Consider the following 59,527-nt stretch of genomic DNA (forward strand, 5'->3'; position numbering starts at 1 on the left):
TATCATTTAAAATATGCCTGAAGGAAGCTAATAAGAACCCTAAGTGTGTTTAGAAATAGGGAGCACTCAGAGAAACACGAGCAACAGCTTTCAAACTGTTTTGGTTGTGAACTGCAGAGCTGGAGTGTGTGTATGTGTCTGTGAATGAAAGCTGCGAGAGGAACAGAGTGATCCATTTATGTGACGTTTGTAGAGATATTTACACATGAAAGATAAATGTAATAATAGGCCCAGAACTGAACGACATTCCTGAATCATATCAATGCCAATTAAACAGACACCGGTAACAATTCAAGCGATTATTTTCCGGTGTTAACGTGACGTGGTGTATTCTGGCTTTCTGCGAGGACGAATGCTGAATTCATATTTATGACATCACGTCATCTGCCTCGTATCAAGTCTTTAAAGAGAAACTGTCACTACGGGCAGTCAATGTCCCTGTTGCTATAGTAACTAGTGTCACAGTGACATGATACTCAGGCACTTCAGGATTTATGGGATTCTGGCCTCAAAGAGAAAGAGTCTGGAAAAGTGAAAGACACAAAGGCTGAGGCAGAGAAAGGAAAATGTATTATCATCAAGGAGCTGTATCTCTGTGAGGTGATCAATCAGTGATCAATCAGTGATCAATCAGTGACTTTAATCTCAGTCTGTTTTGAAGCTGCGCTGAGACACTAAAGAACTGAGAACAGAGTGTGACGACGACTTGCGATACCCAAAAACATCAAATAACACATATTTCATTTTAGCTTTATCTATGGTGGTCAACATTTGGCAGGGATTAGTTAAAGTGTGTTTCCTGTGTAATTATAATGTATATGTTTTTCTGCGTGTCCTACAACCACAGCATGTGATTCTCACTTGCTTCACACGATTTTGTCAGTCTGTTTATGAGGGGGGAAAAAAACACACAGAAATATTTCCTTCAGCCCAATGAATATTTTATTTTCATATCATAAAAACAGGTTATTTAACAGGTTTTCAGTAAGCCTGCACAAACATTTATATATTCATAAAAGCAGCTGGAAAATGGCATTTTAACGCAGGCTTGCCAGCTGTGAGTGTAAGTACTTTTGCACCCGTCCACACCGACGACTAACCCACAAACACACAGTTCTACTGTTTACAGATAAAAAAATCTACAAAACTGAAACCTCCATGAGAGACATAATCACATTCCATGTGGTAAACAAAATAAAAAGCAAGTACATAAAACATGTACACACAACTTATATAAATTCTATGGTAAATTACTTTAATTTATTTAAATGTATTTGCTTTAGTTAATTGTCTCTATTCTTAGCTTGTATTTTAGCTCTCTTAGTAGTGTTAGTTGTTTTTTTAGTATTTTAATGTTTCTTAATGTTAATGTTGTGCATTTTCAGATTCAGTCCCTATAATGGCTGCGAGACGTAGGAAGACTCTGAGACTGTTCTACAGGAAGTCCTCCAACTTCTTTAGAAATGTAAAGTCAACAACCAAATGTTAGCATGCGACCGAGCTACACTAAAATGTTGACAATGGTAAACGTATCTGCTAAACAAAAGCACACTAACCAAATTATGTTTCAGGGCACGTTTTCCAGGTCTTTCTGGACAATACCGTCACAGGCTACCGCTTGTCTTTAGTTCAAGGGAAAATTCACAAAGGATTGCGTGGCTTTTGCAGCCACTATACCTGCACAAATAAGAAGCAACTGCAAAGGGTGAAATGCAGCCCTAACTGTGCTGCCAAGCAAAGAGAGCCTTGGTGCTCCTGGGCTATTAGCACATATTGAAATGTATGTTATATGCATGAATTTGGTTAAAAATTGTCCCCTTTCTATGCAAATTAACCTCTAATAAATATGATTTCTCTAGGCCCTTGACTGCTTTGAGGAATGCCTCTACACCTTGCAGTCTGAATATGTAATTGTCTTTTTCTCTCTGCTATTGTTCTGCCTCCTGTGCTCTTAGTGCAAAGGCAACACTTATACTTTGTCACATTGTTAATTGCACTAAGATGCAAAAAAAGGACAAATTGCACTCAGCGGCAAAACATTATGGGTGCGTTTGCGCCGTAATATGTTTAGTGCAATTCCTTTTCTGAATCTTGACCTTGAGATGGGGCAGAGAGCGGTTGATCTCATGTGTAATTCATGGCGCCATCAGCAGCCGCAATCCATTCTTTGTAAAATTGGCCGGACAGTGTTTCTACAGTTCATCTCGTGGGTGCGTGTCCTGCAGCCAGTGTTTGAAGACGACAACAGGATCTATGTTCCAGTGCTTGTGGAAGGAGATGGCCTGCTGCAATGTCTCGGAGTAGTCATACGGTCGGGCCTAAAATATCAATAACAAGTGGTTTGTCTGTGTGGATGTACTGCATGTGTACGCGTATGTGTCTGCGTAACGATTCATATTCATTTCATTTGTGGATTCCTGAGGCTGCTATAAATTTGACCATTTCCCCTCTGTATTTTATTCAATATTCTGTTATTATAGCGCGCATAACCAACAAGTCACTTTTAGTGAAGACAAATATGAGTCACTGGATAAAAGGGTTTATGTCATACATAAATCTGGTTTACTTAACAATTGGAGCGCTTTCGGCTTAATATAATATAAAACTCAAAAAGAGCCTTTTTCAGACGACCCGATAAACTAGTGGTTAAAACACACACCACATGGGCGCAAATGCCCTGAGCAGCGAGTCCCTGGTTTGATTCCTGGCTGGCAGGACTGTTTTCTGCATGTCGTTCCCCTAATCTCTTTTCCTAGATTTCCTGTCTCTCTTCATTATCACTATCAAATAAAGGCATGCTTTTTGGACCGAATGTACGTTGAGAAAAGCTATTTTCCAACTTAGGATACACTACATCATCTACTTTTGTAACACTTTGTTCACAGGGTCTATAATTTCTTAACTTGCTCCAAGAGTCTTTTTTTTTTTTTTTAATAAAAGTGTAATTCGGTATTTATCTTTAACATATTTGAGATAATGTTCTGGGACCGTTAATAAACTTTAGTTGTGTTGAGCATATGATGATTTCCAGAAGAATTATCTTGTAAGAACTGCTCCATTTTAATACAAGTTAATACTCATTCATTACTAAATTATTATTGGAGACTTTATTCTTCACATATGTTGAATTGTATGCTTGCCTGTAAAAGATGTTCACATTTTTGCATGTTCACCTGATCAAAAAATATTCTCTCAGGATGCATTCTTTGAATTTACAGTAACATATCAGTTTCTTTATAGGAAAGTATAGAAAACTACAGCACCTGTAATCTAAACCTGGTGACCAACATGTCATCGAACCTTGTTCTTATCGAGTATATCTCAACATTTAAGGGTTGCACAATTTAGTAAAGGGAGGTCCAACCATATTATATTTCCTTTCCTTCCTACCTGATGGAACAGTGGACTGTGTGTGATGGGAACACCTAGGGAAGTGAAGCACCTGCCCAGCACCATGTCATCAGGAGCATCATCACTGTAGCAGCGACAACCACCGGAAACTAGCCTGGACACGGCCGCCCGACTGAGCACCATACTGCACACAGAAAACAGAAATTATATATATGATACAATATTATGTGCCAGCGTGTGATTGTCTGACCCATCTGATGTGCAGTCATCATGAAACCATGGAAATATAATATTTTTTATATTTCAAAGAAGCGGTAAGAGTTTTGGGATGAAAATATATCCTCTACTTCATGTAGTATTCAGCCTGTTCGTGCATCGGGAACACCTGCGTCGTGCGTCATTACTATCAACACTTCCACCATTGTTTTTCCTTTTTGACCGGATGTGTAGCTGATGACACATAAACCCCTCCCAATAAAACATCACACACATCCGTGGATGTTAGACATTGCTAGTCCAAGAGGAAAGTCTAGTGCAAAACAAGAATAAAGTGTCAGGTCCTCTAAAATATGATATCAGTGCTTTGCTTTTGTAAATTGCTGGAGCAGAGTTGGGGAGTCATTTAGTAATTGAATGTTTCTGCAGTAAGTGCTATTGAGGAAACAGGATGTCTCACTTTTGATGGCCTGCAAGTATTTTTTCCTGAGAGGAGTTATTAGGAGGGGGTTGGCATGATGCCTGGAGTCCTACAGTATCTTTAGACCTTTGCACTGAATGCGGGTCTCGTAGATGTCAGAGATGGGGGTGAGTTAACAGCTGATGATTTTGGAGGCGGAGCAAGTTGCCTTACCATACAGATATAGAAAAGGTGCAGCTCTGTAGAACTGCAGCATCCCCTCTCTGGACACCCCAAACTTTTCAAACTGGGGTAGGAAAAGAGTCTTTGGTTGGCTTTTTTGATGATGATAATGAAGATTGTGTTGTCATCCCATTTCAGACAGGAGGAGATTGTTGCTCTGAGAAACTCTAAGCCGTTAATGGTCAGTGGTTGGACCATGTATTTGAAAGTTGAACACCAGCTCTCTAGTTTAGCTCCAAGTTGTAGCGACAGACGACAGCACCAGTCAACCAGCGACAAGACCTCATTTCTGTTCTCATTTCCATACCACTGTTGTGTCGTCAACAAATTTAACATTTTACCAGAGCCCAGGTGTTAGTAGAGACCAAAAACAGAGCTAAAAGAGGGTGAATATTGGACTTAACATATGAATTAAAGCAGCTTTAAATTCTAGTCATTACTGGATGACAAGATTTAAAATGTGAGAAATAAATGTTCTATTTTTCCATTTTATATTATTGTTCACTAATGGACTGCTTTTTAGAAGACTAATGAAAAATGGCTCTAAAATGCGGAATATTTATTCAATATTTTAGCGGAATTAAGTTTTGCAATACAGAGTGTACAGAGTGTACTGTTCAATACAACCATGTCATACAGTGTTTACTCTTTTTATTTTTACTAATTTTGAACTTAATAGCAATGCTTGTGTTTTTACAGCTCTGCATTACTGCATACAGTTGTGTTGTTTCTATATTGAGTTTTGTTTTACTGCAACACTGTATGGTCACATGAAAAATATGAAAAGATAACAATAGTTTTGAGTTCTGAGAACACAAATGATGTCAAGCTGTCAAATAAATTAAAGGTGAAAATTCAATTACTTTTCTGTCTGAACTCCTTAACACCAGCAGCACGACCACACTCCCTTAACCCCCGCAGCCTCACCCTCCTCCTCCGGTGGTGTAGCTGTATCCGTTCTGGAGCAAGCTGTAGCCGTATCTCTCCCCCAGGCTCACTGCTTCCTTTGGGTCATAGCAACGCAGCAGTCGCCGCAACCTGGGTAAACTATAGACGGTGAAACAGACAGGAAGTGAGGAGCGTGCAAGAATACTTTCCAAACACAAGTGCATACCTTAGGCTGAATAGACTCCAGACTGTATGGAGACACACAACACACAGTCTTAGCGACATCTAATAGCATACTAAGAGACTTCACAGGATTTTGGGGGGAATTAAAGCACTTTTTTAAGTTGTCTCTGTACTGCACCAAAATGACTTTGGCTTTTGAGCTTTTCTTAAGACTGTGTGAGCATGTACAGATCAACATCTCTCTCACCCTCCTGCTAGTTTTGTTGCAGATGTCAGTAGGTTATATCTTTATCATTCTAACTGGTTCATGAACCCGAGCAGAATTATTAGCAAACAAGTGACCTGTGTGCATGACTTTAAAATAAATCACATTAATGTCCCGCTCTCCTCTAAGGTTGTAACACGATCTCTTCTCCCAGTCACCTGATGAGTGTGTCATCATCAACAATGAGTAGCCAGTCAGCCATTGGTACTTCTTTGTTCAAGAACCGCCTCAAGATGGCGAACGTCTTCCCACAATGCCCTGCAGGGAGACGACATATAGACAAAAAGGTAAAAGATGAAGCAGTGGTTGCCAATTCAGCTTTTTGCCGCATGAGAACTCATCAGACCCAAGTATTTTATAAACTGGCTTGACCCTCAGGTAAGTGGATTTATGAAGTGGATTTGTGCTCATATTGAAGAGGCCCTGAACAACGCAACGCTCTGCTGATATTAAGATTAATAGCATTTTATATGTCTGACAATATCATAGAATGGTTCTGATCCATGATCATAAGCAGAGAGCCAAATTAAAACCGGATAAATCAGGATCAAGTTAAAACAATTGCAGGCAGACCATCCTGTCTATTCAGGCGAGAATTGCTGGAAACATTTGGGATAATGTACGTAACTCAACAAAATATATAGCAAAAGTCTAGCTGTTTTTAGACATTGTGATGCAGAAAGGTTACATATCAAACTACAGGGTGAGAGAACAATGAGACAAAAAGCATGGGCTTGGAAAGTAATAATAGTCAAAATAATTCATAAAAAGGTATCGTACAGAGGACATGACAGGCAGTGAACAAGTTAAATATAAGATTGGAGGTTCAAGAGTCGTCTAGCCACCTCTTTACTGGGAAGAGGAATGACTTTGTGGTAATTGCTAGGATTTAGTTGGACTCCCTCGTCTCCTGATTTGTCTGTTCTTACAATCATTCTTCCATCCGTGGTGCACTTAAAGTGTGTGAGGACAGGAAGTCAGGAGCGTTACTGAAGAGCCCGAAGGTCTTCCTGTCCCCCTTTAACAATGATCTCACATCAGGCACAAAACAAAGGGGATGGAGAGTAGTAGTAGTGAACTACCTCTTGAACTTCAGTTTGAACTTGAAGATTACCGAGTCGATGCAGTTAACGATGCAGTGATTACACAAAGAAGGGACACGGAGTCACATCAGGAAATAATCTCAAGAGTCTACAGCTAATCTTACAGCTCTGCGAGGCTGTACTGTGCAAACATGCTAACAATGACAACGCTACAATGCTAATACTGAGTTCATGTTATATCGAAGTTAACAGAATTACGAGTTTCTGACTTATAAACAGCGTTCCTGTCAACTTCTACATTGTAATTACGGCTGGGATTTATCACCTCTACCATCTCATACGTTAAGCATAAGCAAGGTGTAATGTTTAACCATCTTAGTTTAGCATGGTGGGAGACTAACACTATCAGGTATACAGGTATTTGGTCATATATCAAAGTATTTGACAAATTACATTTTTGACCTGATGATGGCGCTGGATGAAAAGTCTGATGATCAAAAACAGCCCATGTGCTATTCTTGCGTTCTATAATTACATTGTAAAAAGAAGAAAATATTTATCATTCTGTAAAAAGTATTTAACTAAAGATGCCGTTAAGTGATCCCAAATAAAAAGGGAAAAAAAGTCCCACACCGAAAATGAAACGTCAGAGGATCACCAAAGTTATTAAGATACATCATCTGGGAACCATTAATATCTATGCAAAGTTTTGTGCCAATCCATCAAGTACATATTGAGATATTTCACTTTGAAAGTGAAAACTTTGAGCTGCTGGTGGCAGTAGAGGATAAGTCAGGGGATCATTCAAATGCATCCTTCAAAAGTGGTGGACTGACATCATAATAGGTCATCATAATAGGTCATTTTTCCATCACCCCCCGACAACTTGCCCATCACCATCCATCCATCCGTCCATTTTTAAGCTACCTATTCTGGTCAGGGTTACGGTAGCTACAGGCGTCACAAACATCCTTTAACTCTGCAGCTTCTTCCTCCAGCTCCTTCTGGGGGATCCCGAAATGCTTCCAGTACAACTCTGTGATTTATTCCCTCTAACATATCCTAGATCAGCTCACCTCTCTCAGTGTTGGGCACTCCCAGACTGATCGTGGGTATGGAGGCGTCGGTGACATCGCTGTAATACTCTAAAAACCCAGCGTCTTTCTCCCAGGTTGCCTTCACCACTGGTACTGTGAGGAGAAAGGGGGAAGGGATAAAAAGGAGCCATGTGGTGGAGAGAAAATAGAACCTCAAACAACACGTATCTCTGAATCGTACAGACACACACAGAGCTCATTATAAAAACTATCAAATAATGAAGGATGTCTACTACCTCTGACTGAGGGGATAATTAGGCTGTCTTTTAACAATTATTGTCACTCCCTGCATGTGAGTCTGGATAAGAGCGCTGTCTACATAAAAACGCTAACAGCAAATCATAATCACAGAATTAATTTTTAATCCCTGTCAAGTGTGACCAATCCTATGTTAATTCTCAAACAAATCCACTATCTAATAGTTAGTTTGAGTACATTACTGGGACAGCTCTGCAATTATAGTAACTTCAATTCAAAGTAACAGCTAAGTTAATCACTCGCTGTTCTTTTTTACTTTTGAGTTTGTTCATCACTTTTAAATAATCAGTACTGGCTCATTTTGACCCTAAAAAGTAGCATTGCATTCATTTGCATTTATTATGTGATAAACATAAACTGAAATTATTTTGGCAACGGCGTGACCTCAAGGGGAGTTTAGTTTACAAATGTGCAAAAAATAAAAGAAAGTCCTCTTCCCTGCACCTTTACAATGAACAAAACGTTGTAATAAAAGAGTAAACAGCTCACTACTGACTTAATTTAAAGATCATATGTTTGTTTTTTAAAGCTTTTAATGGTGTAAGGCCTCCTTACATATCTGATCTCCTCAGTCGCCACTCCATCCCTAAAGCTTTCTGTTCCTTCTGTCATCACGATAAAACTACAAACACAGAGGTGATCAAGCATTTGAGGTCATGGCCTCTAAACTTTGGAGCAATCTCCCACTTTCTCTTAGATCAGCACTTTCCCTAAGCTCATTTAAAACTCAACTCAAAACCTACTTTTATTCTTTACCATTTGTGTCCACCTGAATGTTGCCCTCCTGTTTGTTTTATTGATTTGACTTTCATTGTTCTGTATCTATGTTCTTGCCTATTATGTTTTATTATTTCTTATAAATTGTGTTGTCCTTTTGCCACTGTACAGCAATTTAGGCAACTGTTGTTTATTTTAAATGTGGTCTATAAATAAACTAAACTTGAAATTTGAAACTTACATTTATTTGACAGATATAGTTTCTGGTTACTTTTCAGATTAAAATCAGTAACATGTATTAGTTTTTCTGCAGAATGAGTAATTTTACTTTTGATACTTTAATAAAATTGTGCTGATAATTCAGATGTACTTTTAATGAAGCAGGATTGAAATGCAGGACTTTTACTCGTAACTAAACAGTAGTTAAGGATCTTAATATATCTTGCACCATTGCAGAATATATATATATATATATAAAATGACAATATTTTCCTTCAAAAAGGTTTGGGAGTAACGCACACACACCTCGCTCAGAGTGGAATTTTTGGCATGTTTTCACAGCAACAAATAAGTCTTTCTTCGACACGGGATCTCCCTAGACAAGAGGGAAATAAATAAATGTTACTTCCAAAAGAAACGATGCATTGTAGTTCTTAAACAATAAAAAGAGCACAGGTGAACACAAACACAGAGTTAGGTGCAACATATATGGAATATAATGGACTTTAAATTGAGTTGGGATGTAAAAGAGCTATCAGGTATTATCATCTGGCCAGACATGTCAATACTTGTATCTCTTTTGCTCTGAATGTCCATTTCAAGCGTTGCTTCTTATCCCAGAGAATTGCCAACAGAGATTTATGACTTATTTATGGCTGTCATTTTTTGATCTGCTACCCTAGCAGAATATTCATTATAAACACCAGACACTTCCTCGTGATGTTTAACACTACTTCCAGTAAGATCATCATAATCACTATATTATTCATGTATTCTTTGTGACAGATGGTCCTAAAATTTCTGCTCCTTTCACGCACATTCAGAGAGTCAGAGTTATTTTATGCAAAAGTTGTGCTTACTTCAATGCGTATTATTATATTCATGTGTATATTTATACTTTCTGTGTTTCTATTTTATCATCACATGCAGGGAATTAAACGATCGCAGCAGCAAAAGAACGGAAAAAAACATGCAAAGTATAAAACTAGAATATACATTATGAGAATGAGAAACATCTTCAGTCACATCTACAAGTACTAATCCTACCTGAATTGAGGTAACAGTTTATTTCTTTTCCTTTTGTGTTTTTCAGCCTGAGGGCTTCTGTATGGTCAGGCTGAGCACCTGCAGTGGACCTCATGTGACAAGCACAGAGGGTGTTTGATTCCTGCCGGATGAAGAATGATTGCGATAGCATCCTTATGTGGCACTAGAGCAGATGACAGAGTTGGGACTTTTGTTCTATAGTTGGTTAGTTAGGAATGAGGGTAAAAGCTCAAAGTGTGCGTAGAAAGGGTGGAAAGAATCACTTACATTCATATCGCCACTTGGTTACATCTAGGGCTTAAAGGAATACTTCAAGTTGACCATTTGTAAGTCATTTACTCACCCTGTCACCTTGAATTCTTGAAGAAAACTCTTTTTAAAATTAAGTCTCAAATAAACAAAACAAAAACTGGATAAAAGAGACTTGGATTGTACTGCACAAGTTGTGTGAGTTTGTAAACGGATGTTTTGACATTTACTTCGATTCATCAAGACTTCTGCTTGTACAATAGGCCTCGGCAGTGGCAACATACACGTGCTCACATAAAAGAAAGCTGGACAGCCGAGTTATAACCGTGATTAAAGGTGATGGATCATAAACATTGAGATCTCCTTGATGCCCCCACACGCAGACACACTTTACTGCAAATGTTAATGAACACCCAAATGTAAGTGTCAATAAATAAGACTTGTACATACACAGTTGGGCAGGTAGGTTGTAAATGTCGTAGCACAGTTGTCTCTCGTTTCTGTACAAAACTCTGGAACTGCTGTCAGCTTTGGACCATTACCTGCCTCCCAAATATACAACGCAAGCTAGAAAAACAGAGACGCACATAAAGACACATTTAGGCGAGATTAGCATTAACAGCTCACTCTTAGAACAGTAAATAAATACCTCTAGTTTTCTGGAAGCTCTGAGCTGCTAAATTATTTATCCCGCATTAACATTACCTATAAAACATTTGACAATTCCAAATCGGGCACACGGCTTGAGGTTTATGACTCACGCTATGCATCTTAATGACATCATTATCATGCATTTCAAGGAGGCGTAGCATTATGAATTAATGTCTTCACCGGGTCTCGACACGTGGAAGTAAAGCAAAACACAGCTTGACTTTGACCTTGAATTTACACTCGTATTAGGCCTAATTTAAAAACATTACAAGGAATGGTTTTTTTTATTCATAATGTTTTTTCAACCTTTGCTAAACAGCCAGATAAAGGTTTTCCCAAATCAGTACAGTTGTTACATGCACGATGTGCATATTCAATCTCCCCAACACACACAAAAATACACATTCTTAGACACATTCAGAATTAAAGCTTTTGCATTAATAATGTAATAATAAATACACCAAGAGCAGCAGGCACGGGAAGCTGCAGGGGCCTTTTCAACAAAAGGCTATCCAGTCGATGGGAGAATACTGCCGATCATTCATATATGCTTAAGCATTTTAGCTCAGCAGGCAGTCTGAAAAATTAAACTGCTTTTTCACAGCAGTTGAGGCTTTACAATAGTTACCCAAGTATATGATAGGCAGGAGATGACACACAGATTGACAACATTGCTGGAAATTGTTTAGAAGGTACCTCATGTTTCAAGTCGATGGTAAAATCTGACTTTAGACTCTCGTGTTGGAGCCGCACGGCGAGTCTGAAACACATGGACGTGAAAGATGTTGAAAGAAAATTAACAGCAGAGCAGAAGTGAGAACTTTTCCTAGTGCCGTCAGGTTGTCAGAATTTCACTACACAATGATTGTGGCCGAAATAATTCACGAGTACCGGGATATCTATAGGACATTTAAAGAAATAATAATAACGCTATCAATCAAATTCATCTTGAACTTTGTTTAATGTGCGTTTTGTCTAATGAATTACACTCAAAATACAAGTGTAGGGAGGTGGAGAGAGAGTCTATAGCCAGAAATGCACAAAAGCCTGATTTAAGCGGCGCTGGATCATTTCCATATTCTCATTTATTCAACTAGTGTTTATTTCCTATGCCATGTGTGATAATAGTGTCTACTGCTATAACCCCGACATACTGATATGAAGGCTTTTTGCTACCGTGGACCAACCCTTTCTCACATAAAAGACAGAAACATATCAGTGACACGTTCATGCACACACACACCTCTGGAGCAGCGGCATGCTGAGAGCCCAGCCTGCGGCAGGGTCAGGATAACTAAAGGAAGTGGGGTCTTCAGAGAACGCATAGTGGTGGATAATGGAGGCCTCGTTGTCATGGAGAAGCTTACCCAAAAACCATTCCTGGTGAGTTGCAAAAAGGTGCACGGGGAAGGGAAAAGCAAGTTATTTTCTTTAATATGTGCAGGAAACAAAATCACATTCATATAGCAAAAAGGGCTGTTTAATACATGAAGTCAGTATTGTTAGGAAGATGATTGCATGTCATGTGATCATCTCACCTCTCGGACTTGATATCTGTGGAGGACGTGCAGCAGGGCGGACAGTGTGACGCTGGTTTCCTCCTCAATGAAGAAAAACCAGGATGTTGATTGGCCATAAGTGGCAGAGAGACTGGAAAGATCCATACGGACCCATTAACTTCATTCTTTTATTTCATAGATCAGGAGTCATTAAAGCTAAACTCAATTAAATCTTATTGAATCGGATTTAATTAACTTTTTTATCATTTCCATGTGTGAATTCAACACTCACTGACGAAGCGCAGGGAGGATACTCCAATCCCCTTCATACTCCGACAGCTCGTGGAGAAGAACAACAACTGGAACTCCCTGCATGAAATAAAACAATTTAATTAGAAAACAACAGATCTCTTCATCAACACCTTCCTTTATATTCTAGCATATTGCATTTTATTCTTGTTATGTACCAACATGCTTGCTCTGGAAATTCCCTTAATTCCAAACACACACAATATATATTTACACAATATTGATATGGTTGTTTTTTTTAGGGATCCAACCAGGTTCTTGTGGAATATGCATGTATTAAATTAATATTAGGTAAATAAATGTAGCCAAAAACTTCCTGAAAATCATGGCTAACAATTTAGGTCTATCAAAAAAACAAAAAACAAAAACAACATTGCATGAGCATGATTCACTTTAAACCACACTGAAAACATCCGTTTGAAACTCAATGTATTTCAAGAAAATCTCACATAAAATATCAAACTGAGGCCTTTTGAGTAAAGAAATTTACCAATCAAAGACAACAAATGTCCTGCTGGAGGATGGTGTGAATAGTTTACTACTAGAGAGCACTGTACAAGGGTGATCATATCCCTGAGAGATACACACAAATATATATGTGTATATATAAATATATAAATATATATATATATATATATAAAATATATATATATATATATATATATATAATATATATATATACATATATAAATAGATATATAAATATATACATATATAAATATATAAATATATATATATATATATTAAAAAAAATATATATATAAATAAATAAATATATATATATAAAATTTAACTGTACAAGTAAAAAGAAAATAACAGAAATGAGAGGAGCACACATTGGATCAGATCACTCCATAGGAAAGAGAAATGACACGAGTACAAGCGACTCCTTAAAGGAAATGATACGTGCTCCTCTGACACTGATGAATACACCTGGACATGCTGGTGGGAGTTGAGTGACAACGTCTGCACATCCTGGTGCGTGCAATGTTTGGAGTTTTATAAAGTTTTGCTTGTATTATTTTGACAATGACAGGCTCAAAATGAGGGCAGGGGAAAGAGTTTATTAAAAAGCTTCTATTTACGTCTTCCTCCACTCTACGTGACTCATACAGAAGAACGCACCAATCTCTTCCACACAGCTATTCATAGCACTGAGACAGACACAGTTGTATAGACTGGGTAAGAACACAGGTAAATTGCATTATATTAAACATAATACATAAATGATGAGTCAGAGATTTGACTCTGCTGAGATATACAATTCAGTCCAAGGCCGATTACAGTGCACTAATTATCTTCCTATAGGTGCGCTACTTTAGAAAAAGTGTTCACATTATAAATGGGTTTGAAATGAAAGTCAGTCTCTTCTTCTTTCTCGTCTAAAAGCAGAGATCAAGACCCTAATTTGGTAACATCCATGTTTAATTCAAGTGCCAAGGAGTGAACGGAATCAAAGTGAAGGTTTTTTTTTGATTTATGACAATGCTGATTATTTTCCAGAGCTCTAAATGAGGCAACTGAAAAAGCAGCATTGTGTCAATACAAAATGTAATGCAGAACTCTGTCAGCGTCTCCCTGCTACACATTGCATTATTCAGAGGTGTTTCTGTTATTTGCCTGCCCTCATTGATATCAATGGGGAGGACAAATGAATAGAAACACCTGTCAGTATAACGCAATACAGTTCAACAGCACCACAAACTGCAGACTTCAAAATGATCATACAGTCGAAAAAGGTTTCAACAACGCATTATAAACTTCCATGAAGGATTTTTTTTCAGGACCTTTGTATAAGAGTATGTTTGTTTTAGCTAAAAGTGACATTTTGGATTTAAGAAAAGATAATATTAAAATATTAAATAAAAATCTAATATATTTTTTACTTTTGAGATTCGTCTCGGAAAAGACTCGACTGTCACATACCATGATACTTGATCACATGTTGTGTCTGATAAAACATTTTATTGTTTTATTTTGAGTCGTGACCAACACTGTAGCTCACTTACAATTAGAGCAAATGGACACATAATGTTCACAAAAAAGTATAGTTAGTTAGTTTAGTACTTTACACAGACATCCACACATTGAGAGTTCACATGCAACCTTCTTCTTCTTGAGTCCACTTCAGATTCTGAGGGTGTAAAATATGGTTATTACCATCTGCTGTAAGTGTGGTGAGATGTGGGAGAAATGAGCCGAGAGAGCAACTGCCAAATGAGGAAACTCTGTGATGAGGCTGAAAAGACACAGTGTTGGCACCGAGGTCTTGAATTAAAAGCCTGCCTTTACGTCCAATAGCAAATAAAGAGCCACGTGACTTTATCAAAGTGTTCATCTCTTCCGATAAATGTTATGACAAGAAATATGTGGATATAAATACGCGTTAACATAGCACTAAGATTAAAACGGACATGCCGCTGCTCATATTTTGGAAATATAATATGGTTTACTATATGACAAAACCCTTTGACTGTAAACGAGAAAACAGCCATACGTCAGACAATAAGTTGTCAACATGTCCGAGTTTATGAGCGTTTGCCACCTTTAATCATCTGGTGATACGTTAGCCAAAAAACCATGACGCACAACTTACCCTCTAACAGCGGTCTAGCTGTGATTAACATCCAATCTAGAGAAAGCTCTCACTCATCCACACACACACACACACACACACACACACACACACACACACACACACACACACACACACACACAATTTCCAACAATATGCATGGAAATGCAAAGTTAATGCCCAATTGATCATAGTGTTTCTGACGGCATGTTTTCTCCATTATTGCTGTTCATTTATTGAAAAGTGGTATACACAAAGTTTTCTTTCATTATTTGCTTGTAATTATTGGGCCTTATTTTTTCTCTGTTAAAAACCTTCCTTCATTCAGTTGAGAAAGCTGTTTCTGTGGAATATGTTTTATGAATAAGTGCTGCAGCAGAAATATTGTTTCAGCTTCGTCAATATACCTGCCACTACTTATTTACTTAGAGTATTTTGAATGTCTCTTTTCAACTTTCCTTTTCATACCTCTTATTTTCATCCAAAATTATGTTCTAAGACACAGTGAAGTCATTTATGATTTATTTCAGCATCTTCATATGACAATACTGAAAGTAAATCATAAATAAATATTACATGTTGCCAAGAAACCTGTCTGCAGACAAATCCAAAGCATTTAGGTTATTCTATGTAATCTTCTTTCGATAACTAATGTAATATTTACTTCCAATTAATGAGCTTTCCCTGAAACTGTTCCGCCTCCCACTTTGAATACCGCTGGTGTAAATAATCCAGCTCCTCTTAAATCATCAAGGATGAACTTTTTATGAATAAAATCAATGTGGTTCATTTAAATAAAGAATCACATGAACATTTGATTGTATTTACTGTTTGCTAAACCATAATGAGTTCCAAAATATAGAAAGTGTGTCGCCGTTGCCTTTTGTGACATTCATAAATATCCCTATATTCCTAAGAATGTCAAAATAAACTCTAATTCTGTGTGGCTTTATACAAACTAGACCGGTACAGTAAAATAACACTGTTTAGAGAAATGTGTGTGAGTATGTTAAAGTGTATATAGTATGGTGTATAATTGCTCTTCCCAGCTGCCATGCAAGAACAGTCATTTAACAAGCTATGAATAACAAAGTGGAGTTTATTGACGGGCAGCTATTTTATAACCATGGAGCCAAAGTGATGTTTTTTCAACATTCTCACTTCTCACTGTGTTTTCTTTCTGTCTCTCAGGAGAGAAATTGATGCTGAAACGCCTCAAACCACAATGTTTTGGCTTCAAAAACATTTTTTTTATAGAGATTTCAAATTCAATCACTGCTCCCACTCTGTCGCTGCTGAATCACTCACTGATGCATATGCGATTAAAGTTTTTAAAGCTACTACACCACATTTGTTGTTTACAGGCTGCAGTGGGATTGCAGAGATCTCCTCACTTAAATAAAGAAGGGCTAAGAGAGAGGTTTAGAGACTACAAAATATCATTATCCTTATCAAATAAGTGGGAATGTAAAAAAGTCTTGACCACAGCCAAAAAAGATCCTATCTGAAAAAACATGTGAGACGGTTAAAATTGTCACAAGTCAAATTTAATAAAGATTTCTCAAGTCTGATACTGTAGAACTCAGTCCACAGAGACCCTGCTGACTGCCTTCTGCCGTTGTTTCTATCAGGGAGGATTTGGATTGAAAATGAGTTTGGAGGAAGAATAAAAGACTGCATTATTTCACAGTACCCATTCCTAGCAAAGGAAGATTACCAATTCTGTGTCTCTACTGCATGCTGTCACGTCCATATGCCTTTCATCTCATTTCCCTCAGGTCTATAAAAAATTGGTTTTCACAGATGCCCTGCAGTCACATAATTAGTCAATAATTACAGTGAGAACGGAGAGAGCGCTTCCTCTCAACTCTAAGGCAATGAGGACACCTATTGGTACCAGTGCAACAACACAGCTATGCATAACTCCAAAAGCCGCTGACACACATTAAAAATGAAACTGCTTGCAGCATCATTATCCTGTCGTTGCTGTTAAGCATATTCAGCACTTTTTGAGCACTTAATGGTAATTACAATATTTGTTTCTCCATAAGTGCTGCAAATGAATCTGCCTAAAGCAGTACGATTACTGAATCATGTACTTTATATTTAGGAACCATATTAAGGAATACAGGTGGTTTTATGTTGTAGCCCACTTACCACAAATGATGTATACTTTACTTAACTGCTGCTAACCATTTTCCATATGGAACAGCGTGGCGCGGATCTTTTTTGTCCTCTCCTCTCCTTTCTTCCGCTCTGTCTCTGACTGTAGATGTGTGTGCACGTGTGTGTGTGTGTGTGTGTGTGTACGTGCGTGTGTGTGTGTGTGTGTGTGTGTGTTTGTGTTTGTGTGTGTTGGGGGGGGCAGCGGAGCTGAATGTGTGCATTGCTGACTGAAAGATAACGGCTTCTGCCTCCATTTATCCGTTTGCTACAATATGTTGGATTCATTGTTAATGTGCATTTAAAGACATTTACATTTGTGGAAAAGAAATTAGTTAGAAAATATTTTTTTTTAATATTTGTTGAAAACCTCTGCCCTAGAGCATGGCTAAGAAATACCGCCTCGTGGTTGTACAGTTTACATCCATGTCTGTCCAACATGTCATCACTTCATTATTTTATCCTATTGTGTGAAACTTCCTGAGTTGTGGTCAAAACACACATTTTGTGAGTTCACGGTGACCTTTGACCACCGAATTCTAATCAGTTCATCCTTTAGTTCAAGTAGACGTTTGTGCCAGGTGTTGTTGAGATATCACGCTTCAGACGGACAACCTGAGAACATTATTCCTCTGGCCACAGCGGTCGCTGGTGTGGAGGCATAGTCAAATAAATGAGCCAGTGTATTGTGAAAAATGTATTAGCTCATTAAAACTAAACTCATTTTTAAAGGTCGTCTTATCGTCCTTATTTTCATACTAAGAGCTTTTATTTTTTCAATCTTTATGATTGACAGGACACCTACAAAACACACATGTGGACACACAAACATCACACAAGAAAGAACAGAGCTAAGATCTAAACCCAGAAATGATCCACATGCTACCTGTCCCAGCTCAGCCGCCTGATGCAGAATCTTCTCCTTCCTCTGAGCAGCTCGACGGGCGTGGAAGGAGTTCCTCTGACTCTGGATCACTAACACCACCTCCTCCAATCCTGAAAAAAGACATTCACAGAAAAGGTAGAGCTGGGACCAATTAGGAAAAGAAAAGAGACATGATGATGCAAAGAAACAGAGGATTTGTGAAATACACTCATTTGTTTTCTTGCCAGGAACACGGGAGTGTAATGACAAGACTCCACAGAGTCACTTCGCCCGGCCAAGAAACAATCCCACACTCGGAAAACTACCATCTATCATTTTTACACTTCACAGGATATAACATTACTTCATTAATGAGCTTTGGAGATTCTAGCTGGTGGATCTTGTTGCCTTTGGACAGAGCCAGGCGACCTGCTTCCCTCAGTCTTTATGCTAAATTGAGCTAACTGTGTGTGGTATCAATCTTCTCACATAACCCTTGGCAAGAAACAGATTAAGTGTATTTCCCAAAATGTTGAACTTTTCCTTTAACTCTTAGTCATGCTCCTACCATCAGATTTATTTATTGTAATGAACAATCTTAAAGATTTTGGTGACTGGCTCTGGATCAAATCCAACCTCATAATATGCATCATATAACTGAATCGCTTCCCTAAACAACAAAACATCAGACCATCTGCAGTGAAATCCCTCACTCACCAACAGAGCTGTGTTCTGTGCGCTCCAGGTGCTCTGCTGCCTGCGGGGAGTCAGAGGGATTCTCGTTAAGTGCTGAGCCACATGATGAAGCGCAATCACAGCAAGAATCTGGGGGCAGCACTTACGTGAGCATGGCCTGCGTGTTTGTCTCCAGCAGAGGCACCTTGAAGCGGCGAAAAAAGAAAAAACACTAAATCCTCAATCACATGCTCTAATGAATTGTGCTGACATCAGTAGCCACTTAATCGTTTAGTCAGTTAGAGGAGGAGTGGATCAATGGCAAATCAATTTACAGCAGAAGTCATATAAAAAGCAAAAATGTTTGCCAGTTTTATATCAATTTAAATAGTTAAAAAATAGAATATCTTTGAGGTTTGAACTGAATATGTTACATTGAGCTCTGGGACCTTTCTGGCACTCATTAACGCAGGACACACTTTCACAACATTTCATCTTGGACTCATCTGTCATAGTACAACAGCCCCAGGAGCTGAACACCCCTTTTAACATATTAACTATATTGATAAGATTTTAAAAAAGAGACATTGAGTGCAAGAAAACTCAAAACAGACTTTGGAACCAGGACAGATATAGTTGCTACTGCTCAGTGTGAGGGGGTTATGGTGGTATCATACTTATGAGAGTCAACAAGTATAACGCTGTATCAGCATGTCAATCTATGCAGTAGCTATGGCTATAAAGTCAATGTGCAATTGTGCCATTCTTCGTGATGTGGAAAGTCTATTGAGACAGGCTCTTTGTATCTGCAGATGATAGACAGTTATTTCCCTGACTCAGACATAAACACAAATACTTTTCATACCGTGATTTGGTAGAAAGAAAAGCCACACTCCCTTAGATTTCAGACCGGAAAAACATGAAAACTGATCTGAAGATGTTTAATTTCTCCTTATCTGACGACCAAACCTGCTTCTCAACGATGGAACATTGGGGAGAGAAATAGGTCAGAACCATCATGTGTTTTGTATCTACGGTGCCTTGTTTAAAACCCTGCCACTCACACGGGTGACTCATGCAGGTGTATTCAATGCATCTGGCTGATTTGATGTCTTCTCAATCTATATAGAAGGAACGGTATGTGTACCACTAAGGGCCAAATCACACCAACAGGTATCTGCTATGAATGCATAAAGCTGCCATACTAGAAAGAAAACAAATACATATACTGAAACAGTACATTTCATTATGGCTATCACTATGGGCATTTCAAGTAAATAAATAACCAATATATTTCCACCAATATCAGCCATAAGGCCTCTTTCAGGTCAGACATTTTGATTTGTTTTGATAGGAAAAGCAAAGGTGTAATTAATAACATAAGCTTTAATAGAAGATGAAATGTATCCATTATTAATGTCATTAATTACACCTGTGCGTTTTCTGCTATGACATAAAAAGTGATAAGTGTCTATAGCAATACCATGAAAAACCACTTAAAAAAGGTATATGGCAATACTAATGATACGATATGCATTTTGTAAAACGTTTCATTATTATTCCAGGTCTAAAACAGGTTAAGCTTTTACAGTGTCTCTCTTAAAGGCCCTGCACGCCATGTTACACGCCCACAGGTGTTTTCACTTAATTTGCCTGATTAGACCTCATCTCTGTTGGCCTGTATTAAACTGTGTTTGATTGACATTTCCCTCACCCTCCTATTAGTTTTGTTGATCCTGTTAGGTTAGGACAACTTACACCATAATGGACCTTTTTCACATTTTGAATGGCCGGGAAAAGCACAGGTGAAAATTATAACATTAAAGATAGTTCAGTTCCATGAAGTGTCCCGGAAAGCCAGCATCCACAATACCTGAGCTTGTTAAAAACCAGTGCTTTTCCTACTATGACTAGTCAAAATGTCTGCTGTGAAAACCTGAGCAGAGGCCTAATTGGCCAGAGTAACTGGGTGTGCAGGGCTTTTCATTTTTTAAACATTGCTGGCTGATAGTCCAATAATTGACAGTTTCATTCATAATTAATTCATAAGAAAAGGTGGCAATTGGACGATGGGGTTACAGACAAATGTGAATTGCAATTTCACTACAAACTAAATCAGCATGGGCTGTAACTTAGTTTTTAATCATCTTCATTATTCCCACGAAAGCTTCTGTGTAGAGCTATCTGTGCATACTTTTCCCGGAGGCATATTTGAAGATGAAATATTACCTTTGACATCATATATTTAGTTACCTTGACTTGCATCACTATACTTTAAACAGCCTCTTGTTTACAAACCCCATGGGATTGCCTGCATTTGTTTTTGTTGTGCGTCAAGCTATCCACTATAAAATCACTAGTTCCTGTTTTGAACTTCAAAATAAAACAAAAATAGTCACTCATTTGTAGCAAAGCAAGTACCGGGATTTCACTGATGAACAACTGTGTAACAAAGTGTGTAACTTATCAGCAAATACGTCTATTTGTACATTTTTTAAACCATAATGCACTCTATGTCTTGTTAAATTACATTGATAATTTTACTTTGAAGGCCAAATCGAATCAACTTCCGGTATTCTATCCAGCTTACTGCTAGCGGTTTAGCTAACACCGTAGCTGTCTCAGTAGGGCATTGACCCCACTTACCAAGCCAAAGAAGAAGCACAGCGACCAGTTTGCATCCGTTCACCACATTATGGTGTGACATGGTTCCCGTGGCTGCTGTATTTCGTTTGAAATCACTGTCTTTTCACGGCGAACTGGAGAAACTGGTTAGCTACATTCCTGTACTGGCAAAGCTCAACTATAGTGGCTGTTAGTGCAGCGCTTTAGTGACCTCTAGCGGTAATTAGTATATTAGTACTATTAAATATTCATATTGCGTAGTATTCACTGAATACTATTCAGATATTTTATTTAACCCTTGTATTATCAATCAATTTGACCCATTTCAGTTGACCATTTAGTTCACTTAGATGTGTAGTGGAAGGTCTGTGCAGAGTTTGTATACAAAGATGATGTTGCGGGTCACACAATACAAAATTAGCTCCAAAAGATTTACAACTGAAGAAGCTTTATCACAGATTCTGGACTGTGATAGTGATGTAGAGGAAGAGGTTTTAGAGACCGAGGACAATACTATTGACAATCCAGATTATGAATTTTCCTATGATGAAGATGATTCAGAGGACGATCCTGCAATAGTCTCTCCATCAGATGAAAACCAAGGAATGCAGCAATCCTCGACAGAAGTGACATGGGCATCTAAAGATGGTAACATAAAGTGGTCAACATCACCACACCAAAGCCGAGGCAGACAGTCATCTTCCAATGTCATCAAAATTAGAAATTAGAAGCAACTGCCAGTCTTTGGGATGAAGAGCATGGAAGGCCCATCTTTCGATCAACAATGTCCCCGGGGTCATTTCACCTGATAACTTCGTGTGCTGCGATTTGACAACTGTGACACCAGAGCTGGTCGACGTGAAAGGGACGAACTAGATCAGAGATGTCTGGGATAAATGGTTCTTCCTTTGTTGTACAATCCTGGTCCCCATGTTACTGTAGACGAGCGCCTTGTTCCATTCAGTAAAACAAGAACCTCTTGTGTGAAATGCAAGAATTACATCTGCAGAAAGCATTGAGAATATTTTGAGAAAAAAGTGAAATTAATTTTTAAAAAACAAGTGGAATGAGGGAAAAATGTTATGTAAAGAATTGTTGTTTGGATGTTGAATAAAAAATGTATTGTATGTCCCTTTTTTAAATAGTATATGATCTAAATTGACGTTTTTATTGGTTTTACTTTGTTCTTTGACTGTTTTGAGTGTATTTACACAGTAAGGGTCAATATAACCCTAACCTAATAAAAGTATACATTATGCAGATTTATATTTATTCAATTATAGGATTATAGTAAGTGATACATTAATGTGTTCATTTCTTTAATGTTGCGGCTGGTAAAGGTGAAGCTCATTCTAATTTATTTATACATATCTTGTATTTAACTTTACATTATGTTCCCCCTACTGACCAATAAAGCCGTATTTATAATTATTGATAATAATGTTATTACTTATTTATTGATTATATTTTGTATTGTTAATCATAATCTGCAACGTAACTAAAGCTGTCAGACAAATGTAGTAAAACGTATTTGCCTATAAATAGAAGAGAATAGAAATGCTCAAGTGAAGTACAAGTATCTCAAAAGAACAGTACTTAAGTAAATGTACCTAGTGTCTTTCCACCTCTGGTCATTCTGATATAAAATATATAATGTAGCCTAAATTATACTAACAGTGTTGTTCATGTTTCGCCACTGTAAATTGTCAAGTAGGACAATTTAATTTCTGCATACCAGTTGTGGACCATCATTTTTTTTTTATACTTCTACTTGACTATTTACTACACTACAGGTTTTTAAGAGCTTGACTAATAGTTACGTAGAACATGATGATTTTACTTACAAATATTATTGGCTGTTAAATATACTGTATATTAGACCACAGCCATACAGTATAAGCGTCTTTGAGTAGCTTTTAAAAGTGCTCTATAAATAAAATGTATTATATATTCCTCCTTAATCCTACATTTCAACAAATGTTGCACTGACTTTAATCTCTGTACTTATCTGAGAGAAGCTACTAACCTGAAGTGCCTTCACTATCACACATCTGTCTTCCACACAGAGGTCAGAGGTTAGTTACACAATAAATAGTTAAGGTTGTGTTTGTTGGAAAGAGTAGTGTATGTTGTTGTAGGCCATACAGACTGGTGGAGACATCCAGTACAAATGAGTCAACAATCTCCTGACCACTGAGGCTAAACATAGGCCTCTTGCCCACAACAATTAAACTGTCTGGTTCTGTGAAACCACAGCTGTGAGTGTTCACATTTTTTGTGTGAATAAAGTTAACTTTATGTAAAAAAATTAATCCAAATGAGAGATCTGTGTTATATGGCAGCTTGAAGGAATGAGAAATAAAGTCAGAGATATATTATGAATCTGTTTTGGACTCTATCTGGTGTGTAAAATGTAAACACACACACACACACACACACACACACACACACACACACACACACACACACACACACACACACATGTTGTCTCCTCACTTTCAAAGTTCACGTGCTTTTGTTTCCAATAGCAAGACCCAATGCTCCCCTCAAGTGGCTTCTCATAAAGTCGTGAATTCTACCTTCATTATTCTCAAACAAATGGAACAACTTAGTTTTTATAGTCGTTTGAATTGATTATTTATGTATGTGTATATTAAATGTTTATTTATCATTATAATGTACTTCACCTGACACTCACACGTCACTTAATTAGTCATATAATGTAGGCTATGATGTATGTCGGGAAAAGCCAACCAGCCTTATGGAAGTAAACACATTTGCCTTCAAATTAAAGTTACTTTCAGGGAAAAAACAATATTAATAGGAAACATTAAACAGGCTTTCTGAGACATGTTGTTGTTTTTTTATTCAGACATCAACCAATATGTAACGTCTGGATAATAGTGCATCTGGAAAGCATATTTTTAATTTAACAACATTTCGGTGACATGGCTCTTTATATTAACTTGTGTCCTTCGTTATTGTTATTGGGTTTTTTTTATTAATTCAATGATTGTCTGGTCTATTGAATGTCAGAAAATGGTGAACATGCCCATTACAATTTTCCAGAGCAAAGTTGATGTCTTCAAAATATATTGTCCAAAACAATATATTTCTCAAAACTTCAAAATAAAACTGTCAATCGATTGACGGATTAATTGGCTGCTCATTTAGGACTAGGCCTACTACTAAGAAATGCAATTTGATGATATTGTTAAAGATATTGGATTTACAATGACGTATATGAGAAAAAAGTAGCAAATCTTCACAATTAAGAAACTTAAGCCAGTGGACGAGTGGTGCTTTTGCTTGTTCACGATCAACCCGTAGCGGATTTATTTTGGCCAAAAGAGACCGGAAGTCTTCTCGTGTCAAACATGTCTAACTTCACAGTGGTTATTAAAACGTGCAGACTTGAGAAAGCCAATATATACAGCAAGCAGCAGCCGCAGTTGCAGGAGGACGTACAGAAGAAATGCGTGACACCATGGCGACAGACACACTGTCCCACAGCAGGGTGACACTGTCCCACAGCAGGGTGACAGTGACAGATGTGGAAGAGTTCCTCAAAAACCCTCCAGATAGTTTCTCTGTGGAGGTTCTCGCCTCGGGATACCGAGTCCACAGCGACCCGGAGAAGAGCCTGGTGCTCATCGATGACTTCGACTCCGACAAAGGGAAAATAGTTTTCTCCAAGTCGATGGGAAGGTGAGGAAAAAACTGCATGGGATGATGCGCCTTAACATTACCCACATATATTTATATACACAAAAAAAAACTCACACTCAATGTCTGATTTTGTTTTAAACAGAAAAGTTAAAATGCGAAATTTATGGGAGTACACCAGCATGAGAAAGAGCCTGCTGTCCAAGAGGGTTTATCTTCTGATGTCTGCCTGCGAAGAAAACAACTTTTCAGCGACCGACAAAAAGGCAGACAATGAAGCCACAGGTAACTTAAACTGTTCTAACCATTATATCATAAGACCTCTGCATGAATCAGACACACACTTGTGTGTAATTACACTGACATAATTACAAAGTAAAAAAAGATAAATGGTCTTTAAAGGCACCACTGGCATTTTGTCATTTGCACAAAATTGTTACTTTGAACCCAGTGTGGACTTTACAGCTCCAGGCTGCTAAGTGGGTCATGCAGTGTGTTGGGGTGGGTAGGTGACTCAGATGCATACTGGCTTCCAAACTTGTAATGTTTGCAATGGGTGGAGTAGATCAATTACAATGGCTGCATAGTACTCGTGCCACATTGGCAATATGTTTTTCTGAACTCTTTCCTCACTATTTTCCTCATGAATTATCTTCAATCTTGCATCAGTGCTGAAGCAGTTTGTGGTGTCCGTCTACGGCAACGATCCTTTCATCAAGTGGCAGATAGAGAGAGGCCTGGACTGGACTATCTCCTCTGTTGCTGGAGAAAGCTACAGGGTGGATGTAAGTAGAACCTTTTGGTCTTTATGTCACTTTTTAATGTTGTTCAGTAGCCTACACTCCAGGAGTTACTGTGTTTTGTATTTTTGGTATTGAATGTGACGTTTTTCTTATATCAGATTGACTTGACTGAACTAATGGAGAGCTGGGCAGGAAAAAACTTCAACATTACAACTGATAAACTAACACAAGTTAAACCTCTGTGGAGAGACGCCTCCTTCACCCTCAAATACTACTCTGATGCCCTCTTTGACTTCCCACACTGGTTTGGGTTCAGCAAAAGACAATTTAATGTAAGTGTCTCTTCTTATCACATCTTGATAGTAACCATAAAATGTTCTGTATTTGTCAGAGTGGAAGGGCACTTGTCTAACTTGTTTACTCTGCTGTTACCATTACAGTTAAGACTGACATGAGTCAGCAGTGCATTGAGAGCAAGAAAAATGGAGTTTATCCAGGAGGAGTCTGCTTCCTCAAGAACGTTTCTTCATCAACAGAGGAATGTACGCCAGGTGAAGGACCAGCATTTTCTCTTGGGACTGCAGGAAGTACCTTATAATCGCTTTTGGGTCCAGATACTTCTTCTGTTCAGTGGGTGGAAACCACTGACAAGGACTAACAAGAAATATCTGAATGCTATGAAGATTATTTAGGCAAATTATTTGTCTAAATGTATTTGTTTTTTGTGTGTGCTAGTACTTTTTTATTATTCGTCCCTTTAATTATGGGGTTTCTTTTAGGAAGTTTTTCCTTGTGCGATGCGAGGGTCTAAGGACAGAGGGGGTCGTAACCTGTACAGTCTGTAAAGCACACTGAGACAAATGTATAATTTGTCATATTGGGCTATATAAATAAATTTGATTTGAATTTGATTTAGTAAACAGACATATACCTCACTTGATTTATTGAGGGGTTGAAGAGATCAAATCTACTGCAGAATGAAATGTTTTAGACTTTTGTACGAATTATTTATTTATTACCTAACACAATAAATGTTCTTATGAAAAAAACAACTAATGAGTACAGTGTTTTAAATGTAAATGTGGGGAAGTGTTGTTGCCATTATGTGAGACACACTGCACTAAGGGATGAGGAGAAGAGCAGATGCAGCGCTGGTGATGGTTTCCACGTATTCCTTATAGTCGCTGCTGAAGAAGCGCACCAGCAGGTAGTTGAAGATGCCCACAATGCACATCAGGAACAGGAAGAAGAGGATGCGTTTTCCAAACTGGTAGCCTGGGGTGCTACAAAGAAATGTGGAAAAATATATTAAAGCCATACCTCTAAACACACACACACACACACACACACACACACACACACAACACACATCGCTAATGGTAATTTACCTTTGACAGGTTTGTCCCATGTATCCAACAAAGTACTTCTGCCTGACAACAAGATAGATGATCCCAGCAAAGGCAGCAGGAGCTTCAAAGAGATGACAGAAATAGAAAGAAACTGAATCCTGTGTATTACCTGCACAGCAGTTTCATTAGGGTTGTAACGGTATGAGATTTTAATGGTACAATATCATCTCTGAAAATATCACAGTATTACATTATAATTATTATTATTATCAGTTACAATGATACTTTAAGGAATTAAAAACAAACAATAAACCGGATTTTTAAAAAATAGCATACAACTATAATATATAACTAAATCATGTTAGCAGCACTGTAGCATGTTAAATTAAGTACTCAATGGAAAATAACATCAGCTGTGAACTTTTAAAATAATGTCCTATGATGCGCCTGTTCGCTGCACGCACACAGTACTTTATTGCATGTAAACGGTATGATAACCATCAATTTCAATAGCCCAGTATACTGTTACAACCCTAGGTTTTGTAATACACTATATGGAAAGTATTTGGAAACTCCTGTCCACTTTTGCTCTGGGTTTTGTGGTTTGGGCTATGCTGCTTTTTTCCAGTTACGGGAAGTCTTAATGATACAGTGTACAATGATAGTTCAGAGAATAGCGAGCAGAATGTAGTCACATATTTGTTTATGTATTTATCTGATCAGTGAAGTCCAGCATGAACATAAGGGCTGATTGTTGACACTGTTTGTGTAGGAAATTTCCCAGACCCGCTTTAGGCAGTCTAGAAACTGTAAAAGTCTCCCTGTTAATTATTTTGTAAGATGTTTTATATGCTTCTTTAATGTGTTGCGACATAATACACTCTCGGCAAATGGTGCTTTTGTGAGGAAAGTGACAGTCTCCTTTACAGTGAACTGATTAATGATTTACCTTGACTGAGACAAAGACCGGCACACCACATCACTGCCAGGAAAGTGGGATAAGAATCCATGCAGTTACGACTGGAAGACACGTAGACAAGAGGTGTAAGTAATACATGTCAAGGAAGTCCACTGCAATAAGTTACTATGGAGCAATCTGCAAACTTTTACTGGCAGTGTAACACCGAGCTCTTTTTCAAAGGCTTTAAGGACATGTTTTGAAACTGCAGAGCGGAAGTGGCTGCAATAAAAACAAGAAAAGAAAGTGCATGAGCTGGAAAACCCAATGTGGCTGTCTGAGTGTTGGAGGAAAAGAGTTGCAATGGGAAGCCAGGAAAAATTGAGCCCAGTCTCCGAGTCAGCATGTACTGGCTGCTGCAATACATTGCAATAATCAGTACAGTGTGTTGCACGGAGCCATATCCCTCAAACCATTTCCATGTCAGGAGAGTTATCCAAAAAATATCATACTTCAGGACAGGGGTTTTCAACCTGGCACCAAGATAAATCTGAGAGGTCATGGGCTGATTTGTCATTTCTATATTTTTCAGACTTTTCAAACATTTTCTTCTTCTTCTTCTACCTCTAAGAGCCTTTAACAAGACATATTACAAAATGTGTGTCAATTTTAAACTGTTACCAAACAGGATGTAGCTAAGATGTTTCTTTTTAAAAGCAGGAAGTGCATTGTTGCTCATGGACTAATAGAGCGACTGGACCGAAGACTGAGACGTTGTGTCAGTTACATACATTAGATTTGCTCATTTATTAGCGTCAGGCTAGTTATCAAAGGCCATGTAAGTGATGATGTGTATTTTTCCGTTATGTGTGTCCTATAAAATGTCAGAAATGTTTTTGAAATAATCAGTTTTCCAAAGCCTGAGGTGATGTGTACAGTTTCTGATTAACAGTCCAAAACCCAATCACATTCAATTTACAATGATAGAAAACAAAGAAAAGCAGCAAATCATGACTTCTTTTAAAAGATCAGTTAGTTGTAAACGTATAAATTAATTGAGTAATATTGTGTGTGATTGTTGAAATGAGGAATCTAAGTTGTCAGGTGAATTTTAGCTTGATTTGGCAAACGTTTATGTTGCAAAGTAGTTTTGCAATAAGCTTAAAAGTCACATTTTTGAGAAATAAGATTGCTTTTATGTTGCACATGATCCCTGGATTGAAATATGAAACAGAACAAGAAACCCGTTAGAAATGTCAAAACACACACGCCAAATGTAGGCTGTGTGCAGTTTTCACTCACACACATTAACCTTAACACAGGATGATGATGATGATGAGTCAACTTACTGCGAGGAAAATATATATTTGCCTTATGGCTATTGTTGCTTTCCCAGCAAGCATTCAAATGAGCGCTGCAGTTTTGTTCCCACTATCTGGGAGTGTTCAGGCAAATGTGACTGCCTCTCAATATTCAGGTAATGTAAAACTAAATGGAAATTGTTTTAGGAGGAAACTAACACTAAAATAACACATATCCCATTGTTTAACCGGCATGTGTTTAATTAGATTAGCAGAAGAACGGAGTATAAAATGGTTCTTACTTGGCACAAGAAACTCGTTCAAAAGCAGCTGGGTTTTTTTGCAAACCATTGCACTCCTTCTCTACCTTTAGAGCAAAGAAAGCTTGAAACACAAAGATCATTAACGTCATTAGAACATCATTTTACTGAAGAAGAAAAAAACTATGATTGATGCTTCATGCTTGTTCTCACCGTTCTGAAGTACGCTGATGAGGGTGATGACGACCAGCAGGTAGATGTTTTCCACCACGATGTTGTACATGATTACTGTGTGAGCCGTAGGAGCAGGTGGATGGAGATGCTGAGCTTCTCTTTCACGTCCAGAAGTGTGTCTTTACAGTCAGCCTGCAGAACACAAACCTGATCTGTCCCTCTATGACATCATGAACTCCCCCATCCCACATACAAACTTGTTTGTGGCTTCCTCTTTATGTAAATTATGCTCTGGCTTAATACAGAGGGGTGCACCAATGCCTGCTACTTCCTCTACGTTTGTGTGAGAGCGTGCACACACATGCACAAATTTGCATTACTGTATAGGCTATCTAAATGTTTTTTTAAAGTTCTGTGAGGGGCCTTTATGAAGTCTTTCTGGCAAATGAGCAAGACCAATGCACGGGGAATCTGTAAATATTATTTATATGACAGGATGCGCCCCAGACAAGTTAAACTATGAACAGGCCTTTAACACAGCACATATTGTGACGTGCTTATTGTAGAAAAATCCCAGGTGTTACCATTCGAATGCTCATTAGTGTTATTAATTACACCTGTGCACTTCCCTTTATGACAGGTCAAAAAATGTCTGCTGCAGTGGTGGTAAGTACTGAGATCATTTACTTAAGTTAAAGCAATAATATCACACTATAAACACTACCAACAGTCAAACAGCACCTGCAAGTGCTTTAAAATGGTAATGCAGCTGCTTCTTTACCCAGTGGCTGTGTAGTTTTACTTAATTTATTTTTTTAATTCTATACAGACGTTGTACACATAGAAAGCAGTACAAAAGCATATTTTCCTATTAATGGAATGAATCCAATCAAAACTAAAACGTAAATGTTTTGTTTTTTTAAGAATAAAATAATAATTGACTATTCAAAGACACATTAAAGAAATCAAATTGTTAATTGGCCGATTTAATTATCTTTTTTAAACATAAAATCTTTATTAAAAATGGATTACCGTGGAGCTATAACTGTGGAGCTTGTCTAAGCAAAAGCAGTGTTGGTACAGTGTAGCTAACAGTGCTAACAGTGCTAACAGTGCTAACAGTGCTATCAAACAGAAAACTAACTAAACGTGACAAGTACAGAATGTAATGTACAGAGGTATCCTAATGATACCAACCGAGGTCATTGTCTGCCCGTGTATCCGTGTGGTCATATCATAAAAAAAGATTGTGGAATAATTTATGGTTTGTTGAAAAAGATTAAATATCGCAGGGTTTATCATGTCCCATATGGTCTAGCGGTTAGGATTCCTGGTTTTCACCCAGGCGGCCCGGGTTCGACTCCCGGTATGGGAACTACTCTTTTCCATTTCATTCTGTTATGAGGTGTGGCAAATTCGGTTTTGTGTGTATATTCGCAATTTATAACTACGAGCTTGACATAACATACCAGTATCCACTTTCACACAAGCTTAGTGCCCGTAGGTTGCTCGTTGATCTACGAAGGCAGCATAGTTGGGTGTGGTTTCGGTTAAACAAATCATATTACTAGGTTAAGATAACTTATCACAGTATGTTACTATGTAAATTTGGACTAAATGCAGGTTGGACAATTAAAAAACACTTTTATTGTAATTCATATTCGTTAACATTTGAGAAAATTACACCTACACTGTACATATTTAGATTAGATTAATCTTTATCATTCTAAAGATAATTATTAATGGATCCTAAATTAGAGATATATTTGCATGCCAACAATGAAAAGGGAGATTTCAATTACCTAATTTCCTTTTAGGTTGTTATCCTGTACACCAGGGGTATTCAACTAAAATTCAAAGAGGTCCAGTTAGAGAAAATTTACGCAAGCAAAGGTCCGGAGCATCATAATGTGTAACTTGCATTATGAATTAGTGTGAGATATATTGAAGTAGCCTAGTAGCTGTATCAACGTCTGCATGTCACCAACAACTGACTGTCAAATCAAATAAAGAAAGTACAATTTAGAAACATTTAGACGATATTTATTGTCACTTAACATTGAACTATACAGATATATATAACACTGTAGATATGTATAATGTTCTTCTCGGGCTGCATTTGAAAATAAGAGAAAATAAATAAGAGCTTTTTGCGTTGACCCAAAATCCAAGCACCTCTGAGGGAACATTCATGAGCAGGTTGTTGGGCAGTGAATGTATGAGTCAGGATCCTGCTGGATTCATCATATTGGGCTCTGAGATTTTCTGTGACCTCAGTCCAGACTTGAGGGTATGTTTGGTCAAAAAACGTTGTTCACTTTTCTCTTCTTAGAGAGCGCCATGTGTAGTTATTTAGGGGCCGGACTCGGACCCCGTGTTAGTGACCCCTGCTGTACACCAACACTTTATGCCATCACTGTTGTGCAATTATCACTGCCATGTGCAAAATTAATTTTTATAAAAAGAATGCATCAACCACGTTGTACTTATATTATTTTTATTCTATTTAACAATTGTGTACTCGCCACTTTACTTCATATATTCTTTTGCTGTAATGAGGTAAATTTCCTCGTGGGTCTAATAAAGGATTTCTGATAACAGATTTAGTCTTAATGTCTACTGTTAACATTGTATTTTCCATTTTAGCCATAAAAATGTAGTTTTTGTCTTTGATTTCAACAGCCTGACACTCAATTGTCTGAAATAATCAACTATATTTTGTAACATATATTGTGATATCACTGATGTCAATACATTATGGAAGAGGTAAGGATTTATTATCTTAATAATCAATTACATTTTTTATGTCTTTACCCTAAATTATGTTGAAATCTGTAAATATTTCTCAACTTTCAGTTACTAGTAACAATATATGTTATAACGAGTAACAGATTTGCTCTCAGCTAAAGGCTGATCAGAACAATTAAGAATATTTTATGTACAAAAATTGTGACTCAATTTTTAAAGTAGCAAGTCAGTGACATAAAAAAATATATTTTATTCCTCTAAGAAGCTGAAACACCACACACACACACATTTCCTATATTGTTAACTTGCATAATGACATTTTGTACAAGACACATTCGAGTCATCCAAAGAATTTATTAAATGACGCCTTAAAAAAAAATTGCCATGAGATTTTTCAAGTAATTTGTCAAATTAACAAAACATAGCAAACAAACAGCTTTTTCTGTAAATGATTGCTTCATACAACCCAGTTACATCCAATATTTACACAACAAAGTGCTAAACTTGCAGAGAGAAGATTTACAAACGTCATCGACGGTTTAACAGAAGTGTTCACAACACTTCTCTATATTACATTTCACAAAGCCCCACAGGTCAAACGAAAAGTTCACTGAGGGCGTCTGTCTCCATCTCAGTCGGTGTCTGAGCCACAGCCTGCGAGAGAAACTCCTCCAGGAAGTTTTCGGCGTTGGGCGCGTTCATCTGCTGAACTGCACCTGCGGCATTGACGCCACAGGTCAACTGGTCGACTTGCCCATCGGCGAGCATCTCGAGGAAGCCGGTGCTGTCTGGTGAAAGGTTGCTGGCCGTCGTTGCTGGCGAGAGCAGGTCCGAGAGGAACTCGCCGCAGATGGAGCCGTCGTAGGTGCTGGAGGTGACGGTGTTTGGGGAGCCCAGGTCAGTGCTGTCCGGTCGGAGGCTTGCTCTGCCCTGATAACCCAACATTTCATTCAGCTTAGCGAGCTTCTTCTTCTTCGCCTTCAGTTTCTTTATCAGCTTGTACCTGAGGGCTTCTGTGTCGCTGAGACCCGGAGGAAGCTTCGAGGACTGGCTGCTATGTTTCTTTAAGGAGGACATTTCAGAGAGTCGCGTTGCTCCGGGCATAGAAAGCGATGTACCAGACACCACTGTAGTGTTCGTAAGCGATTTCTGGTGGTTAGAAGTTATGGGTTGACACAGCTTTGATTTGCCATTGAGAAGTGCGTAAGATGGGAGGGGACTTGGGGTGATTGAGCGCTTTGCACCGAATCCACCGTACATTTCTGCAGCTTTTAGTGGGAGACCCTCACTCTCCTCCGTCCTGAGCTGGGGTTTATGGAAGAGTCCTCCAGGAGTCTGCGGTTTTCTCACAGGGTTGGGCGTAGAGCGAGTGGGAGGAGTGGGCTTTGCCTGTGTGACAGAGATGGGTGTATGGCTGGGGGTGAGGTTTGCAATCGACTTGTAAAGTTGGTTTACTGGGTGTTTGCTGAGCAGGAAGGACCAGTGGGCCTGCTGAGGAGGCATTGTGGGACTTTTCAATGACTTATCAGTGGAAGACAAGGGGGCTGCTTGCTGTGCAGTTTCAACAGGCGGTGTGTCATCCGCAGCAGCACTCTCAGGTTCACTACTGATTACTTTGGAGGGCTCCAAAGATGCAGGTGGTGAAATATGCAGAGCTGCTTTTGGCACTGCTGCCTTTTTAACTATTTGTCTGCCAACTATTTGTCTGCCAACTCTTTTGCCTCTGTCAACTGCTCTCCCTCTCCCTCGTCCTCTCTTGACACCAGGCACAAATGTAGGATCACTAGACGAGCCTTCAACAGATTCCGATGAATTGGATAGTGAGGAGAGCTCAACAGCAGGGTTGTGAGACGCTTCACTATACATTACTGCGGAGGAGCTATCCGGTGTAGAGTCGAGTTTTTGATCCCGGCTGGGAACACTCAAATCCTTGGTTTGTTCGTTGTCATTTAAAGGCGGTATTTCTGAATCAACTTTTATCTCCACCATTGTGAGTGTAATGATGTCATTATGGGAAAGGCCCTCGAAGGCGTCCAGCAGCGTTGTGGAACCGATCGATGTGTCAAATTCGGCTGTGACTGTTGTGTCCATGAAGCTGCTGCTGCCGTCATCAGATGCTGAGAGCGCACGGACGCTGTCAGTGTCGTTGTGAGACGTGAGAAGAGACTGATCAGTAGCGCAAGTCAACAGTTTGACCACTGTTAAGCCTTTGTCACTTAGACTGGGGTTCATCTCATTTTTACATGGGGGAGATTCAGGAAATGTGCTGGAGGGAGAACATGCACGAGGCTCTTTATCTTCCTCCACCTCCCAAAAGACGACATGCATCTCCTGAGCAGGGACCGGGAGCTTTTGGTGGGTCTTACAGTCTGGATGTTTCAAGTCGTCATATTCCAGCCATGATCCTGTAAGGAACAGTTACGATAATGCACGGTTAGAATAAAGAAACAGCATCAACGTGCCTCCATCTATAGAAAATAAAATAGCAAAACTAAATGTAGACTAATAATAGAATAGATCAAATGTGGAAACCTGAGCTGTCAAGCTGCAGAATAAATTATGTAGCTCTAAATGAGTCTTCCGCAGTTTAACATTGCATGAAGTGTCCAGCAGAATGTGCTGTTGGCAAACTGCAATGTAGACTCAATGATGAGCTTAAGTGTTTGTGGTTTCATACCAAGTGCAAAGTAGCTTACAGATTAATACAGAAAGAAAAGTTACACTTCAGTTATCCATGTAAGAATACCTACAACGAATGACTTCCTCTCACGACTAAATATGGTCGTAAACAGATTAAATGAAGTAATTCTTTGAACATATATTGCTCTCTAATTAATTAACCAACCAATATCGTTCAAATGTTCCATCAGTAAAAACTATAACAGAATACCTACCATCAGAATTAGAAATCCAGGTGACAAAGTGCTGAAGTTGATGGTTGTACTGTATGACAGTGGAGATCGAGTAGCGTTTCCCCTTGAAGGTGAAGGTGTAGATTCTGACATCGTTGTCAGGAAGTCCTTCTACAAAGTGCAGCTCAAACACCGCAGGCACACTAAACAAAACACGAAGCAAATGTTAAACTGATGGAAAAGGGAATGCCTAGGGAGAACTTTAAATGATATGTGGTTCTCACTAATGTAAAGATGTGTCATCATTAGACTATATCTTCCATTATAAGTTGGTCACGCCTAATATTTAATTGTGAGCAATGCAAAATTACAGATTTCTAGAAAATGGAGTCTGCGTGTCTGTTCTTCCCTTTTCTCGACAACCGTACTTCCCTATCAACTTCACACTTGCCGGGTGTATTGCCGAGGACCCGAGGGGGCACAGTGTCGAGTGAGAAGTTGTTTGGATTAGCAGTTCTCGAGAAAGCTGCATGCATCAACACCGGAGGCAATCGGCCAAACGGGCATTGCATTAGTATCTTTTACATTTTCTGACAATTTGTTAGTGTTAGCAATAATTAATTGGTCATTTCATTTACCCTGGTAATCAGTTACTGACACTTTAAGACAGAGTGCTTTGGCTCAACACCTATAGGAAGACAATTAAAGGGAATCTGTTCATGTTTTGTGTAGCTGTGGAGGCACACAGTTTCTAACAGTGAAACAATTCTTATTGGTTATCCTGATAACCTGCAGGTTTCTGCTGGACTTGGCAATAAATGTTTAGACTTTTACAAATCACAGCTACATTTGTTGTTAGGGATACACTGGAAAATATGAGAAAGCTGTTTGCCCCTATATAAATCATAAATGATTAAATAGCTAATATTGTTTGTTAAAAAGGGCATCCTTCGTTGACATAGTAAACAATTTACCCCGTGCTTCATCAATTACAGAATAAGCATTTTCTTACAGGAGCTATGATTACTTTGCAAGTGGTGATCTGATTCAAAGCCAATTCTAACTATAAATCAAAACGACTAAAATACAGGAGTCTTAATTTCAAATTGTAGTTTATACACACACAACACACACACACACATTACCTCTCCAGCATCATAGTCCTCCTCTGATTCTTCTGCCAGCACACATTGCACGGGGCCAAGTGGACGGCATCAAGTGGGCGCCAATCAGGCAGAACATTTGTGAAGGTGGGGAGAGTTTTTATAACCCTGAAAAATACAGCGTGAAATACATTTAGGATTTTACAGTGTTTTAGAGAATGATTACATTTCCCCATCAATGAATATTAGTTGTAGTCTCGGGGATAACCACATATGACCACCACTTCTATCATCTATTGATTTAGTTATGGTATTTGTAATAACACAACTCTTATGACAGTGGTTTGAGCAATCCATCAAATTAGAGCAGAAATGTTGCGCATGTTAATTAATTATTATATTAAACAGAAAATTAAGCAACAATTTTGATAATAAATTTATTGTTAACTAGTTAACATTCACTTGTTTTGAATTCTCCAAATTTGTGGATTTGTGTTTCTCTGTTTTTAATATTCTAAAGTCAATACCCTTGAGGTTTGGACCGATGATCATATAAAACAAGGAAACTGTGATGGGTTTTTTTTACATTGCAATTTATAGACTCAATTAAATCCTGAAAATAAAAGTAAAAATGGCAGAATAATTAATAACTAAAATTACCGCGTTGCAGTTTACATCCACGTCTGTCCAAAATGTCATCCCTTCATCATTACCGGCAGCAGCGCTGGTATTGTTTTCTTATTGCAAGTCTGTGTCACCGCATTATGTGCTCCTGGAAGCAATATTTTTTTTCCACCGAGGACGGCAAAGTCAAGACCCGCCCTACTCTACCTCCGATTGGCTGAGCGCGGAGGCCAGGCTGTGTTCACTTTGGCATAAGAGACAGAAACTTCTCTCTATACTGTGAGAAAGAAAGATTTGGGAAGTCTCTTTTATCCTGAGTTTCTCCATCTCTCCGATCCTCAGAAACTGCCCCATTAATGTGGGGAGGAAACTCCAGTGTGCAGTATTAGCTTCAAAATAAGCTTTATTGCTATGAATCATGGCAGCTCAGAAACCTATAGTGTAGGGAATGTACATTGATAAGATTATTAGCAATGAAAGAAATAAAGTACAAATATAAACATCCATAACATGGGCAGCTGTAGAACTTTTATGGACACACAAGCTCTGCATCACATGTTTCTAAGTATATGACAAGAGGCCACAATTTGTGCAGCTAATACTGCACACTGAAACGTCTCACATAGAACGGGCCGTTTCTGGAGGATTGGTGTGATGGATATCTTTTATAAAAACCTCTCAAATCTTTCTCACATGAAAGTAGTGAGATTCTGTATCAACCTCTTTCATGACAAAGTGAACACAGTCTGGCCTCCTGCACTCAGCCAATCAGAGGCAGAGTAGGGCGGGTCATGCGTTCACCATCCAAGGAACAGAAATATCCCCCCTGGAGACCCCTGGTGTAGCAGGAACTACCACAGATGCTATTTTGAGTTCTTTACCCGCCGTCAGTTTGTCTGTGGACAGATTTTGTCACCACGATAACAAGACCTGTCGCTAATAATCAAAACGGCATCACCATACACACCTCTACCCAACAAACAGCGCAATCCCATTGTAAAATATGTAGTATCTTATCATGCATTTCATCATCTACCTTTCTTTCGTAGCAGTTTTGCATTCACTGCACTTGAACTCCCATTGAAAGGTCGACTGGAACAGAGTTTCGGCCCAGGAGTCCATCTTCAGCAGAAGGGGAATGGCAAATACCGGAGTTTCCCTCTGGCCTGAAAAGCACAACACGCGAGCAGTTAGAGCATCGTCACAGGAACGAGTGCTGACAGAAGCTGCGTGCGGTTACACCCTCCAGGGCAGCGGGATTATGGAAATCCTAATCATGATTACTTTGGTCAATATCGAACTCACGCTTATTTAACACAATTACTCTGGAAACATCGTGCACTTTTGTCGCCTACATTTTAAAGTTAAAAGCATCAAACTAATTCAGCAAAATGAAGAGGCTAGATCTATGAAGAACCTGACCTTGTAAACAATTGAATCATAAACACATTGGTTGTATAGATTTTAATAGGGATCACACGGCAATTATTATTATTTTTTTAATTAGACCCACTAAGCATGGTTTAAGAGACGGGGTCTGTGCTTCAGGACCTGATGAGTGGGTTTGCAGACATCGCTGTACTGACGACAGTCCGCCCCGGTTGACAGTCGCCGTGGGAGCAGGGAGCCCCGTCCCTCACGCAGGGAGAGAGGGCACAGCGAGCACTAAGTGGCACGATCCGGGCATCGTGTCTGCATTGTTTCCCCCTCGTTTTGTATTTTCAGTATGCAAAAAGTGACAGCCACTAAGCAAGTTTTGCCACTTTTTATATAAAGCAGAATCCAAGGTTTGCATTGTCCTAACCTGACACTTTGTTAGCTTATAATGGGGGCTTTGAAATGTCAAGATCAGCTCTGATCTTGGATTCTCAACAAAGCATTTGTGCCAAATACCTAAAAGGCACAATACGTCAAGGTGAAAAAACTAAAACTAAAAAAAGAAAAAAGGTATTAATTAAGCACTTTAGCGGTTCAAAGGGCAAGGATAGTCTGAGTATAAGCTATACGATTACATTTTGAAGAATCCATTTGCCAAAACAAGACTAACAGCCCCTTTATATACACTTCTTTTTGTCGCTGTAATCTGTTTTGCAGAAACAGTGGCATTAGGCAATATGAAATCTAATATTCATCAACAGAAGGCTTGAGGGGCCCTGGTAGCACTGTGTTGAGCTTGAAAAACATTTGCTCAGACATCTCCCCCTTGCTCACAGTAGCCTTACACAATTTGCATATTGTTCCTGTACTAACACCGGTTTCCTAACAGTTCTGGTGGCGCCAGAAAACAGTCCAAAGAAATATTGAATCTCTTTATATTCATTAACTTCTTTATTTATATACATTTCTCTTCACCTGCGTAGGACAGTCTGTCCTTGCGGCTCCCAACTCAAAAAAGGGAAAATACATATTCTTTCCTCATCTTAACAATGTCTAATTTTAATGTTAACCTGTTTTTTCTTCAATGTGTTCTATTCTGTGCGGAGAACTATCAAGTGAGAAGATATGGCCCCGCTAGGTTGAACACTCTTCACACTAAATTGAGAGAAAACAGGGCAAGAAAATAACTGTTGCCTTTCGCGTCACACGTTATGAAAAAGTATGTTAAATAGGACAAGTGCACACTGCAAATAAACCTCGGGGATGACGCATAACCATTCAGAATGCATTTCTAAATCGATCCGAGCGGGAGTATCATCTCCTGATTTGAAGGGATGAAGGGAATGTCTTTAGTGACTGAGCTTACCAAGTTTGCAATGCAGCATGGGCTGCAGTAGTTTGAAGATTGACATCCTGAGACTCTGAAGGTCTGCATTGGCCTTTTGCAGCACATGAATTGGCACCCTCACGTCGCCATCTAGATAGATATATATCGATAGATGACACACACAAATACACTGCATTATAATATAAAAACTAAAGAATAAATCATCATTAATTCAAGCTTTTTAGTCAATGAGATTTGCAATTGTTCACTCATGACAGCATCAAGTTTGCATTTAAAGGAATGTATGTATGTATGTGTAATATATATATATATATATATATATATATATATATATATATGTAAATTGTCCATCAATTTTGTATGACTGCTTGAATCTTTGTTTTTATTATTGTTAAGTTTGACTATTGATATTTAATAGGTATATTCACAACATTCTAACTTTTCTTAAATTCTTAATGTCTTTTTTATATACGCGTCTGTGGAAATTAACTAAACTATACATTTACAGCCAGGTGGCAGCAAGATACACAATATGGACAAAAGTATTGGGCCACCTACAGGAGCTTTTACATCCCATTCCAAATTCATATGCATTAATATGAAGTTGGTCCCCACTTTGCAGCTATAACAGCTTCCACTCTTCTGGGAAGGCTTTCTGCAACATGTTGGAGCGTGTCTGTGGGAATTTTTGCCCATTCATCCAGAAGAGCATTAGTGAGGTCAGACACTGATGTCATGAACACAAAACACCTCAAGGTAGCAGAAGAAAAACTTGACTAACCTCTGCCAGTCTGTTGATGGACTTGGATTGCAGCATAAACGTCTTCGTATCCTCTCATCAGCTGCCAGACAGGCGACCGCTGAGGCTCAACTTTAGGTTTACACCTTCTCAAGCTCTTGCAGTTCACCAAAGCAACGAGCAGCGAGTCCAGCCAACACAGTTTGTCGCTGTTACTCCAGAAAAGCTGATTCGGAACAGATACAAGCTCGTCTGACTCTGTGGTTATCGTGGTCGAGAACAAAACCTCCGTTTCTGACTTAATGCCCCCTATGTCCTTACATAAGATGAGGTCCGCATTCAGTGGTCTCTGTTCCGTCTTTGCTGACTCCTCATTGTACGAAAGCGATGTAGTATTATATCCAGTAGAATCAAACTCGTCGCCTGTAAAAGATGACTGGTTGGAGTCCAGACTGAAGCGTCCGTTTAGAACTTCAGGAGGACTCTTCACCTCCCTGAAGTCATCCTCTGCCTCTGCTGTATCAGGAGCACCAAGGTGAGGAACGAATGCAGACTCATCCCCGTCAGCGGTCAACGTGGCTTCTGATGAGCACGGCAGGTGTCCAGCTGGTGTCAAGCACGCAGGAGGAGTCAAACCATATGTACAAGCAGCATTTTCTGGTTCCTGGTCCAGAAAATCATCCTCATCTCGTAATAACTCTGCACCTGGAGAAACGCTGTATCCATTTAAATTTTCATCAGGCCGTCTTGGGTGCTGCATGTTGGCCATTGCTGACAACGTTTAAAGCCCCATGCCCTACTTGGCTGATGAGTGTGTCCGTAATACTTTGCTGCCCAAGACTGTCGAGTTCATTTGGACGCAGGCGTTTGTGTACGGGTCCAATCAACTCTTCCTTTTCCAGCACCAAGGCATTTTTTCTTTTGTTCCCAACGGTGGGCTTCACAGGATCCAAGCTAGCCAAAACATCCTCCAAGGATCGGCTGACCAGAGGGAAAAGGCACTATGTGGGAACGAATACAGAAAGGTTAACATGCAAGCTAGCAAAAAAAGTACTGCAGTACTTCGACTACTTCGACCTACCTGTGGGTTTGTGCAGAGCGTGATTGACTCCTGGAGGTTGATGCGGTAAGAGCGCAGCACACAGGTCAAGCCCTTTGAAGTACACCAGGGACAATGCTCCAGTGAAGCAGCTCTTTCCTGAACCTTTGAAAAAACATTAAGATCACAGAAATGACATATTAATAAAGATCACAGACCTCCACAAAATGAGGGAGTTGTTTCACAGTTAAAGAACATGCAAAGCTGTAACAATCTAATTTTTGTAATTCATGCAAAAAAAATTGTTTGCCTGCAAACATTTTCATCAAATGAATGATTTCTACCTACCCAATTCACTGTCATATTTCAGCATCGCTTTCATTTCTCCACCACTGTCAGCAGCAGTCATTATTGTATTCTTCCAATAACATTTAAATACTGTACACATGCATTAGAGTAACAAAACAAGGACGTTTTTTTATTTGATGTACCTTCCAGATGTGGAGGATACAAGCAAGAGTAAGAATTCCTGAAAGTAATTTTCAGTTTAGCGTTTGCTTTTCTCTCTAAATTTTGGCCTCAGGTTTCTGCACATCAATCAGTGTGAGTTTAGTGAGGATGAAGTGCACATGTGAAGTGAAATGTTAACAATATCAATTCGGTGTACATATAAAAGCATAGTTACACATTATTTTCTTTAAAATATATTAATACTTTTGACAAAATCATTCCATGAAGTACACAGTTTCTCATATAACATACATTATATGCTTAAAGCCTACCAAGAACTTTCGCCTTTTTACCAAAGATTTCCATTTTTTGTTTTGGTTCGTTTGATTTGGATTGGTACTGCCAAGTCACAGTATTTTTCAAATATAATTCAGCTTTGCGCAAGTGACAATTGTTAGAGGAAAACATGAGCTCTACTGACTTTTCCCAAATACCCCACCAGTGGTGAGGCCAAAGCCCCCAAACCAGTGTCTTCACCAGTCATTGGCAAACTACTGCTGCTCTTCTGGTCCACAGCTGTCCGGTGCCATTCAAAAAATATTACCATGTCACTGCAACCTGGCTCACCTCCGAAGGAGCTGAGGAGAACAATACAGCACCACATAAAGCAATGTTACTCAATGCCTACAAGTTATGACGGTGCATGTAAAAATGCACTTCACTTTAGAGTAGGACCATAAGATATATAACTAGCAGAGAATAGATAATATAACATTAAGAATAGTAAAAGAATATGTATATAGTGGTACAATATTGTATTCATTCTGTCCACCCCAACTTCACGAGTCTGCAGTTTAGGTCAAAATATATACAATTTAGGATTATGTGTTCTCTTTAATATTAACAGTTTTTGCTAATATCAATAATATTAAAAATAAATAAATTCAGGATGTTCCCTGCTCATCTACACAAATACAGACGTGTGCGGCACGTGGGCCTACCACTGAAGCACATAAACCTATGCATTTAACCATTAAAAACAGCATTAAAAGTAATTAATATAAAGAGAACGTTTAAATGGCAAAACAATTAAGAACGACGAAGCATCTCCATAGGCAAATACATTAGATAAAGTAAACTTGAACTCCATTTAGGAGCAAAATGAATAAGGAAGATGCCAAACGCCTATTTCCAATAAGCTAGGTTATACATTAACCCTATAATTACTTATTTTTTATCCAGTAAAATTTACTGTTGAGATGAAAAATCTTAACGTTAACAATACATGCAGTAACTGAACGATCAGCCTGTGCATCTGACGGCTAGCATGCTAACATATTAGCCATAGCCAAACGCCGGGTATTAATTTCAGTCCCAACAGTCTCAGTTTTAGTTTTCGTGAATAAAAACGTATACATACCGATACCAAATCTATATTATTTTTGCAAATTACAATGCTGATCGGCGAAATCCATCCAGGCAGAGCTGTATTTAATAATCCACGATGAGTCCATGTGCATCATTGTGCCAGTTCGTATTAGAAACGTTCTTTTTCCGCCCTTTGGTGGTTGTGCAGCGGCCTTTGTATTCCCCTTCTGACAAACAAAGGTTCCGCTCTCCCCCACTTGGCAGTTCCAGTGAACTGCAGTAGCCTGTGCTTAAATTAGTGTTCATGTTGGTACTGTACGTTGGTAAAACACTGCCCATGAATGCAGGACTGATCGGTGAGTACACATGAAGATGGACGTGATAAAAAAATACATCTAATCACGTGATTGATTATCATTATCATCAATTGCTTAATAGATGTAGGCCTAGGTCATTATTATTGTCTTCAAAATCATCATTGTAAATTTTGAATGCAATGTTTTTAAGAGTGAGTATAATATATAACAAGCAATTCTAATGTTCAATATTTTTTACTGTATCACTATTATATATATTATAATTATTATTATTATTATTAATAATAATAATAATAATAATAATAATAGTAGTAGTAGTACTTTTATGAGATCATAATCTACCCCACATTATTAATGGCATTGCCACTATCACAATTTAAAAAGCCCAATAGTGGTTTTAAACAAGTATTGTCTGAGCTAATTAAAAACAGCAGAACTGTTATATTTTAAAATGATATAAAACAGAAGAGAAAGCAACCTTTCACATTTGTGAAGCTGTAAAAAGCAATGGATTGATTGGCACAATTTAAATTGATTAGCCTAATCTTCTGTTCTGATATTTCAAATATACTTGCATCAGTACATTCCATGAGTTACTTCTTTTAAAAAAATTTTTTTAATTAATTAATCTCTCCTTCATCCAGTCTGATATATTATTTATTTATTTGAGAGGTAGAAGGGTGGAGTTGGTTAGGTGGGGGTAGGGTGGGGGTTACATGTGTCCCTCACTCTGGTGCTTTAATACAGCCCAACTCTCACACCTTCTGCTCTTGTACCCTCCAACCCACATATACACATTCACAGACATTCACAGACGTGCACACACATGTCTCCCTGCACCCAATCCAGCCTCTTGCATGTGCCCTCCTCCCTTAAGCCCCTCCTGTATCTGCTGCTCTCCTGTCCTCTATTTTCCTCTTGATGACAAAATGAATTTGCATATCTTTCCCAGGGAGCGCTCATTAGAATGCATAAACCGGCCGCCTCCTAGCCTCATGAGCAGGCTATAGCTTTCTGCCGTGGCATCTCCTGATGCAAAATGAGACACAGACAGGGAGGCAGCATCACAGGCAGACATGTGGCCTGAGTCTGGGTTGTGATTGGCATTTGGAATCACTTCACCCTTCCCATTCTTAATTCAGGGATAAGAATAAAGTCTGTGTCAGCCATTTTTCTTTGTTTCTATATTAGCTGCTAAGCAGAAGCCTATTTATTAGATACTAATATCCTCATTATCCTCAAATGCATATAGAAACAATTAATAATTTGGTAAGCACGTATGATTATACCATTACCTTCAGTGGGCATATACCAAATGTTGCAAATCAACATGGGCATTTTCTTTATTTTGGCACCCCACCCCCCACCACCACATTTAAACACACAGACAAGCCCAATTTAAAGTCAGATAACAGATATTACCTCGACTTTGGGCAAAATAAGCAAGTCATCTTGAGAAAGGCCCCTTTCACAGCCTGAAATCATCGTCCTGAAATCTTTGCAGGCTGGCCAGCTCAATGGACATCCTTTTCTTCTCTCTTTAAATGTGACATTTTTACCTATGGTGGCGCTAAAGCTCAGGTCACAAGGTCACTAACATCAATATTCTATCTTTGTAAATGTGAATCTCAAGAGAAAATTCTTACATAGGCTAATAGATTGTAAGTTATAACCCATAATTATGTTCAATTACACTAGTGCACAGCAAGTGTATTGTCTGTATATGGAGATACCGTCATAATACAGTTAATGGGGGAAACACTCATTAAATCAATTCTAATCTTGGTCTGATGGTGGCGCTAGAGTAATTTTATAGGGTCATCAATTTCATTACAGTAGGTTTCTTTGAATAGCATGAATGTGCATATCAAATTTTATATATAAATGTCCTTATAACATCTGTTCTTGGTCAAATAAACAAGTAAATACACAATCACATGACCTCTTGACATCTCTTGGCAGAGCTAATGAGACGAATTGTTCAACATTGGCACAGCAAAATGTGGTTTTAGAGTGTTGTTGAATTTCTATCAGATACATAGGGACAGGAAACGGGTGGAAAAACAGTGAAGACCTTTGGGATAAGCTATAGTATGCAGGCTATTATGCACTATAATATGCATGAAATTATCAAAAAGGAAGATATTGTTGTAGTAAGTAAAACATTATTTATTAATCTGGTCCAACACAATAATTGCAATTCCATATAAAAAAATAAATACAAATATATGAACTGCTTTAAAATACCTGATCTGTTTATATGTCTGGCAACAGATTTAAAATCAATGCATTCTCACTATTGTTTTATTATTTTAGTGTATTGTAATTTAGGGCTTTAACCATTTCATTGCATATAACAAGGTGTCTGGGATTGGGAGTGAAAACCCCACTGCTACGAGGCTACCATACAGACCTGGTATATATATGAAACCTGCAATTACAAGTCATGTTTTTGTTGTTGTTGCAATTAGCAAGTTAGAATATATTGTTGCACAATAACAGGTCTGCCAGCAATACTCTTCACTAAATTATTGTAAAATGCCTTCCTTCTAATTACAAACTGTTTTATCCACTAACTGTACAGCAGCTCTTTAATCTCAATACGTCTTTGTTTTAACTGGGGATGAGCACACTATCTTCCTCCAATCAGCTACTGTATATGAAGCCTATTGAAACGAGGCCCTAAAAATACATTGTGCTGAGAAAAATAAAAACGATCAATATAGTATACATATTTAATTAATTTATCATGTTTGATGCATTTTTATAATAGCCTATTAGGGACTATATGGTCAAATGCAAACTTCCAGTACAATTGATTGCTATGTATGTCATTATTATGTATACTTGTCGGAAAGACTAAGAAAACACTGTGTGGTATGGTGACCTTTTCTCAATAATGGGATGAAAAAGAAAATCACGTTTTATACTGTAATTAATAAAAGGCGGACCATTAACTGAATTGGTATTATGTTTTCATTTGAAATCAGAGCCAAATCCTTTAAAATGTCACATCAAGTGCATAACTGTCCTGTATGGGACGAGCAAACGCGTCTGCTACCTGTTAAACTGGAATACGCGATGTTTACATTATGCATTTTTAAAGTCATAATTCGCAAATAAACTCACGTGTATTGAGGAGAATGCACAATGGAGGTGTTTGATGAAGAGGGGTGCAGCCCATCCAACACAATCGCACAACATTTTACAGCTGCCTCGTTCACTGACTAGAAGCGCTCCACGTTTTCTCATTCATTTAACTTGCCTACTGTACACTGTGCTCAACGTAGTGAATTCAATACTATGGCAAACACACTACACTACTACCAGCTCCAGCATGCTGGGACAGGAATATTTTTGTATCCACGCGCCTCAGAAAACTTCAGTGACGTTTCACAAAAGGGAGCCAATGGAACCTCGTCTTCTATTAGGACAATGAAAAGCCTGCGTCCAATCGGAGGAGCGCTAGACTGGGCGCTGGCCAATGGCGTGAGAGCCCCGTCGAGAGTAATGTTAGAGAGCTGAAGACTGAAGACACTGCGTATCGCCTGTGTTCCCTCACATACAGCCATTGCAGAGCATTGAGATCCAGCGATAGTCTCTAGGTAAGTATCACACACGAAAATTTTAAGTGTTCTTAAAGATGATAATGACGATAACAATTATAAATATCTTACTTATGTGTTAGCTATGGTCGAATACAATACATCTTACTGCTTGCAAATGATTTTTATTGTGGTGAAACGTCAAATAAACAAAAAAATAGCCGGCGCTAAGCAGGTAACGTTACATTGCCCTGCCTGGGAGAGTGGATCAGACGCTCCATTAAAAAAAAAAAGAGAAGAAATACATATTAACCTTGACTGAATTCGACGGAAATCGTTGATTTCGTTGAATACGATTAATTTTGTATATTACTGTTGTGTCATTTATATAAAATGGAGTTGAATCAAACGGTAGATATCGCGTAAAAATTCAGGAATGTCTAGCGGACAACACTGTTAGCGACAATGGTAGAAGACTCACTGTTTGCTAGCCATTGCAGTGCATTGCGAAGCTGAACGCCTGTCATGTGAAGACTGGGAGCGTGCGGGTTTTTGATACAAATATGAAAATTTGTAAAAACATGAGAAAAAGACAGACTGTTTCAAACTATATACGGTCATATGTTTGTTTGCTATAATTCACCCGAGAAGACGGTGAAAAAATTACCTCACGATCTGCGCTTTACTGTAATGGCTGACTGTATTCGCATAGGAGGCAAGGCAGCGAGGCAAATGGGAAGCTAGTGACAGAGGCGCAGTTCAGCTCAACTTTTTCTAACCGGGTTTTCTCGAAAAACAAACCAGTAACTATTAAATGTAACGACGGCAAAAGAAAGTTCCATCTTTCGTGATTCTAACGATGCTATTGCAAGATATTTCCGATGATTATAAGACGTTTAAATCGTGGGTTGAAATGAAGTGGTCGCCGCGGTCGCTCTGCCCTCTATTGCATGCAGTGCGTTGACACAAAGAGAAGGAGCCATATTCTCCATGTTAGTGGATGAAGACGAGCGGCCATTAGGAGCTCATAGAAACCAAGGCAGTAGCACAGCCCGCTCATAGACACAGTGCAGACCCAATGTATTACTATACAAACCGGCTAGTGCAATAGGATTCAATCGAGGGAAATATTTTGTCAAGATCGCCGGCTTTTCAGACATATTTGTCATGTTGCAAAGCGAACTGAAGGGCGGGAGGAGACATTTGAGGGGGACTTTCTTTCATGAAGAAGGCATTCTCACAAAATGGAAGAAGAAATATTGCTGTCGTTGTTGACCTCCTTTTCCTCAACGAAAACCTATGCGCCATTACTACTTCGGTCGACACAGCTTAACGGGGAGTTACAGTAGCATTTTAATTGGAAAACGTATAGGAAAAAATAAGCAGTTTTCAACAGATTCACAAATCTTGTGCACTTATTTCCAGAATAAGAGAAAAAAGAAGACTTATAATAGAACATTGTCAAATCACATTGGATTGCAATTGTCGGTGTTTTATTTGCAATAAACACGCTTTTATGTGTAATTTGTGTCTTTTTTGTGTCAAAGTTATTTGTTTGATGAAACATGAACATGAATGGCACGGGGGGTTTCCAGAGGCCTATTCTTATTGCAGATGAGTCTTGAGGGTGTTTTTTAAAGCAAAAAACACGAGATGTTTTGTCTTACAGCCAGGACCACTGTTGTAGTCCCACAGAGGGCTGAGGTTTATGTTATGCAGTTGCACTTGGGGGAACTTTTTTGCAGAACATGTGAACGCGACGCGGAGCAGAGGGCGCATCCCCGCGTGGAATAAAACACATTATGGGTGTTTTTGTGGGTTTTATTCTTAATCCCGTAGCGTTGTGTTTAGACAGTTTTAAACCACCAAAATGGGAGTTGACCACTTTAGTTGTATGTAAAGGCCACAGCACAGATTACTGTTACATCAATAAAGTCATTTTCATCGCATTAGCCCCCTCCGTGCCGGGCGGCTTTATTCTAGCGGACTGTTTAACGGGTCCTAACTTAGCGCAGTTTGACAGCAGGGAGGGCGGGTCACTTAAGTAGTGCCATCAATAATACTAGTGGCCAATACATTATATTTTTGCCAATTGTATAGTACGACTTACATGGTGGGTGGTTTATATTTATTTATATATATATATATATATATATATATATATATATATATATATATATATATATATATAATATTATTTTTTTAATATAATTATGAAATAATTTAACATTTTTTTAATGATTTTAAAGCTTTTAGTATATATCATTTTGGCCATTTATTACAACCCCCCCCCCCCCCCCCCAGCTAATTGTCCACCTGTTCCTCCAAAGTAAACCTAACGACAACAATTCATATTTTGAATAACCTAATCTAAACATTTGTTTTTAGATACTGCAGTCAAGATGGTGAAAGAGGAAGGAAAGCCCAGGGGCAAGATGTCCTCTTATGCCTATTTTGTCCAGACCTGTCGGGAGGAGCACAAGAAGAAACACCCTGAAGCTTCGGTTAACTTTTCCGAGTTCTCCAAGAAGTGCTCTGAGCGATGGAAGGTAGGATGAATGGATGATGCCGCTCTATAATAGACTTGTATACTCTGTTTCTTAAATTCCAAATATGGACTATATAGATAATTTAGGAGCAGGAGGTTGTTGGATGATTTTACTGCTCTTGATCAGTTACACTCCGATGCAATAAGTAAGATATCCCAAACCTAGGGACTTTCGCATGGGAAAATTATTACTATGAATACCTATACTTATGTACAAAGGGTGTTTCCACAGACGGTACAATTACTAAGTTACCTCTCTGTTTTCAGCCGTTGACTGCCAAGGAGAAAGGAAAGTTTGAGGACCTGGCCAAGCTGGACAAGGTGCGCTATGATAGAGAGATGTTGAGCTATGTTCCAGCCAGGGGAGGAGGCAAGAAGAAGAGATTCAAGGACCCCAATGCCCCCAAGAGACCCCCGTAAGTACTGCAAGTCAACGCTTCATGATTGTATTGCCTCTTGAAATGGAAAGAAAAGTTTCTTTCTGCAGAACAAAAATAATCTGAATCATAAGCAGCTGACTCGTCTTCGGAAGACACAATATGAAGATTGTTTGTTCGGTTTAAATGACTAGCTCATTCTTCTTCTTTTCCAGATCTGCCTTCTTCGTCTTTTGCGCAGAGTTTCGTCCTAAGGTGAAAGGCGAGACCCCTGGTCTGACCATTGGAGATGTTGCCAAGAGGCTGGGTGAGATGTGGAACGGTACCGCTTCAGAGGACAAGGTGCCCTTTGAGAAAAAGGCAGCTAAACTGAAGGAGAAGTATGAGAAGGTAAAGATATGACATGTTGATCTGTTTGATGCAAACTTTACAAATGATAATTCCCACCCTTGTGAGCTTTAATTACAAGTGACTCTATGGGTCTCGGCATTAGTTAAATATCTTTTCATTCCTCCATTGCAGGAAGTCGCTGCATACCGCGCTAAGGGCAAAACGGGCAGCAGTGGCGCCGCACCAGCAGCAAAAGCCCCGGCCAAGGCAGAGAAGAAGAAGGAGGATGACGATGACGACGACGATGATGACGACGAGGAAGACTATGATGATGATGATGACTAGTAGATGGCGAGTGGCATATGTAGTGGTCGTTTTTTTGTTTATAAAGCATTTAACCCCCTTGTACACACTTCACTTACTGAAAGAAATACGTTAGTATCCAAGGGGTAGAAAAACAACAACAAAAAAGGCTGTGTATATCAGTTGTTTTTATGCTGTACAGTTCTTTTCTCCTTTTTGTGTAGTTGACACTACACAAGTATTGTGTCTGTATCTTTCTGCCAGTCTTATTTTTTCAGTGATAGTCCCTAGACCACTATCCTGCCTGGTACAGTGTAAAGGGGTGGGCTTACAGTATTTACCCTAGCTAGCGGTGCACAGCACATAAAAAAACGAGTTAGACCTGAGTGTTTCTTCTTTTTCTCCATTTTCCTGTGTGTTTTTATGTTCAATGACATGTTATCAAAATTGACGTATCACAGTTGTTTTACTGATCTTTATGTACCACTGTAATAGCAAGAGTAAAAAAAATAAATAAAAAAAAATCTGCCTTGTTTATTGTTGAAATTTAAATGGCTTCTGATGTCAATAAACATTTTTTTTAATAAATCTGTCTTGTATTGTGTTTGTGTGGGCGGGGTCCGTCTTAAAAGGTATCATTTTCCTGCTGGTTCATGTTTTTTTTTTTTTTTAGTGAAAGATCATTTAAGTGAATATTAATGCACAATTCCTTTGAGTACTATAATAGGCCTAATCCGGAAGAGTAGTATTAAGATGAGGATAAACAGCAGCTCTATCAAAACAAACCTGTTGTCTGCACTGCAATATTATCTCTTCAAAAATCAATGCAAGCAATTAAAAGTAGTAGATAATTGAATATCCTACAAGAGTGATTATTCTCAGTAACTAAAGACCAAAGAGAAATTAATTTACATCTTACTGGAGGTGAGTTGTGTGCTAACTTGCATTGCTGTCTGCTGGGTAATGCAACATTGAGTTGACGATGCTGGAAGATGGCTGGATAGAGTGGGGATAACGCTGAGACCTCCAGAAACTGTTCCTTTATGACTCATCACCAAAACTGTTTATGTACCATTTGTGTTTTAGCGCGTATGCAAAAAGAAAAAAGAAGCTGTGCATTGAAGCTCCTTGGCCTGGTGGAGATACACTGAAAGTTGTAGCATGATTGCTCTGCATGCCTACATGCATCACTGACTGTTCCTGTTTTATTTAGATACAGCTGCTTCATCTGTCACGTACTCCTATCCAGGGTAAAAAAAAAAAAGAAAAAAAAAAAAAGACCATTTATATAAGAAGGATTATGTGCTTTGAAAAACCCAGTGACACAAGGATATGGCTGATGTGTACAAACCACTGAAGACCAAATCTAAAAGGTACACACGCATACTGTACATTGTGGTGTCAACAACACAGCTTCCCTAATGGGAGAGAGCTTATTCAGACGGGTTACCAACTCTCAGCCTGAGCATACCGATATTCACAGAAACGAGCTGAGCAGCACAGTCTCTGATCGGTGATGTAAATTACAATGATGTATCTTCTTCTGCCGCCTATCTCCTCAGCCTCTGCAATAATGTCAGCCTTGGCCTATATGAGCCTTGTATCAAGTAGGCTACAGGACAGGCAGACACAGGGCAGCAGCTGACCTCTGCACTGTTCTGAGAAAGCCCTGAAGGTGACATAGCCTCTTGCTATCCCTGATCATTCTTCATACTTACTGATGAGGCTTGCTTTTTGCTATTAAATTTGAATCCAGCAGATGATGACAGCCATGGTATGACTCAAGGTTGGGGGTTTAGGAAATTTCACCCTGGCTGGGTTGTCTACATCTGATATTGTCCTGAAAGCTGCATAGAAAGCTAACTGGAGGCAAACATAACATATACAATTACCAAACATGTGACAGCTGCAAGCTGCTGTCACTGCTGATTATTATTTCCCCACTGTTCCTGTGTGCAACGTGCGGCATGGCCTGTCTACAGTTACAACAGATTTAGGGAATCAGTTAAAAATGGTGAATGTTTACACTCACATTCAGTGAATTGGCCAACAGATTGTCCTTTTACATACATTGCAGTGGATCATGCAGTGAAAGGGTGAACTATGCTGAAGTAGTTGCAGCGCCTTGTGGCTCAGCTGTTGATCAGTGTCTGTGTGGGCCTGTACAGACCAGAAGTGCGCATACAGTATTGGAGGTTTAGCTACACAGCGCCACGGCCGGCTCTAAAACCCGTTAATCCCAGCCACCTGGTCTCCACTGTACAGACTGCGTTCAATCAGCGGTCTCTGGTGACACCTAGTGGTCAAAGAACTGCAACTGCATTAAAACTGGTGATTAAATCCGAAGTGAGTGCACAGTTGTTTACAAATTGTAGCCATATTAGTCCATATTTAACTTAAATAACAGGTTGAATAATCGACCAGTAGTGGAAGAAGGATTGAGATATTTTACTAAAGTATAGTAAGAATTTCTGGCACAACTTCACCTACTCCCAAAGTAAGTTGTTCTTTATGCTACAAGTGTCACTTTGTTTATTTGCATTTGTAGATTCCTCCTAAATTCACCAAAAGTTTGTGTTGGATAATGCTTCCCGCATATTTAATATTTAAAATGTTTGCTTGATTTAAATGGCACTAGTTTATATAATAAATGTGTATCTTTGTTATCATGCTCACTTTTGCACTTTCTTTAATTGTAAATATTTCAGAAATAAATATTGTTTTAAGGTCAGTAATCCACTTGAGAAGTTTCAAAGTGATATCTATTAGATAGATTGTTTAACCCTTTTCACCTGTCGCGTCTGCCCTTAAGTAAAAGTAGCAGTAAAATCCTGCATTCATAGTTTTACCAGAGTAAAACCACTTGAGTATTAGCAGCATACTAGGATGCATGTTATATGATAATTATTGTTGATGTATGTGTAATGTGTAATCAGCATTTAAAATGTTGCAGCAGGTGGAAGTGGAGCTTTATACTGTACCATATATACCTTCAATCTATAACAATGCATCATGTTTTATGAGTTAATCAACTATTTGAATGTCAAATTTCAGTCTGCAAAGTAACTATAGTTGTCAAATAAATGTAGTAAAGTAAAAAGTACAATATTTTAAACATTGTGATTACGTACAGCACTTGAGTAAATGGAGGCTTCTAAATTACTTTCCACAGGGAAATAATTTATGAACGTGCACACATTAAAAATACTAATTGTAAAAGCAAAACATTGTAAAATCAATTAACGTAAAAATTAGTTTTGAGTCTTTATTGGCAGTTACAGTATATCTCAAAAGTGAGTACACCCTTTAGATTTTTGCAAATATTCTGTTATATCCTTTCAGGGGATAACATTATCCTACTGAAACTTTGATATAACTTAAAGTAGTCAGTGTGCTGCTTGAATAACAGTATAGATTTATTGTCCTTTGAAAATTACTCAGTACACAGCTGTTAATGTCTAAACAGCTGGCAACAAAAGTGAGTACACCCCATAGTGATCATGTCCTAATTGTGCCCAATGATGTTGTTTTCCCGCCCTGGTGTCATGTGACTCGTTAGTGTTACAAGGATTCAGGTGTAAATGATAAGCAGGGCTGTTAAATTTGGTGTTTTGGGCACAATTCTCTCTGAATGCTGGACAACATGGCACCTCATGGCAAGGAACTCTCTGAGCGGCTGAAAAAAAGGATTATTGCGCTTCACAAAGATGGCCTTGGCTATAAGAAGATTGCCAACACCATGAAAATGAGTTGCAGCACAGTGGCTAAGATCATACAGCGGTTTTCCAGGACAGGTTCCACTCGGAACAGGCCTCGCCAGGGTCGACCAAAGAAGTTGAGTCCACGTGCTCAGCGTCATATCCAGAGGTTGGTTTCCAAAAATAGACGTGCGAGTGCTTCCAGCATTGCTGCAGAGGTTGCAGAAGTGGGATGTCAGCCTGTCAGTGCCCAGACCATACGCCGCACACTGCATCAAATCGGTTTGTATGGCCGTCGCCCCAGACAGAAGCCCCTTCTGAAACCGATGCATAAGAAAGCCCGCAAACAGTTTGCTGAAGACAATGAATCCAAGAACATGAGTTACTGGAACCATGTCCTGTGGTCTGATGAGACCAAAATAAACCTGTTTGGGTCAGATGGTGTCCGGCGTGTGTGGCGGCACCCTGGTGAGGAGTACCAAGACAAATGTAGTTTTGCCTACAGTCAAGCATGGTGGTGGCAGCATCATGGTCTGGGGCTGCATGAGTGCTGCCGGCACTGGGGAGCTGCATTTCATTGAGGGACACATGAATTCCAATATATACTGTGACATCCTGCAGCAGAGCATGATCCCCTCTCTTCGGAAACTGGGCCGTAGGGCAGTTTTCCAACATGATAATGACCCTAAACACACCTCCAAGATGACAACGGCCTTGCTGAAGAAGCTGAAGGTTAAGGTGATGGACTGGCCAAGTATGTCTCCAGACCTAAACCCAATTGAGCACATGTGGGGCATCCTCAAGAGGAAGGTGGAGGAGTGCAAAGTGTCCAACATCCGTGCGCTCCGTGATGTCGTCGTGGAGGAGTGGAAGAAGATTCCAGAAGCAACCTGTGCAGCTCTGGTGAATTCCATGCCCAGGAGGGTTAAAGCAGTGCTAGATAACAATGGTGGTCACACAAAATATTGACACTTTGGGCACAATTTAGACATGTTCACTATGGGGTGTACTCACTTTTGTTGCCAGCTGTTTAGACATTAACAGCTGTGTACTGAGTAATTTTCAAAGGACAATAAATCTATACTGTTATTCAAGCAGCACACTGACTACTTTAAGTTATATCAAAGTTTCAGTAGGATAATGTTATCCCCTGAAAGGATATAACAGAATATTTGCAAAAATCTAAAGGGTGTACTCACTTTTGAGATATACTGTATCTTGTGATTATCACACCATTACATGACAGATCATAAAGACGTATTATTCCAGTACTGGTCTAACTAATTATACAAACGTTGTGTTTATACAGAATATTTACTGCCTGGTTCCAGACCTTTGAATCTGCCCACTCCCTCTGTCTGATATCAGGCAAGTATATTTATGCAAATTTGACTCAAAAGGCAGTGAAAGATCTGGGACAGAATCCACATACTTCACAGATGATCCAAATATCCAACCAACATTAGGTTCCAAGCTCATCACTAAAGAAATAGACAAAGTCAAGGCAGGCACGGTAAAGTGTTGTTGGTTCAATGTCAATGTGGATACTTAAAAACCACTAGTTTATAAGAATGTTTATATTTGAATAATACTAAATGTCTGTATGAATCTTTGTACATTCATACATACCTGCTCAGAGAACCCTTTTCCGACAGGATTTATTATTGGTCCTGAATCCTTTGATGTCCCACCTGCATTTGATCACCACCTGGCGGTAAATGTGAATCTATGGTTACAATTTAACCATGGTTCTCTGAGTGAAGAAATGTACAGTTTGCTTTCACTATGCGCCTGCTTCAGAGAGAATTTTGTTTAGCAATGCAATTATTCAGTCTTCCCACTCCTCATATCCTCGTGTCTCTCACAATTTTCTAGGGCTTTGCCAGATTGTCTTGTAAGTATCCATCTGAGCTTTCATGCCTGCCTGTCTGATTCCACCTGCCTGCTTGAACCCCTGCTTGTTTCCTCGATTAATGATTCACCACCTGCCCCCTGCCTGGTTGAATTTGCCTTCCTGAGTGATCTCCTGGCTTTGACCTCTAACTGTTTCTGGATTAAAGCTGACAAGAACGTTGCATTACTCTGACTCCCTTTGTGTCGTGCTTTTGTGTGCTGGCCTGTTCTGTTTGTAACCTGCAGGATAAAGTTACTTTTTTTTGTAAACATCAGGCAATCACGTATGTAATATGTGACTCATTTCATATTTAACTTCTGCTTTGTAAGTGATAAACTAAGTTATTGAGACAAAGGAAAATACAACTGAAAATTGCATTTGCACAATTCTTTCCCCTTTGTATAATTTTGTTTTGCATTATTATACATACTGGTGGCTTGTTTTTTGTCTTCTGTGTGTCATTAAATGGAGCCAAAGATTGTGTGTTGACACTTTTGGTGTCAGTCCTGGACCTCTGCCATACACACATTTAGTTTTAATCTACATCTCCTTCATATCGGCCTGCACTGACCAGCAGCATTTGCTGTATATTTGTCAACATTATTAAAACCATCCTCATCCTCTCCACCTGCCTGTCACCATTTATTTGCACCATGGTCACTAGTGGACAAGGTTAGAATTATATTTAAAAATCCTTATTCAAATAATGTTTATTACCACATACAAAACAATAAAATCATAGTTGTTATTTCTGGCTTGTCACACATATGAAGAATCTTTAATTTATTCATATATTAACAATTATAACATTGTTTCAGGTTCCACTAACTCTTAACTTATTTCAGAAGACATTCATACATTTGGTAACCAATTCAAGTAGCTATGACTCATGTCATGACACTGATGTTTAATAATCCTCTTTTTGTTTTCACAGGACTTTCATTCCAACATCAACATGCCATTAAACATTACAGATCTCTCTCTCTGGAACAGTTTTAAATATAAAGTAATCTACTTTGCTATATGTCTTCAATAGGAAAATCTGCTTTTGTTCTTTTTTTTGCTGTCTTGTTGTTTGATGTGGTAATTATAATATATACAGCTCTGTTATTGTATGTATTTTACCATGATTCAAACAAATACAATGAAATAAGAATTTTATTTTAATACATAATAATTCTTACCTTCTAGGCAACCACTTGAGCTGTTTGATTCCCATGCTGGATGGGAGAATTGGACTGATCTGCTTCCCTTTCCTGTATTTTAATTTCTCCTCTTCATAAAATAAAATGCTTATTTTGCGTCACCCATCTAATCCATCGTTCTATATTCATCCAAATATTCTTGTGTGTCTCATTATAAGTTTAAAATATTTTACTGATATGTTAATTGTCTCAGGTGTTTGAGATGTGGTTCCCCTTCTTATTAGTTGTTGCAGCGTGGGGCTCTATTATTATAAAGATGTCATTATTTTTGTTACGTCCCAGGCAGGTTGTGTGTTGGTCTTGCTGTGTTTTTCTCTCCTCCCCCTCTTCTCTCACCTGTCAGCTAATTAGGTGGTGATTACCTGATTGGCTGGCCTATCAGGAGGAAGGGCCCTCAATAAAGGAGGACCAGGAAGAGCTGGGATAGTCTCTCTTCAGCCTGTGTTGTGGTCTACCGCTGACGTCCCCAGACCAAGCAAATTATATACAGTTCTATGTTTGTAGTAATGTGTGAGGTTGTGGATTTAGGTAAATTGGGGTACCCTGTACAGTTTCATCCACGTAGAGTCTTCTTTTTACACCACTTGTTATTAGATCAGTTAGTAAAGGCTTTTGTTTGTGTTTTGTTGCAAGGACAGTAGTAGCCAGGCCTTGTTTTTTGTTAGATTTATTTTGTTTGGCTCAACCATTTGGTCCCTTCCTCACCCCTACTTTTGAGAGTTCATTGGAACCAGTTTATTTGTGCAATAAATAATTATACACGTTTACTCCTACTCTGACTCGCTCAATCATTGGTTGTTGTGTTATTGTCCCCCTCTTCCCCTAGCTACACCTTGGGGACGTAACACAAATGGGGGCTCGTCCGGGATACTTTTCCTGACAGTAATTGTAGAGGTGAACTTAGTTGAAAGAAAATGGGTTTTGACTTGCAGAATTTCATTGAGAAACCTAGTGTTAAGTTGGATTTATGTCGCAAAGATGACTTGTTGTGTATTGCAGCTCACTTTAACGTATCGGTGAAAAGTAATAGCGTTAAAAAAGAGCTAAAAGATGCAATTATTCGAAAACTTGTCGAGTTAAAGCTACTTGAAGCCCTAGTAAGCGCTTCTCAGCCTAGGACTGAGGTGTATCTTGAGGATAGTGATGATGAACATGTTGTTGGTGCTTCTTTTTTGCTGGAAAAAAAAGGAACAGGCTGTATTGGCTACACCTCTGGGTGGCAAGGATGTTCATGAGGCTCCTCCTGCCACTTTGCCTAGGTTTGAGCCTTTCTTGCCAGGAAGCCAGGGTTCCAGTGTTGATGCCAGGTTGAAGGTGCGTCTAGCTCGCCTTCATCTGGAGATGCAGGAAAAGGAGCTGGTACGTAGAGCTGACAATGAACTCAAACTGCAGCTTCGTAAATTAGAGATTGAGGCTGAAATCAAGTGAAAGCAGCTTGAAGTAGAGGCTTTGAGAATCTCTGCGGATCAGCAATTGTCGCAGACATTTGGAGAGTCCTCACCTTCTCTCCCAGTCCCTCACACACACAGGTTTGATGTTAGCAAAAATATTGCTTTGGTTCCAACTTTTCGAGAGACAGAAGTTGACTCGTATTTTGGTGCATTTGAACAGATTGCTACTGCACTAGTCTGGCCTAAGGACATGTGGCCTATCCTACTTCAGTGCAAACTCGTGGGTAAAGCACAGGAAGTTGTTTCGTCTCTTTCCTTGGATGAAAGCTTGCAGTATGAGGT

General features: G+C 38.8%; 5 protein-coding genes and 1 non-coding gene across 9 annotated transcripts; 3 read left to right on the forward strand and 3 right to left on the reverse strand.

Annotated features, from left to right (window-relative positions):
* Positions 1–933: 933 nt before the first annotated feature.
* On the reverse strand, positions 934–21,738 carry b3glctb (beta 3-glucosyltransferase b). 4 transcript variants are annotated; one of them, XM_029448858.1, is made up of 15 exons: positions 21,560–21,738; positions 19,081–19,118; positions 18,956–18,995; positions 18,260–18,369; positions 12,619–12,695; positions 12,366–12,381; positions 12,071–12,207; positions 11,524–11,587; positions 10,627–10,743; positions 9,187–9,256; positions 7,666–7,779; positions 5,705–5,804; positions 5,138–5,257; positions 3,391–3,535; positions 934–2,318 (listed from the first exon to the last, which is right to left on the reverse strand). In XM_029448858.1, the coding sequence occupies exons 1-15, from the start codon at positions 21,618–21,620 to the stop codon at positions 2,193–2,195; spliced, it is 1,335 nt and encodes a 444-aa protein (XP_029304718.1). In that variant the 5' UTR covers positions 21,621–21,738; the 3' UTR covers positions 934–2,192. The 4 variants fall into 4 exon arrangements, 3 of the variants coding, with proteins under 3 accessions (XP_029304718.1, XP_029304715.1, XP_029304716.1); XM_029448855.1 differs by having other exon boundaries at positions 12,366–12,477; XR_003833474.1 differs by lacking the exon at positions 934–2,318 and having other exon boundaries at positions 3,400–3,535; positions 5,074–5,257; positions 12,366–12,477.
* Positions 21,739–24,967: 3,229 nt separating this feature from the next.
* Positions 24,968–26,754, forward strand: medag (mesenteric estrogen dependent adipogenesis). Its single transcript, XM_029447376.1, has 5 exons — positions 24,968–25,246; positions 25,350–25,489; positions 25,874–25,989; positions 26,106–26,279; positions 26,388–26,754. The coding sequence occupies exons 1-5, from the start codon at positions 25,014–25,016 to the stop codon at positions 26,400–26,402; spliced, it is 678 nt and encodes a 225-aa protein (XP_029303236.1). The 5' UTR covers positions 24,968–25,013; the 3' UTR covers positions 26,403–26,754.
* A 178-nt stretch (positions 26,755–26,932) lies between these two features.
* On the reverse strand, positions 26,933–30,322 carry alox5ap (arachidonate 5-lipoxygenase-activating protein). The gene is made up of 5 exons (XM_029447377.1): positions 29,969–30,322; positions 29,798–29,879; positions 28,246–28,316; positions 27,336–27,417; positions 26,933–27,230 (listed from the first exon to the last, which is right to left on the reverse strand). The coding sequence occupies exons 1-5, from the start codon at positions 30,036–30,038 to the stop codon at positions 27,068–27,070; spliced, it is 468 nt and encodes a 155-aa protein (XP_029303237.1). The 5' UTR covers positions 30,039–30,322; the 3' UTR covers positions 26,933–27,067.
* Positions 30,323–31,232: 910 nt separating this feature from the next.
* trnae-uuc (transfer RNA glutamic acid (anticodon UUC)) lies at positions 31,233–31,304 on the forward strand. The gene has a single exon. It is a non-coding gene; the product is annotated as a tRNA-Glu (tRNA).
* Positions 31,305–32,907: 1,603 nt separating this feature from the next.
* On the reverse strand, positions 32,908–43,785 carry uspl1 (ubiquitin specific peptidase like 1). The gene is given in 10 exon segments (XM_029448059.1): positions 32,908–35,082; positions 35,572–35,732; positions 36,675–36,800; positions 38,293–38,422; positions 40,000–40,110; positions 40,763–41,462; positions 41,464–41,721; positions 41,802–41,924; positions 42,691–42,847; positions 43,630–43,785. Coding segments are annotated over 9 exon segments (3,546 nt in total). The 5' UTR covers positions 42,817–42,847; positions 43,630–43,785; the 3' UTR covers positions 32,908–33,271.
* A 3,579-nt stretch (positions 43,786–47,364) lies between these two features.
* Positions 47,365–51,585, forward strand: hmgb1a (high mobility group box 1a). Its single transcript, XM_029448494.1, has 5 exons — positions 47,365–47,499; positions 49,828–49,988; positions 50,255–50,403; positions 50,580–50,754; positions 50,887–51,585. The coding sequence occupies exons 2-5, from the start codon at positions 49,842–49,844 to the stop codon at positions 51,037–51,039; spliced, it is 624 nt and encodes a 207-aa protein (XP_029304354.1). The 5' UTR covers positions 47,365–47,499; positions 49,828–49,841; the 3' UTR covers positions 51,040–51,585.
* The last annotated feature ends 7,942 nt before the right edge of the window (positions 51,586–59,527 follow it).

Source organism: Cottoperca gobio, chromosome 14 (genome assembly GCF_900634415.1).
Source record: "Cottoperca gobio chromosome 14, fCotGob3.1, whole genome shotgun sequence".
Taxonomy (NCBI): Eukaryota; Metazoa; Chordata; class Actinopteri; order Perciformes; family Bovichtidae; genus Cottoperca; species Cottoperca gobio.

What these genes read in the sequence shown, in the direction of transcription:
- b3glctb (XM_029448855.1), bottom strand. Translation starts at nt 21,620, where the DNA reads ATGTCACACCATAATGTGGTGAACGGATGCAAACTGGTCGCTGTGCTT. An exon ending in CCATCGACTTGAAACATGAG is followed by an intron (nt 10,744 to 11,523) that starts GTACCTTCTAAA and finishes CTGTTTTTCTAG; the next exon opens with CTTGCGTTGTATATTTGGGA. An exon ending in GATGATGACACACTCATCAG is followed by an intron (nt 5,258 to 5,704) that starts GTGACTGGGAGA and finishes CACCGTCTATAG; the next exon opens with TTTACCCAGGTTGCGGCGAC.
- alox5ap (XM_029447377.1), bottom strand. Translation starts at nt 30,038, where the DNA reads ATGTACAACATCGTGGTGGAAAACATCTACCTGCTGGTCGTCATCACC. An exon ending in CATCAGCGTACTTCAGAACG is followed by an intron (nt 29,880 to 29,968) that starts GTGAGAACAAGC and finishes TTGTGTTTCAAG; the next exon opens with CTTTCTTTGCTCTAAAGGTA. An exon ending in ATGGGACAAACCTGTCAAAG is followed by an intron (nt 27,231 to 27,335) that starts GTAAATTACCAT and finishes ATTTCTTTGTAG; the next exon opens with CACCCCAGGCTACCAGTTTG.
- medag (XM_029447376.1), top strand. Translation starts at nt 25,014, where the DNA reads ATGCGTGACACCATGGCGACAGACACACTGTCCCACAGCAGGGTGACA. An exon ending in TTCTCCAAGTCGATGGGAAG is followed by an intron (nt 25,247 to 25,349) that starts GTGAGGAAAAAA and finishes TGTTTTAAACAG; the next exon opens with AAAAGTTAAAATGCGAAATT. An exon ending in GAGAAAGCTACAGGGTGGAT is followed by an intron (nt 25,990 to 26,105) that starts GTAAGTAGAACC and finishes TTCTTATATCAG; the next exon opens with ATTGACTTGACTGAACTAAT.
- hmgb1a (XM_029448494.1), top strand. Translation starts at nt 49,842, where the DNA reads ATGGTGAAAGAGGAAGGAAAGCCCAGGGGCAAGATGTCCTCTTATGCC. An exon ending in AATGCCCCCAAGAGACCCCC is followed by an intron (nt 50,404 to 50,579) that starts GTAAGTACTGCA and finishes CTTCTTTTCCAG; the next exon opens with ATCTGCCTTCTTCGTCTTTT. An exon ending in TGAAGGAGAAGTATGAGAAG is followed by an intron (nt 50,755 to 50,886) that starts GTAAAGATATGA and finishes CCTCCATTGCAG; the next exon opens with GAAGTCGCTGCATACCGCGC.